Genomic DNA, 72089 nt, shown 5'->3' with positions numbered 1-72089 from the left:
CTGCACACACATCATTCCCAAAAGCATTTCCCAGGTAGAATTTAACCTGTAGAGTCCCATACAGAATTCCCTTTAGTTTTTGTTTCACTCAGAATTTGAACCCCAACATAGAGAAGGATGAATCCACTGTCATTCTCCCAATTGCTATCTGGATGATAGGTCGACAGTTAAAAGGTTGACAAGCAATAGGTCGATTCTATATGGTCAACATGCATATGGTCGACATGATCAAATGGTCAACAAGTTCAAATGTTCGACATGACAATGGTCAACACAGCATATAGTTGACATGAGTTATTTGGAATATTTTTTTCACTTTTAGGACTTTTTCATACTTGAACATCCACGTGAACTACAATTGGAAGACCTAGCCCAAAACATGGCAAGCGACGTGAGCCATGTGGGAGGACTTGGTGCACTAACTGGAGGTCCAGTCGACATTTTCATGTGTTGACCATTTCTGTGTTGACCTTTCCCCATGTCAACCATTTGGTGTTAACCTAGACATTGTTGATCTTCTGACTGTCGACCCTTTGGTCCATAAGCCTCCCAGCTCTATAATGCAGTAAAAATTGACAGAGCAAAAGCTGGCACTGAACTTGTGAATAAACCCGTTCCATAGTGAAATTTAATTTGAGTAAACTTCACACGGCTTTCCATGTCCCTAATTTAGCCCCACAAACAATTTGACTATAAAGTTTAATTTAATTACTTTAATGATTTTCTGTAGTAAAACAGGACTTAACATTGTTTAAAACAACCCATTTGCTTAATATCTTGTATAATTTCCTGTAGCTGCAACCCTTAACTTAATCTTACATGGAATCCAGGCAAATATGCTATTAAATAATATTAGTCTTAGAAACTGCACATTTAGTGGTATTAAAAAAATATTTTTTGTGCTTGTTATTTTTATCATTTGTTTCATTTATTTTCACAGCAACCAAAGACTTTAAACTCTTGTGTACTAAGGTTCTGAGGCTTAGCTGGAAGCATTTATGTTCAAAGTACACATGTAAAAAAAACGCAATTAAGATAAGTGTGACTCAGCAGTGGTACATTAAATGCATCTGAGTGATTCAAGGTGATATGTTTTAAACATTTCATGATACAGTAGAGGCACACGTCATCATCATCATCAACTGGTATTTTAATGCAATAGGAAATGGGGAGGGAGAATGGGGCTAGAGCCATATGGAACACTGTTAAAATTGTAATTCTGGGTACTTTGTACTCACTCCATCCCCTATTGGCACCTGTGCATCGGAGTGGCAGATAGACCTGGAGCATTGTGTTCAATGTACTGCAGGGTTCTATTACCAATTTCAAAAACACATGTATTATTTTTGATGAGAAGAATAGTCTTATGAAATTCAAATGGTGAAATCATATGATAACACTTCAGAAAAATGAGCAGATTCTACATAATGTGATAAATTTTGCTTTTAACAGCTTATTCCTTGTTTTGACAGTCACTTTCAATGTAATCATTAATTATTTGTTGTTAAAAAAATGCATGCACATTTGGCTAAATCAAGTCTTAATCAATGTACAGTGCCAGAACCATTACCAGAGAAAACAAGCAACTTTACTAAAAGTAAAAAAAACTGCTGTTTTCTTTAAGACTAATAAAGCTATTTTTTTTGTTCAACACAAAAAAATACAAGATGGTCTACAAATACAAAAATTGCTGTGTGAAGACATATATTTTAGGATGAAACTATTTCTAATTTCCCACCTAACACAAAACTGACGTAAGTATTTGTAAAGTACTATGCAGATTTTGTGTAAAATACAGACTTGTTCCAAGCCAAATTTGCAAATACACAGAACACAGTAAACAAACATGAGAAAGGTCAGCATTTGCTACATGGAGTGCCTGAACCACTTCTGGGGGGTTTCTGGTCCACAGTGGCTCTTCAAACTCCAGTCATTTCTGCTGGAAGGGGGAGCCAGAGTCACTCTGCCTATTCACCCTGGACTCTGTGGCCATTTTACGCTTAACTTAACGTTTTATGCCATTGAAGCACTTTTTGGCCACCTCCACAGTGCGCTTCAGTGTGCTGGAACAGTTGACCTCCAGCATGATCTGGTGCCACAGAGTAGACCTCTTATGGCTACTGGTGCTGGATGAGTAGCGACCAAAGCGGTAGTCATCATGGCACATGACTCCCTTGATCAGGGACACATTCTCCTCATATGTAAAGCATGCATTGTGCATACTCTTCTTCATCGTCATCATCATCATCATCATCATCATCACAAACACCTCATCATCATCATCATCCTCATTCTCCTCATCCCACTCTGTGTCAGCCACAGGCTGCTGCACAGACACTTTCTCCACATCCGACCCCAACTCCTCAGGCCTCCTTTTCCCACTCTCCTCTTACCTCACAGCAGAAAATAGTTACCACTGATAAATCGAAGAAGAAATAAACCCTTTCACTATCGCACACACAGAACACTCACACAACAAACACTCACAAATAATGACAAGACAAAACTTAAAATGTCACAAGACAAAAACAAGACAAACTTTAAATTGGAACAAGACAACACAATAAAGCAAGACAACTTTCAAATGCAGGCAACAATCACAAAAACAACTCTCCACTACAACAACTTTGCAAGCACCTCAATCACACTCTACCACAAACGCCACCAATGCACGTGTTTCTGGCGTTTTTTTGCATATTTATAGCAACATTATGCTGTTACTGTAGCATGTGTGTTTTCTGACCAATCAAAATGTGCTGAGTTAATTAGTCACATTTTGGCCACTTGTGATGATAATTCAGGGGCAAATTGTGCTGGAATTTGAGGTGCGACTAGGGGTGCAAGTGGCGGCAAGATAGGCTATTAAGCCTATAAAAATAGTAACAGAGGAAACAGGCAGGAACCTATTTGGAACCTATGTTAGTACATATATTACACAGCCCAACACGTGTATATTTGGTGTGCTGATTTCAAATATAGCATTGATTTTCCCCTATCAGCTCTCATTTTTGAGACATAGACATTGTCTGATTTGAGTTACCCTATTTCATATTAGGCCTATGATTCACATAATAAAACACAAAATGTTAAAACTATTTTCTAGAATATTTTAGTGACATCAATAAAACATACTAACATTACAGTAACAATATAGTGACTCAAAAAACACTTTTTCTTCAAAATAATAAAATTAAACCATAAATGAAAAGGAAATTAGTTTAGAAAGCTTCTTTTGTGGGACATTCTTGAATGGAGTTTATTTGGACAGTCTCTTTGAAAGTCTCTTTGTAATCTGCCATCAAATATATATCCCATTTCCCCTGGACACCAGGGGAAATGGGATATACATATGATGGCAGGACATTAAAACCTCACCAGGACATTAAACAATCTTCCATTGTTTTAATGTCCTGGTGAAATCTTTCACCTTGCTCTTTGCTCATATCACCCAAATTTTCTGGGAAAAGGTCGAAGTGGCTGTTTAAGTAATGAACTTTTGTGCTCATATTTACATCCAAGGTCTCTGAAATTAATGAGCATGTTGTTTACTAGCTCAGCATAGTTTTGAGCTTTGTGGTTGCCCAGAAAGTTTCTGACAACCAGGATGAATGGCGTCCTGCTCAGACTGAAGGTCACCCAGATGGCGATGTGCCACTGCCTGGGCATGCTCAAAAAGTATAGCTGATAGACAAAAACGGTTTTCGTATTTGGAATTAGTACGCCCAATATAACAAAAATCAATACTAACATTCCAGGCACCAAACAAATTTTTTGTTTTGTTGGGCAGTGTTATATTTCTTTCTTACTTTCTATATTTCACATTTTTTTTATTATAAATTCCTCTCATTCACTTACACGTCTGGCACAGACACTATTAATGTCACGGCACCGCTGTTTACATTGAACTTTGGCGTCTTGGTTGCTATCGCAACAGACGCATCTACAGTGATGTCATCACGCCGCGACCGGAAGTACGGCGGCCTCGTTGCATCTCCGGCCGCACACCGTGCACTGGCGGGCTTCTCTGGGATATAAGGTATGTTTGCACACTTTGTTACTGTTACACACCTTGACAAAGGGGCATGTGAGCCCCGAAACGTCGGCTTCATGTAAACGATTTTGAATACACTTTTTCCATTTACAAATCCTCGAGTGCCGCTGTCTTTTTTTGGAATTTTGCATCATCACCACAGAAGGCACCGAGGTTGGTGATACAAGACAGGAGAGTGCCAGTCCATTTGGGAGGTATATATATATATATATATATATATATATATATCTCCTATAATATAGGTGACTTAGTTTTTTGTCATAATAAATTAATAAGCATAAATTATGGTAGATTATGGAAGGTTGCCAAATCACCTTGCCAGACAGATAACCCCCAACATAATGCTTAGCGTCTTTCATAAGAGCTCCAAAAAGAAAAGAGCACGTTAAAAAACAACAAAAAACACTGCTACACTGCTAGCCACATTCACAGATATGGGAAACTATTTTTCTGCAAACTGCCCAGTGGACATTAACATGATTTTGGCTGTGGAGATTATTACAGTAAAAAATCTTTACTAATGTAAATCTTATGGGGAGGCAGGAAAAAGGAGAGCTATGTTGCCATGGAATGCTTTCCTGACAATTCCAGAGTCACTGTAAGAATATTGCAGAGTATTGAATAGCCCCCATTCAGTCTTATATAAAGTGTCACAGGCATGACGTATGTTACATTGTATTTACATTTTCCATACTGTACTGTATGTATGTCAGTTATCATTAATTTCATGCTGCACGGAGGTAGATTGCAGACCTCCCAACTTTCTAAATTTAGGAGGAGGAACACAGGTGCATGACCAAAATTAGGGGGCGTGGCCTTGTGGGTAGGGGGCATGCCCTCACGGAAGTGATGCAATCACGGGGCACACCCCCATTTTTTCCACTTTTGGGTGGCATGCCGCCTGCTCTGTGATCTGATGGCATGCCCCTGTCCCTCTCTCCGGGTGAATAGATGCTGTGCACATGCGCACAGGGCTTATCCACCGCTTCTCTGCAGCAGGTGAGAGCAGGTTTCCCAACTGCCTCCTCACTGCGGGATACTCCCACCCTTGGGTGGGAGAGCGGGACAGTCCCAGAAAAACGGGACTGTCCTACCAAAATTGGGACAGTTGGGAGGTATGAGATTGCAGTGTCATCCTTCACTGGGATTACAGACAGGAAGTTTGCTGGGGGCCACCGTCATCATAACTTTATTTTAAATAGGTTGCTTTCTGATATAGTATGTTGCTGAAAATCGAGCCTGATTTGTGCAAGCTACGTATGTATTTGTAGCTTTATTAATAAGCAAAGTTATATCTCAGAATCAGTGCATCTTTAACTAAGCTCTTGAAGAAGTGCAATAAAAAAGATTTCAAAACCATATTTTTCCACTTTTGAAACCATGAAATAAACACAATAATAATAATAATAATAATAATAATAATAAGGAGAAGAAGAAGAAGAATTCTGATAATAATAATAATAATAATAATAATAATAATTATTATTATATTTTCCCCATTAGATATACTTCTAACCTTTACACATCTTCTTCATTACATATTTATTTACTCTAGGATAACACAATGCACAGGAAAACAAAACTAATCTCCACACTATTGTTTCGTTTTATCTTTAGAACCAGCCATGAAGTCATTACACTGTGCAGCAAGCTGTCTCTCTCACCCTGAAGGGAATATTATAAGATTAAATGCACAAATAGTATTCCTTCAGCAAGGTGAATGTTTCTCGTTACACACATCCCAGGTTGATCTCCTTAATATAATTCCTCTGTAATAATATGAATCTTTTGAATTATTTATACTCTTATATTAGATCAGGAATATAAATTTGGGCAATAAATGTATTGTCATCAGCCTTGTAGTATATGAAGGTTAGCAATAGCAGATGGAATGATAGAAAGTAGATGCCACAAATTTGTATCACTACTAACTATTCATTGAATCAGGGGCTGGCTGGGAACTTTTAGACTGGGGTAAAGACGCAAGTAAGTGGCACGGCATTTCTACCAGCGCATTGCGATGGGGAAACAGGTACAGTATGATAATAACCTCTGTTGGCATGGTTTGTCTACGGTGGGTACGCTTTAAAAAGCCAATGAAACATTTGAAAAATGATGTCAAGGAGCTATAAATAAATACATCTACCAGCCCTATGTGATAAAGCAGAAACTATTCTAATGCCCCCTACAAAAAGCACACACCACTTAAGTGACTGATATATACAATAGAGGGACCATTCAAATTAACAATAAACAAATGCAAGCAAAAAATGTAATAAATATGCCGCTAGATGTAAAAAAATTGAAATAAAAACCATTACAAATATGGCATAAAACAATCTATTCTACTTCTTGTTAGGGAACAATAAGCAAACATCCCAATTAGGGCCGATTTATCACCATCTGCATCTGAGGATACAGATGTGAAGTTATAAAATCCACCCAATCCACAAAGCGATTATTGATGTATCAATAATCGCATGCATGTACAGAGATTGTGATGCCATGCCACAGACATATCGTGGTATTTTTTCGTAAAAATAATCCATCTATGCCCTGCGCATGCGCCGCCACCAACATTGCTGCCGATACCACTGCCGCTGGCATTCCCTTCCTGTCACAATGAACCCCCCATGCTGCGACCCCCCGGACTGCAAATCATACTCACCACAAGCAGGTATCGATGATCGGAACTCCTGGACGGCTGCCGGTCATCAGGGTTCCCTGCTGCTACGCAGAAGTACAGAATCTGCAGTGAGCCCGGTGATTACGCCACCTGAAGATAGCGTAATTATCACAGGCCTCACTGTGGTACTTATTTACAATTTGGTCACATCATTACTAAAAAAATTAGAATTAAAGGTTTGGAGCAGTTTTCCAAAAGCCCTTTATTACATTTAGCCCTTTAAAACACCCTTTTCACATTATTTTAGTAAAAATGTATTTAATAAATATCCCCCTTAGCGTTTTCATTGACAAGTTCAAAGGAACTGCAAATACAGTATGAATTAATTAAAAACCTCATATGAGAAATGATTGGACACAAACAAGTAAGAGATGAGCACATCTAATAATGGGGCTTATTCAGATGTGTTTGGAATTGCTTTCAATGTCGCTGCCTGGGAAGCAACAGTGCTAGCTCTTTATGTAAATGCATCACGAGGCATCTATTACACATAGACATCTTCTCAGGGGCGTCTCTAGAGAGGAGGGGACCCGTGTGAAGACTCCGTGTGTGGGCCCCCTCCTCTCCCGTAGCCGTCACGCCGCTGCTAGCGCTCTGAGCGCTGTAGACTCTGGCACAGTACCAGGGTCTACAGCATATGCGCAGGACTCAAAAAAATGGCAGCCGCGCCATTTTTTCGGAGTCCTGCGCATGCGCTGTAGACTCTAGCACTGTGCCAGAGTCTCTAGTGGTCAGTGCGCTACAGCGGCGCGACGGCTACGGCAGAGGACGGGGCCCACACGCGGTCAGCAATGGACTCCGGAAAGGTAAGTATAGGAGAAATGGGTGCAGTGTGTGCGGTGTGGGCCCCCCCCCCCGGCACTCAGGGGCCCATGTGCACCGCCCACACTGCACCCATTATAGAAACGCCAATGCATCTTCTGCAGCAGTGCTAATCTGGGCTGTATCTTACGACGCAGCATCAGATCACTGCAACACCATCGGGCGGTGGTGGGAGCAACTGCAGAGCACTTTCCACCTGTCGCCTGGCCATCATTCATGTATGTGTGGTGTGGATCTGTGGCCCTCACTATAGCAATTGCACTGGCCTGGGGAGGCATATGGCACCCTGCCCTCCCGGCCCAGCCCGCCACTGCACTGAATGTCTCTCTGTCCCGGACTGTCCCGCTCTCCCACCCAAGGAACTGCAAACTGTATTATTACAAGCAGCATAAACGACAGGGCATTTATCTTGCAAAAAGATACTTCCCTTAAATATGAAAGGCATGGCAATGTGTTTTTAAATAATCCTATTCTCTTAGGTGCTTTGTTTCATTTGTATGCAAATGACACATCAGAAGAAACACAGTTTCCTAATCTTCTGTACACATTGACTCACAATTTAATAGCTTCCTGATAATTCAAATTGCTTTAAAAAAAACACCACAGAAACAAACATTCTGGTCAAAATGCGGCAGCTGGGTTTGAATTATGTGTTTTAGGTGCTCATTATCTTCTAGGTTCATAAGGACTAGATCATTTAAAAAAAAATGTTGGAAAGGATATAAGTGAATAATACATCAGTCACATTCATCATGTTTTCTTAGATTGGAGTTGACTGATTAAGGAGAATTACGGACAAAGAGAACAGAAGAAATTAAATATGCTGGTGTCCTTTGCTAATAAGCAGTATGCATTGCTATTGCTGATTATCACAGCAGGGAGTAACTTATTCACTGGTGGTGGTCCAGTGATGCCTGGCAATGTATTGCAAGAATAAACCCAGCAACTAATGTGACATATCTGAAATAGTGTTTGCTACAAACCTGGAACTGATTGTGCAGATGCTGAAGCAAATATGACATGATAAAATATCACCATGCTATTTTTCTGGGGCCCTAATTCATATGAATTAGAGCCCTCATTGTAGTGTGGGGTAAACGTAACATATACAGATATCTATGGTGGCTCCATCGCAAAAGTGCACTCCTGGCGTGACTAGGCGATCTGGCACCTAACCGTGCTATGGGAGTGCACTGAGATGCTCCCATTACAGTGAATGGGGCGTGTGTGTGTCACGGACGTGTGCGCGGCCCAGATGCTTCGATAGGCACACCTTGGCAGGTGCGTCCCATCACAGACTGAGCCACGGTTAGCGTGGCTCCATCTATAGGCAGAAAGGTCAGGGAAACAGGCCAAGGTATAAAGTCATGGAATGAGCAGAAGCTAGTATACAGGCAGGCAATAATCATATTGATGGAGTTAACTAATACTCAAGCAAATTTTCTGTAGCCAGAATGTGGTTAAAGTAGAAGAACTGATCTTTAAATTTCTCGCCCTTTGATGTCAACAATCATCTGACAGTTTCCTCAAATTTCTGCTATGCGCATGCCCCAAGACGGCACCCAACATGAAGTGCTAGCACAGAACCTGGCCAACTGACTGTCCAGTTGTTGTGAAACTACAAGTTCCAGCATGCCCTTCGACAGTTTTGCTATTAAGAAATGCTAAACCTGTGGTAGGGCATGCTGGGATGTGTAGTTTTAAAGCAGCTAGAGAGCCACAGGTTGGCCATGACTGTGGAAGCAGCAGCCAGAGAGAAGACATCATAGCACCACTGCAGCCAGAAAAAAATGTGGTCAGGCTGGGACACATTGCATGAGACCACCGATTCTTAACAGTACTCACCTTAAGAGTGGGCACCGAACACCCAATAAAAGTCTTGTCAGACAAAGTAAGGTGGAAATTCTTAAGACCGGGTCATAAAAATCAGATACAGTAAGACAGGCATGTTTTTCTGGCCAAGGAGACTATTTACTAAGCCTTGGAGATAAATAAAGTGTAGAGAGATAAAGTACCAACCAACCAGGTCCTAACTGTCATTTATTTTTAACACAGCCTGTAACATGGCAGTTAAGAGCTGATTGGCTGGTACTTTATGGGGTATATGCAATTGTGGTCGAATTGCCGCAAATGTCGAAAAACGGGGCTTTTCGACAAAAAAAACTTGTCGAATTGCATTCGACAATGCAATACAGTACTTTTCATCAAAATACCTGCCGTTTCAGATTCGACTTTTTTCAAATCGATATTTTCATAATTCGACATGTCTGCAATAGTCAAAATGCGGCTTTTCGACAAAAGTATTTTCAATTGAAAAATGTTGATTCGACAACAGTGCTTTTCGACAGTAATTTCGTCAATTTCATTCCGCCTCACTTTGCTGGCGAGAGCTAATTAAATTTTTTTACAACATATATATTTTTTAGCTTTTTGGATTGATAATAGCATATTTATTTATATTTGAAGGGGTTATCTACTTGGTTTGTCAATTTGTGACCCACAAGTATTATTTAATAGATTTTTAAAAAGAATATTTTTTTCTTCACTCTGCTGAGGGGAATGAACCCATGATTCAACAATTTTACCCAGGATACACTTCTGAAAAGCCACTCCAGTATTGGACCAGTTTACCCCACTCTAACATGGACATCCTATTTGTGATGTGGACCTGAACCACCGCCATGTTAGAGTCACTCTTTCAGGTGAGATGTATTGGCCGAAACTCCATCTTGTCTGAGTAACCTGTGTATATGCGCAGTGTTGCTGGGACCTTTTGTTCTTTCCCAGGGTGGAGGAAATGCTCTCAAATTACCTCCTTATTCTCTTTCACAGGTCTTGTGGAGTATCCTTCCCAAGGTGCAGGAATCAGCGTGGATGAAGTGACAGGACAGTTCCCCTGCTGTACCATGGGCGACCTACTTGTGATGTGGACCTGAACCTCCGCCATGTAGCAGACACCCCCCCTCAGGTGAGATGTAATGCCCAAAACTCCCTCTTGTCTAAGTAACCAAGGCATGTCCCAACTGCGGCCCTCCGGCATTTCTAAAACTGCATATCCAATCATGCCCTGACACAGCAATGCTTACGCTGTGTCAGGGCATGCTTGGATGAGTACTTTCTCAAGTGCTGGAGGGTTGCATTTGGGACAAAGGCCAATGTAACCTGTTTGTTTGCAAATGTTGCTTGTACCTTGTCTTTGGATGACACCATACTATTCTCTTCCACAGGTCTTGCGGAGTATCCTTCCCAAGGTGCAGGAACCAGCATGGATGAAGTGACAGGACAGTTCCCCTGCTATACCATGGGCGACCTACCACAATACCACTGCATCTCTGAAATGCCATATTTTACATTTTATTAACTAATAATTTAAAGAAAAACCACACAAAACTTCTCATTTTAAAAATTTATTGAAGAATTAAAATTGTATTTTATTTTGGAATAAAAAATAAAATGTAATAAAACAAAAAAAGTAGTGTTTGTTCTTCTTTACATTCTTTTCTTGTGTAGATATCTGTGGGGGAAAAATAAATTCCATATTAAGTAAAGACACTAATGATGTCATGTTCATTCCTTTCCCAAGAACATTTGTGGAACCACACAGTCCAGCATGACCCATTGCTGGACTGTGTTGTTCCCCAGGGTCAGATGGTCCAAAGTAGCAGAGTCAAGACAGTGGTCAGCACTTTGACACGGCTGCACTTGTGGAACCACACAGTCCAGCATGACCCATTGCTGGACTGTGTTGTTCCCCAGGGTCAGACGGTCCAAAGTTTCTGGAATATATACTAGAATCATCGCTTCACTCTCCTTGGTATGCACAACCCATCTACACCATCAACTTCAAGTTTTCAACCAATCCTATGAAGAAGCAAAAAAAAAAACTAGTGAATAGTAAATTCACACTACAGTGAAAGCCTAATTTACACCAAATCAAAAGTGATTTGATTGGTATATATAAAAAAGTGGTATGAGAATAGCTCCTTGGCCCATCATATATGTAACCACAAGGAGCTTTCATCAGTTACCACACGCGCCCGCATACATGCCGGCGCATGTATGCCTAGACATAGCTCCTTGGTAGTATCCGGTCAGGGGTGTGGGAGCCCAACACAAAATTAAAACAATAGTAAGAAAAAAAAAAACTAATGGGAGGGGGAGAAAGGGAAACATGAAAAACATAAATAGTAAATAATAAAACAATATGACCGGGCTAATGGTGGTTGTTGGCCGTCCGGATACTCTTCTTCCTCCTGATGTGGCGTCGATGCCCTGGGCAGCTGTGGAGTGCATTGAATTGGCCTCGGTGGCCGTGCTGGTGTAGATGTGGCCGGTGTTGGTGGTGGAGGCATCTGGTAGGTGGGGTACATCCCTGTATATCCTTTGTACAGCTGTGACTATCCATACCAGCATGGTGGTGGAGGAAGGGCAGGAGGCGTCCGTGTGGCTTGTGATGGCGGATGTGGTGGTTCACCAGCGTGTTGATGAGCTGGCTCTGGGAGCTTGTCGTACATCATCTGCAGCGTGGTTGCGATGATCTGTTGGCTGGCAGCCGAATGTCGTTGGCTCTCCGACATGTTGTCAACGCTGTGTGCCAGGCATGATGTGTTATCCACCAGCCGGTTGATGGATGTGGCCAGAACGTGAAGGATGTCCATAGTCTCCCTGTGATCTTCTCGTCTGGTCTTTTGCATTTCTGCCGTGCTGTCGGCAAGAGCCTTTTGCATGTCAACCAAACCGTTTGCCATCTTCTCCATTGTCTTCTCAATGGCGTCCAGTCTGGTTCCAACGACATCCCGAAAACTATCCTGGCGGACATTCATCTCTGCTGCCAGGTTGTTTACCCTCTGAATATTTGAGGGAACCTGCCCTTGCAGTACGTCTGCCACCAATTGCATTTGTGAAGCTGAAAAGAAAATTAGAAATTAGTATACACAATCATACATTTGTTTGAAGGTTCACAATTTGATACTTACTCACACAGGGATGTAGAAACAGCGGACTGCTGCACTTCCACCTCGCCGTCCGACTCATCCAGTCCAAGATCCGGCCTGTAGTAGGGACCAATCCCCGACGCTAATCCGCTGTTGGTCTGTGGCACCTCTGTTTGCAAAAGAAGAAAAAAAATTAAGTTAATTATCTATACAAAAATGGTGACCCACACACCCAAAAAAAACCCCCAAAAAACCTTCTCCATCCTGTGGTGCCCGCCGCTCCATGAGCTCCACTTGTCCTCAATTCTGGAGACTTTTCAAGGGTATGGCTGGATACGTCTGCACGGCTGTCTTCAAACCCAAGAAAAGTCTCGTCCGTTAACCCTGTTGACTCAAACAGTTCGGGTGATGGGTCCACAAAGGTGGTGTCTTGTTGAGGCTCTTCGGTCACAGTCCCAGAGCTTCTGGAGAGATGACAAGCTGGTGATGGCCTGCGCGCAGGAGATGTAGTTTGGCGCCCAACTGGGGGTGTGGTCGCCGACGGTGTCTGGAGCGCAGGTGACGTACTGCGCGCTGATGTCTGGCGCACAGGTGATGGTCTGCGCTCTGACGATGTCTGGCGTGCAGGTGACCTTCTGCGCACTGATGACGTGCGCTGACAATGTGTGGCTGATGATCTGCGCGCTGCTGATGCTTGCTGCGCAGGTGATGGTCCGCGCGCTGCTGCCGATGCCTGCTGCGCAGGTGATGGTCCGCGCGCTGGCGATGTCCTGCGCGCAGGTGATGTCCTCCGGGCAGGCGTGTCTGGGGAAAAAGAACATACAATTTAGCAAAAAAAAAAAAAAAAGATTTAGTACAGCTCATCTGAATGTATTCTTACCATCAGGCCTCCTTTTGGACTGCTTGCCTCCCACCGTCTTCCGTCTTCTGGGCGGTTCTTCCTCCTCGGGAAAGCCAGCAGGACAGCTGGAGTTCACACCTCCGCGAACTCCTTGGATCATGACAGGGTTCATGCGCCTTTTAATAACGTTCTCCCAGGGTAGCCACTTCAGAGTGAGAGCTGGACCACCTCCCGTAGCTGTCTCATGTCGGCGCTGAATCCCCATCTTCCTCTTGGTCTGTCTGCGGCAATCACTGTACCGCTTCATGCAGTTTCTGGTAGAGATGAGCGCCGGAAATTTTTCGGGTTTTGTGTTTTGGTTTTGGGTTCGGTTCCGCGGCCGTGTTTTGGGTTCGACCGCGTTTTGGCAAAACCTCACCGAATTTTTTTTGTCGGATTCGGGTGTGTTTTGGATTCGGGTGTTTTTTTAAAAAAACCCTAAAAAACAGCTTAAATCATAGAATTTGGGGGTAATTTTGATCCCAAAGTATTATTAACCTCAAAAAACATAATTTACACTCATTTTCAGCCTATTCTGAACACATCACACCTCACAATATTATTTTTAGTCCTAAAATTTGCACCGAGGTCGCTGTGTGAGTAAGATAAGCGACCCTAGTGGCCGACACAAACACCGGGCCCATCTAGGAGTGGCACTGCAGTGTCACGCAGGATGGCCCTTCCAAAAAACCCTCCCCAAACAGCACATGACGCAAAGAAAAAAAGAGGCGCAATGAGGTAGCTGACTGTGTGAGTAAGATTAGCGACCCTAGTGGCCGACACAAACACCGGGCACATCTAGGAGTGGCACTGCAGTGTCACGCAGGATGTCCCTTCCAAAAAACCCTCCCCAAACAGCACATGACGCAAAGAAAAAAAGAGGCGCAATGAGGTAGCTGTGTGAGTAAGATTAGCGACCCTAGTGGCCGACACAAACACCGGGCCCATCTAGGAGTGGCACTGCAGTGTCACGCAGGATGTCCCTTCCAAAAAACCCTCCCCAATCAGCACATGATGCAAAGAAAAAGAAAAGAAAAAAGAGGTGCAAGATGGAATTATCCTTGGGCCCTCCCACCCACCCTTATGTTGTATAAACAAAACAGGACATGCACACTTTAACCAACCCATCATTTCAGTGACAGGGTCTGCCACACGACTGTGACTGATATGACGGGTTGGTTTGGACCCCCCCCAAAAAAGAAGCAATTAATCTCTCCTTGCACAAACTGGCTCTACAGAGGCAAGATGTCCACCTCATCTTCACCCTCCGATATATCACCGTGTACATCCCCCTCCTCACAGATTATCAATTCGTCCCCACTGGAATCCACCATCTCAGCTCCCTGTGTACTTTGTGGAGGCAATTGCTGCTGGTCAATGTCTCCGCGGAGGAATTGATTATAATTCATTTTAATGAACATCATCTTCTCCACATTTTCTGGATGTAACCTCGTACGCCGATTGCTGACAAGGTGAGCGGCGGCACTAAACACTCTTTCGGAGTACACACTTGTGGGAGGGCAACTTAGGTAGAATAAAGCCAGTTTGTGCAAGGGCCTCCAAATTGCCTCTTTTTCCTGCCAGTATAAGTACGGACTGTGTGACGTGCCTACTTGGATGCGGTCACTCATATAATCCTCCACCATTCTATCAATGTTGAGAGAATCATATGCAGTGACAGTAGACGACATGTCCGTAATCGTTGTCAGGTCCTTCAGTCCGGACCAGATGTCAGCATCAGCAGTCGCTCCAGACTGCCCTGCATCACCGCCAGCGGGTGGGCTCGGAATTCTGAGCCTTTTCCTCGCACCCCCAGTTGCGGGAGAATGTGAAGGAGGAGATGTTGACAGGTCGCGTTCCGCTTGACTTGACAATTTTGTCACCAGCAGGTCTTTCAACCCCAGCAGACCTGTGTCTGCCGGAAAGAGAGATCCAAGGTAGGCTTTAAATCTAGGATCGAGCACGGTGGCCAAAATGTAGTGCTCTGATTTCAACAGATTGACCACCCGTGAATCCTTGTTAAGCGAATTAAGGGCTGCATCCACAAGTCCCACATGCCTAGCGGAATCGCTCCGTGTTAGCTCCTTCTTCAATGCCTCCAGCTTCTTCTGCAAAAGCCTGATGAGGGGAATGACCTGACTCAGGCTGGCAGTGTCTGAACTGACTTCACGTGTGGCAAGTTCAAAGGGCATCAGAACCTTGCACAACGTTGAAATCATTCTCCACTGCACTTGAGACAGGTGCATTCCATCTCCTATATCGTGCTCAATTGTATAGGCTTGAATGGCCTTTTGCTGCTCCTCCAACCTCTGAAGCATATAGAGGGTTGAATTCCACCTCGTTACCACTTCTTGCTTCAGATGATGGCAGGGCAGGTTCAGTAGTTTTTGGTGGTGCTCCAGTCTTCTGTACGTGGTGCCTGTACGCCGAAAGTGTCCCGCAATTTTTCTGGCCACCGACAGCATCTCTTGCACGCCCCTGTCGTTTTTTAAAAAATTCTGCACCACCAAATTCAAGGTATGTGCAAAACATGGGACGTGCTGGAATTTGCCCATATTTAATGCACACACAATATTGCTGGCGTTGTCCGATGCCACAAATCCACAGGAGAGTCCAATTGGGGTAAGCCATTCCGCGATGATCTTCCTCAGTTGCCGTAAGAGGTTTTCAGCTGTGTGCGTATTCTGGAAAGCGGTGATACAAAGCGTAGCCTGCCTAGGAAAGAGTTGGCGTTTGCGAGATGCTGCTACTGGTGCCGCCGCTGCTGTTCTTGCGGCGGGAGTCCATACATCTACCCAGTGGGCTGTCACAGTCATATAGTCCTGACCCTGCCCTGCTCCACTTGTCCACATGTCCGTGGTTAAGTGGACATTGGGTACAACTGCATTTTTTAGGACACTGGTGAGTCTTTTTCTGACGTCCGTGTACATTCTCGGTATCGCCTGCCTAGAGAAGTGGAACCTAGATGGTATTTGGTAACGGGGGCACACTGCCTCAATAAATTGTCTAGTTCCCTGTGAACTAACGGCGGATACCGGACGCACGTCTAACACCAACATAGTTGTCAAGGACTCAGTTATCCGCTTTGCAGTAGGATGACTGCTGTGATATTTCATCTTCCTCGCAAAGGACTGTTGAACAGTCAATTGCTTACTGGAAGTAGTACAAGTGGGCTTACGACTTCCCCTCTGGGATGACCATCGACTCCCAGCGGCAACAACAGCAGCGCCAGCAGCAGTAGGCGTTACACGCAAGGATGCATCTGAGGAATCCCAGGCAGGAGAGGACTCGTCAGACTTGCCAGTGACATGGCCTGCAGGACTATTGGCATTCCTGGGGAAGGAGGAAATTGACACTGAGGGAGTTGGTGGGGTGGTTTGCGTGAGCTTGGTTACAAGAGGAAGGGATTTACTGGTCAGTGGACTGCTTCCGCTGTCACCCAAAGTTTTTGAACTTGTCACTGACTTATTATGAATGCGCTGCAGGTGACGTATAAGGGAGGATGTTCCGAGGTGGTTAACGTCCTTACCCCTACTTATTACAGCTTGACAAAGGGAACACACGGCTTGACACCTGTTGTCCGCATTTCTGGTGAAATACCTCCACACCGAAGAGCTGATTTTTTTGGTATTTTCACCTGGCATGTCAACGGCCATATTCCTCCCACGGACAACAGGTGTCTCCCCGGGTGCCTGACTTAAACAAACCACCTCACCATCAGAATCCTCCTGGTCAATTTCCTCCCCAGCGCCAGCAACACCCATATCCTCCTCATCCTGGTGTACTTCAACACTGACATCTTCAATCTGACTATCAGGAACTGGACTGCGGGTGCTCCTTCCAGCACTTGCAGGGGGCATGCAAATAGTGGAAGGCGCATGCTCTTCACGTCCAGTGTTGGGAAGGTCAGGCATCGCAAACGACACAATTGGACTCTCCTTGTGGATTTGGGATTTCAAAGAACGCACAGTTCTTTGCGGTGCTTTTGCCAGCTTGAGTCTTTTCAGTTTTCTAGCGAGAGGCTGAGTGCTTCCATCCTCATGTGAAGCTGAACCACTAGCCATGAACATAGGCCAGGGCCTCAGCCGTTCCTTGCCACTCCGTGTGGTAAATGGCATATTGGCAAGTTTACGCTTCTCCTCCGACAATTTTATTTTAGGTTTTGGAGTCCTTTTTTTTCTGATATTTGGTGTTTTGGATTTGACATGCTCTGTACTATGACATTGGGCATCGGCCTTGGCAGACGACGTTGCTGGCATTTCATCGTCTCGGCCATGACTAGTGGCAGCAGCTTCAGCACGAGGTGGAAGTGGATCTTGATCTTTCCCTAATTTTGGAACCTCAACTTTTTTGTTCTCCATATTTTATAGGCAGAACTAAAAGGCACCTCAGGTAAACAATGGAGATGGATGGATTGGATACTAGTATACAATTATGGACGGACTGCCACGGTTAGGTGGTATAAAAAAAACCACGGTTAGGTGGTATATATTATAATAATAATACAATTATGGATGGACGGACTGCCTGCCGACTGCCGACACAGAGGTAGCCACAGCCGTGAACTACCGCACTGTACACTGGTTGATAAAGAGATAGTAGTATACTCGTAACAACTAGTATGACACTATGACGACGGTATAAAGAATGAAAAAAAAACCACGGTTAGGTGGTATATATTATAATAATAATACAATTATGGATGGACGGACTGCCTGCCGACTGCCGACACAGAGGTAGCCACAGCCGTGAACTACCGCACTGTACACTGGTTGATAAAGAGATAGTAGTATACTCGTAACAACTAGTATGACACTATGACGACGGTATAAAGAATGCAAAAAAAAACCACAGTTAGGTGGTATATATTATAATAATAATACAATTATGGATGGACGGACTGCCTGCCGACTGCCGACACAGAGGTAGCCACAGCCGTGAACTACCGCACTGTACACTGGTTGATAAAGAGATAGTAGTATACTCGTAACAACTAGTATGACACTATGACGGTATAAAGAATGAAAAAAAAACCACGGTTAGGTGGTATATATTATAATAATAATACAATTATGGATGGACGGACTGCCTGCCGACTGCCGACACAGAGGTAGCCACAGCCGTGAACTACCGCACTGTACACTGGTTGATAAAGAGATAGTAGTATACTCGTAACAATTAGGATGACACTATGACGGTATAAAGAATGAAAAAAAAACCACGGTTAGGTGGTAGGTATATAATAATAAATAATACAATTCTGGTCGGACGGACTGCCTGCCGTGTGCCGACACAGAGGTAGCCACAGCCGTGAACTACCGCACTGTACACTGGTTGATAAAGAGATAGTAGTATACTCGTAACAATTAGGATGACACTATGACGGTATAAAGAATGAAAAAAAAACCACGGTTAGGTGGTAGGTATATAATAATAAATAATACAATTCTGGTCGGACGGACTGCCTGCCGTGTGCCGACACAGAGGTAGCCACAGCCGTGAACTACCGCACTGTACACTGGTTGATAAAGAGATAGTAGTATACTCGTAACAATTAGGATGACACTATGACGGTATAAAGAATGAAAAAAAAACCACGGTTAGGTGGTAGGTATATAATAATAAATAATACAATTCTGGTCGGACGGACTGCCTGCCGTGTGCCGACACAGAGGTAGCCACAGCCGTGAACTACCGCACTGTACACTGGTTGATAAAGAGATAGTAGTATACTCGTAACAATTAGGATGACACTATGACGGTATAAAGAATGAAAAAAAAACCACGGTTAGGTGGTAGGTATATAATAATAAATAATACAATTCTGGTCGGACGGACTGCCTGCCGTGTGCCGACACAGAGGTAGCCACAGCCGTGAACTACCGCACTGTACACTGGTTGATAAAGAGATAGTAGTATACTCGTAACAATTAGGATGACACTATGACGGTATAAAGAATGAAAAAAAAACCACGGTTAGGTGGTAGGTATATAATAATAAATAATACAATTCTGGTCGGACGGACTGCCTGCCGTGTGCCGACACAGAGGTAGCCACAGCCGTGAACTACCGCACTGTACTGTGTCTGCTGCTAATATAGACTGGTTGATATTTAAAGAGATATTAGTAGTATACAACAATACTATACTGGTGGTCAGGCACTGGTCACCACTCCTGCAGCAAAAGTGTGCACTGTTAATTAATATAATTGTACTCCTGGCTCCTGCTAACAACCTGCAGTGCTCCCCAGTCTCCCCCACAATTAATTATAAGCTTTTAATTTATACATTGATGACTGTGCAGCACACTGGGCTGAGCTGAGTGCACACAGACTGAGTCACACTGTGTGACTGACTGTGCTGTGTATCGTTTTTTTTTTCAGGCAGAGAACGGATATAGCAGAGAGAAGTGAACGGATATATTATATTAAATAAAAGTTAACTAGCAACTGCACTGGTCACTGACTGTGGTAAACTAACTCTGTCTGCGACTCTGCACAATCTCTCTCTATCTAATCTATCTATCTCTATTCTAATGGAGAGGACGCCAGACACGTCCTCTCCCTATCAATCTCAATGCACGAGTGAAAATGGCGGCGACGCGCGGCTCCTTATATAGAATCCAAGTCTCGCGATAGAATCCGAGCCTCGCGAGAATCCGACAGCGTCATGATGACGTTCGGGCGCGCTCGGGTTAACCGAGCAAGGCGGGAAGATCCGAGTCGCTCGGACCCGTGGAAAAAAAAGTGAAGTTCGTGCGGGTTCGGATTCAAAGAAACCGAACCCGCTCATCTCTAGTTTCTGGTGCTCCTGTGGTTCCCAAATACTGCAGTGACTTGTCTTGCGATGGTATCCCAGATGTTTTGCTTGGTCTTAGCTGCTGTGGTCTGTGCCCTTGGTCCATACAGAACATCGTAGGACATGTCGACGCCATCCACTAGGGCACAGTTTTCTGCCTCAGTGTATCTGGGTCCACGCGGCTTCTTCTGTCCTGCATTTTCACCAGAGGCTACCTTCTCCGACTGATCCTCTGGCTGGCTTCTTGCCTTTAGGGATAAAAAAAACCATGCAATTAATTTGATCGGTATGTACCTGTGAGTGTCAGTGTTCCTGGCAGTGCGCAAAGATACCTGTAAGTGTGCATGGCAGTGCGCAAACTAGGGTGTGTCAAGTTGGATGCTATTGTGTCTGCAGGTGTTGTCAGTATTTACCTTTCTAGGCCTTTTCTTTTTCTTTTGCTTCTCCCTTTGGTCCCTTGACGACTGCGGCTGGTCACTGGGTGCCTGTTCGGTTGGATCCTCCTCCTGGGTCGGCTCCCACTCCTCATTGTTGTGCAGGGAAAATTCTTCTGAGGGGTGGGGGGAAGGGGGGGATTGGGGCCGCTTGTCCCTGGACATCTCTGTTGTAAAAATAAAAAAATATTTTTACAAATGTAAAACACATTACATAATTTCATGCAACCACACGTCATGCTGCTGGGACCCCAGTGCTCAAGCAGGACCAAACACACACAAAAAAAAATTAAAAAACCTCAGCCAAACAAGCCAAAACCCCCGTACAAGCATCCCTGCACATTCTGGAGGTCAACCAGTGCTAAAGTAGGAGCAAAAAAATGCGTTTGGCAAACAAACAACAGCACATGTCGACCACATGGATGATACCGGCACGCTCAAAGTCACCCCAAACAAGCCAAAAAGTTCCTCCAGCATGTGCAGGGATGCACCAGTGCTAAAATAGGAGCAAAAAAACATGTTTGGCAAACAAACGACAGCACATGTCGACCACATGGATGATACCAACACGCTCAAAAGTCACCTCAAACAAGCCAAAAAGCATCCCTGCACATGCTGGATGTCAACCAGTGCTAAAGTAGGAGCAAAAAAACGTGTTTGGCAAACAAACGACAGCACATGTCGACCACATGGATGATACCAACACGCTCAAAGTCACCCCAATCAAGCCAAAAAGTACCTCCAGCATGTGCAGGGATGCACCAGTGCTAAAATAGGAGCAAAAAAAACATGTTTGGCAAACAAACGATAGCACATGTCGACCACATGGATGATACCGACACGCTCAAAAGTCACCCCAAACAAGCCAAAAAGCATCCTTGCACATGCTGGAGGTACACCAATGCAAAAGCATGACCCAAAAAACATTTTATGAAAAAAAAACGTGAAAAACTACCCCCAAACACAAAACTCCAAAAAAAAACATGCAGCGATACATGCAGGACCGGCAGCAATCCAAACAGGACCTACATACACATACCTGCACACATATACATACCCCAAACACCCCAAAGCAACGCCACATGTACACCTCATGGCACCCAACCACCACCACCCAAACATTACATACCTCATCCAAAACAGTAGCCAAGCACTCAGTACAACACCCATACACTACACAAACACCTACATGCAACACCAGACCACATGTGGTACTTACCTACAAATGTAGAAATCGCTCCAAAAATGACTCTCCTCCGGGGTAACAGGTATCCTGTCCGTCCTGGATTAAAGCCTGCTGGGTGTCCAAGTGATTAGAGATGAGCGCCTGAAATTTTTCGGGTTTTGTGTTTTGGTTTTTGGTTCGGTTCCGCGGCCGTGTTTTGGGTTCGAACGCGTTTTGGCAAAACCTCACCGAATTTTTTTTGTCGGATTCGGGTGTGTTTTGGATTCGGGTGTTTTTTTCAAAAAACACTAAAAAACAGCTTAAATCATAGAATTTGGGGGTCATTTTGATCCCAAAGTATTATTAACCTCAAAAACCATAATTTACACTCATTTTCAGTCTATTCTGAATACCTCACACCTCACAATATTATTTTTAGTCCTAAAATTTGCACCGAGGTCGCTGTGTGAGTAAGATAAGCGACCCTAGTGGCCGACACAAACACCGGGCCCATCTAGGAGTGTCACTGCAGTGTCACGCAGGATGTCCCTTCCAAAAAACCCTCCCCAAACAGCACATGACGCAAAGAAAAAAAGAGGCGCAATGAGGTAGCTGTGTGAGTAAGATTAGCGACCCTAGTGGCCGACACAAACACCGGGCCCATCTAGGAGTGGCACTGCAGTGTCACGCAGGATGGCCCTTCCAAAAAACCCTCCCCAAACAGCACATGACGCAAAGAAAAAAAGAGGCGCAATGAGGTAGCTGTGTGAGTAAGATTAGCGACCCTAGTGGCCGACACAAACACCGGGCCCATCTAGGAGTGGCACTGCAGTGTCACGCAGGATGTCCCTTCCAAAAAACCCTCCCCAAACAGCACATGACGCAAAGAAAAAAAGAGGCGCAATGAGGTAGCTGTGTGAGTAAGATTAGCGACCCTAGTGGCCGACACAAACACCGGGCCCATCTAGGAGTGGCACTGCAGTGTCACGCAGGATGTCCCTTCCAAAAAACCCTCCCCAAACAGCACATGACGCAAAGAAAAAAAGAGGCGCAATGAGGTAGCTGACTGTGTGAGTAAGATTAGCGACCCTAGTGGCCGACACAAACACCGGGCCCATCTAGGAGTGGCACTGCAGTGTCACGCAGGATGTCCCTTCCAAAAAACCCTCCCCAATCAGCACATGATGCAAAGAAAAAGAAAAGAAAAAAGAGGTGCAAGATGGAATTGTCCTTGGGCCCTCCCACCCACCCTTATGTTGTATAAACAAAACAGGACATGCACACTTTAACCAACCCATCATTTCAGTGACAGGGTCTGCCACACGACTGTGACTGATATGACGGGTTGGTTTGGACCCCCCCCAAAAAAGAAGCAATTAATCTCTCCTTGCACAAACTGGCTCTACAGAGGCAAGATGTCCACCTCATCTTCACCCTCCGATATATCACCGTGTACATCCCCCTCCTCACAGATTATCAATTCGTCCCCACTGGAATCCACCATCTCAGCTCCCTGTGTACTTTGTGGAGGCAATTGCTGCTGGTCAATGTCTCCGCGGAGGAATTGATTATAATTCATTTTAATGAACATCATCTTCTCCACATTTTCTGGATGTAACCTCGTACGCCGATTGCTGACAAGGTGAGCGGCGGCACTAAACACTCTTTCGGAGTACACACTTGTGGGAGGGCAACTTAGGTAGAATAAAGCCAGTTTGTGCAAGGGCCTCCAAATTGCCTCTTTTTCCTGCCAGTATAAGTACGGACTGTGTGACGTGCCTACTTGGATGCGGTCACTCATATAATCCTCCACCATTCTATCAATGTTGAGAGAATCATATGCAGTGACAGTAGACGACATGTCCGTAATCGTTGTCAGGTCCTTCAGTCCGGACCAGATGTCAGCATCAGCAGTCGCTCCAGACTGCCCTGCATCACCGCCAGCGGGTGGGCTCGGAATTCTGAGCCTTTTCCTCGCACCCCCAGTTGCGGGAGAATGTGAAGGAGGAGATGTTGACAGGTCGCGTTCCGCTTGACTTGACAATTTTGTCACCAGCAGGTCTTTCAACCCCAGCAGACATGTGTCTGCCGGAAAGAGAGATCCAAGGTAGGCTTTAAATCTAGGATCGAGCACGGTGGCCAAAATGTAGTGCTCTGATTTCAACAGATTGACCACCCGTGAATCCTTGTTAAGCGAATTAAGGGCTGCATCCACAAGTCCCACATGCCTAGCGGAATCGCTCCCTTTTAGCTCCTTCTTCAATGCCTCCAGCTTCTTCTGCAAAAGCCTGATGAGGGGAATGACCTGACTCAGACTGGCAGTGTCTGAACTGACTTCACGTGTGGCAAGTTCAAAGGGCATCAGAACCTTGCACAACGTTGAAATCATTCTCCACTGCACTTGAGACAGGTGCATTCCACCTACTATATCGTGCTCAATTGTATAGGCTTGAATGGCCTTTTGCTGCTCCTCCAACCTCTGAAGCATATAGAGGGTTGAATTCCACCTCGTTACCACTTCTTGCTTCAGATGATGGCAGGGCAGGTTCAGTAGTTTTTGGTGGTGCTCCAGTCTTCTGTACGTGGTGCCTGTACGCCGAAAGTGTCCCGCAATTTTTCTGGCCACCGACAGCATCTCTTGCACGCCCCTGTCGTTTTTTAAAAAATTCTGCACCACCAAATTCAAGGTATGTGCAAAACATGGGACGTGCTGGAATTTGCCCATATTTAATGCACACACAATATTGCTGGCGTTGTCCGATGCCACAAATCCACAGGAGAGTCCAATTGGGGTAAGCCATTCCGCGATGATCTTCCTCAGTTGCCGTAAGAGGTTTTCAGCTGTGTGCGTATTCTGGAAAGCGGTGATACAAAGCGTAGCCTGCCTAGGAAAGAGTTGGCGTTTGCGAGATGCTGCTACTGGTGCCGCCGCTGCTGTTCTTGCGGCGGGAGTCCATACATCTACCCAGTGGGCTGTCACAGTCATATAGTCCTGACCCTGCCCTGCTCCACTTGTCCACATGTCCGTGGTTAAGTGGACATTGGGTACAACTGCATTTTTTAGGACACTGGTGAGTCTTTTTCTGACGTCCGTGTACATTCTCGGTATCGCCTGCCTAGAGAAGTGGAACCTAGATGGTATTTGGTAACGGGGGCACACTGCCTCAATAAATTGTCTAGTTCCCTGTGAACTAACGGCGGATACCGGACGCACGTCTAACACCAACATAGTTGTCAAGGACTCAGTTATCCGCTTTGCAGTAGGATGACTGCTGTGATATTTCATCTTCCTCGCAAAGGACTGTTGAACAGTCAATTGCTTACTGGAAGTAGTACAAGTGGGCTTACGACTTCCCCTCTGGGATGACCATCGACTCCCAGCGGCAACAACAGCAGCGCCAGCAGCAGTAGGCGTTACACGCAAGGATGCATCGGAGGAATCCCAGGCAGGAGAGGACTCGTCAGAATTGCCAGTGACATGGCCTGCAGGACTATTGGCATTCCTGGGGAAGGAGGAAATTGACACTGAGGGAGTTGGTGGGGTGGTTTGCGTGAGCTTGGTTACAAGAGGAAGGGATTTACTGGTCAGTGGACTGCTTCCGCTGTCACCCAAAGTTTTTGAACTTGTCACTGACTTATTATGAATGCGCTGCAGGTGACGTATAAGGGAGGATGTTCCGAGGTGGTTAACGTCCTTACCCCTACTTATTACAGCTTGACAAAGGGAACACACGGCTTGACACCTGTTGTCCGCATTTCTGGTGAAATACCTCCACACCGAAGAGCTGATTTTTTTGGTATTTTCACCTGGCATGTCAACGGCCATATTCCTCCCACGGACAACAGGTGTCTCCCCGGGTGCCTGACTTAAACAAACCACCTCACCATCAGAATCCTCCTGGTCAATTTCCTCCCCAGCGCCAGCAACACCCATATCCTCCTCATCCTGGTGTACTTCAACACTGACATCTTCAATCTGACTATCAGGAACTGGACTGCGGGTGCTCCTTCCAGCACTTGCAGGGGGCGTGCAAATGGTGGAAGGCGCATGCTCTTCACGTCCAGTGTTGGGAAGGTCAGGCATCGCAACCGACACAATTGGACTCTCCTTGTGGATTTGGGATTTCGAAGAATGCACAGTTCTTTGCTGTGCTGCTTTTGCCTGCTTGAGTCTTTTCATTTTTCTAGCGAGAGGCTGAGTGCTTCCATCCTCATGTGAAGCTGAACCACTAGCCATGAACATAGGCCAGGGCCTCAGCCGTTCCTTGCCACTCCGTGTGGTAAATGGCATATTGGCAAGTTTACGCTTCTCCTCCGACAATTTTATTTTAGGTTTTGGAGTCCTTTTTTTACTGATATTTGGTGTTTTGGATTTGACATGCTCTGTACTATGACATTGGGCATCGGCCTTGGCAGACGACGTTGCTGGCATTTCATCGTCTCGGCCATGACTAGTGGCAGCAGCTTCAGCACGAGGTGGAAGTGGATCTTGATCTTTCCCTAATTTTGGAACCTCAACATTTTTGTTCTCCATATTTTAATAGGCACAACTAAAAGGCACCTCAGGTAAACAATGGAGATGGATGGATTGGATACTAGTATACAATTATGGACGGGCTGCCGAGTGCCGACACAGAGGTAGCCACAGCCGTGAACTACCGCACTGTACTGTGTCTGCTGCTAATATATAGACTGGTTGATAAAGAGATAGTATACTCGTAACTAGTATGTATGTATAAAGAAAGAAAAAAAAACCACGGTTAGGTGGTATATACAATTATGGACGGGCAGCCGAGTGCCGACACAGAGGTAGCCACAGCCGTGAACTACCGCACTGTACTGTGTCTGCTGCTAATATATAGACTGGTTGATAAAGAGATAGTATACTCGTAACTAGTATGTATGTATAAAGAAAGAAAAAAAAACCACGGTTAGGTGGTATATACAATTATGGACGGGCTGCCGAGTGCCGACACAGAGGTAGCCACAGCCGTGAACTACCGCACTGTACTGTGTCTGCTGCTAATATAGACTGGTTGATAAAGAGATAGTATACTCGTAACTAGTATGTATGTATAAAGAAAGAAAAAAAAACCACGGTTAGGTGGTATATACAATTATGGACGGGCTGCCGAGTGCCGACACAGAGGTAGCCACAGCCGTGAACTACCGCACTGTACTGTGTCTGCTGCTAATATATAGACTGGTTGATAAAGAGATAGTATACTCGTAACTAGTATGTATGTATAAAGAAAGAAAAAAAAACCACGGTTAGGTGGTATATACAATTATGGACGGGCTGCCGAGTGCCGACACAGAGGTAGCCACAGCCGTGAACTACCGCACTGTACTGTGTCTGCTGCTAATATATAGACTGGTTGATAAAGAGATAGTATACTCGTAACTAGTATGTATGTATAAAGAAAGAAAAAAAAACCACGGTTAGGTGGTATATACAATTATGGACGGGCTGCCGAGTGCCGACACAGAGGTAGCCACAGCCGTGAACTACCGCACTGTACTGTGTCTGCTGCTAATATATAGACTGGTTGATAAAGAGATAGTATACTCGTAACTAGTATGTATGTATAAAGAAAGAAAAAAAAACCACGGTTAGGTGGTATATACAATTATGGACGGGCTGCCGAGTGCCGACACAGAGGTAGCCACAGCCGTGAACTACCGCACTGTACTGTGTCTGCTGCTAATATATAGACTGGTTGATAAAGAGATAGTATACTCGTAACTAGTATGTATGTATAAAGAAAGAAAAAAAAACCACGGTTAGGTGGTATATACAATTATGGACGGGCTGCCGAGTGCCGACACAGAGGTAGCCACAGCCGTGAACTACCGCACTGTACTGTGTCTGCTGCTAATATATAGACTGGTTGATAAAGAGATAGTATACTCGTAACTAGTATGTATGTATAAAGAAAAAAAAAAAAACCACGGTTAGGTGGTATATACAATTATGGACGGGCTGCCGAGTGCCGACACAGAGGTAGCCACAGCCGTGAACTACCGCACTGTACTGTGTCTGCTGCTAATATATAGACTGGTTGATAAAGAGATAGTATACTCGTAACTAGTATGTATGTATAAAGAAAGAAAAAAAAAACACGGTTAGGTGGTATATACAATTATGGACGGGCTGCCGAGTGCCGACACAGAGGTAGCCACAGCCGTGAACTACCGCACTGTACTGTGTCTGCTGCTAATATATAGACTGGTTGATAAAGAGATAGTATACTCGTAACTAGTATGTATGTATAAAGAAAGAAAAAAAAACCACGGTTAGGTGGTATATACAATTATGGACGGGCTGCCGAGTGCCGACACAGAGGTAGCCACAGCCGTGAACTACCGCACTGTACTGTGTCTGCTGCTAATATAGACTGGTTGATAAAGAGATAGTATACTCGTAACTAGTATGTATGTATAAAGAAAGAAAAAAAAACCACGGTTAGGTGGTATATACAATTATGGACGGGCTGCCGAGTGCCGACACAGAGGTAGCCACAGCCGTGAACTACCGCACTGTACTGTGTCTGCTGCTAATATAGACTGGTTGATAAAGAGATAGTATACTCGTAACTAGTATGTATGTATAAAGAAAGAAAAAAAAACCACGGTTAGGTGGTATATACAATTATGGACGGGCTGCCGAGTGCCGACACAGAGGTAGCCACAGCCGTGAACTACCGCACTGTACTGTGTCTGCTGCTAATATATAGACTGGTTGATAAAGAGATAGTATACTCGTAACTAGTATGTATGTATAAAGAAAGAAAAAAAAACCACGGTTAGGTGGTATATACAATTATGGACGGGCTGCCGAGTGCCGACACAGAGGTAGCCACAGCCGTGAACTACCGCACTGTACTGTGTCTGCTGCTAATATATAGACTGGTTGATAAAGAGATAGTATACTCGTAACTAGTATGTATGTATAAAGAAAAAAAAAAAAACCACGGTTAGGTGGTATATACAATTATGGACGGGCTGCCGAGTGCCGACACAGAGGTAGCCACAGCCGTGAACTACCGCACTGTACTGTGTCTGCTGCTAATATATAGACTGGTTGATAAAGAGATAGTATACTCGTAACTAGTATGTATGTATAAAGAAAGAAAAAAAAAACACGGTTAGGTGGTATATACAATTATGGACGGGCTGCCGAGTGCCGACACAGAGGTAGCCACAGCCGTGAACTACCGCACTGTACTGTGTCTGCTGCTAATATATAGACTGGTTGATAAAGAGATAGTATACTCGTAACTAGTATGTATGTATAAAGAAAGAAAAAAAAACCACGGTTAGGTGGTATATACAATTATGGACGGGCTGCCGAGTGCCGACACAGAGGTAGCCACAGCCGTGAACTACCGCACTGTACTGTGTCTGCTGCTAATATAGACTGGTTGATAAAGAGATAGTATACTCGTAACTAGTATGTATGTATAAAGAAAGAAAAAAAAACCACGGTTAGGTGGTATATACAATTATGGACGGGCTGCCGAGTGCCGACACAGAGGTAGCCACAGCCGTGAACTACCGCACTGTACTGTGTCTGCTGCTAATATATAGACTGGTTGATAAAGAGATAGTATACTCGTAACTAGTATGTATGTATAAAGAAAGAAAAAAAAACCACGGTTAGGTGGTATATACAATTATGGACGGGCTGCCGAGTGCCGACACAGAGGTAGCCACAGCCGTGAACTACCGCACTGTACTGTGTCTGCTGCTAATATATAGACTGGTTGATAAAGAGATAGTATACTCGTAACTAGTATGTATGTATAAAGAAAGAAAAAAAAACCACGGTTAGGTGGTATATACAATTATGGACGGGCTGCCGAGTGCCGACACAGAGGTAGCCACAGCCGTGAACTACCGCACTGTACTGTGTCTGCTGCTAATATATAGACTGGTTGATAAAGAGATAGTATACTCGTAACTAGTATGTATGTATAAAGAAAGAAAAAAAAACCACGGTTAGGTGGTATATACAATTATGGACGGGCTGCCGAGTGCCGACACAGAGGTAGCCACAGCCGTGAACTACCGCACTGTACTGTGTCTGCTGCTAATATATAGACTGGTTGATAAAGAGATAGTATACTCGTAACTAGTATGTATGTATAAAGAAAGAAAAAAAAACCACGGTTAGGTGGTATATACAATTATGGACGGGCTGCCGAGTGCCGACACAGAGGTAGCCACAGCCGTGAACTACCGCACTGTACTGTGTCTGCTGCTAATATAGACTGGTTGATAAAGAGATAGTATACTACTAATATTATATATACTGGTGGTCAGGTCACTGGTCACTAGTCACACTGGCAGTGGCACTCCTGCAGCAAAAGTGTGCACTGTTTAATTTTAATATAATATTATGTACTCCTGGCTCCTGCTATAACCTATAACTGGCACTGCAGTAGTGCTCCCCAGTCTCCCCCACAATTATAAGCTGTGTGAGCTGAGCAGTCAGACAGATATATAATATATATAGATGATGCAGCACACTGGCCTGAGCCTGAGCAGTGCACACAGATATGGTATGTGACTGACTGAGTCACTGTGTGTATCGCTTTTTTCAGGCAGAGAACGGATATATTAAATAAACTGCACTGTGTGTCTGGTGGTCACTCACTATATAATATATTATGTACTCCTGGCTCCTGCTATAACCTATAACTGGCACTGCAGTAGTGCTCCCCAGTCTCCCCCACAATTATAAGCTGTGTGAGCTGAGCAGTCAGACAGATATATATAATATTATATATAGATAATAGATGATGCAGCACACTGGCCTGAGCCTGAGCAGTGCACACAGATATGGTATGTGACTGAGTCACTGTGTGCTGTGTATCGCTTTTTTCAGGCAGAGAACGGATTATAAATAAAACTGGTGGTCACTGGTCACTATCAGCAAAACTCTGCACTGTACTGAGTACTCCTAATGCTCCCCAAAATTAGTAAATCAAGTGTCTCTCTAATCTATTCTAAACGGAGAGGACGCCAGCCACGTCCTCTCCCTATCAATCTCAATGCACGTGTGAAAATGGCGGCGACGCGCGGCTCCTTATATAGAATTCGAGTCTCGCGATAGAATCCGAGCCTCGCGAGAATCCGACAGCGTCATGATGACGTTCGGGCGCGCTCGGGTTAACCGAGCAAGGCGGGAAGATCCGAGTCGCTCGGACCCGTGAAAAAAAACATGAAGTTCTGGCGGGTTCGGATTCAGAGAAACCGAACCCGCTCATCTCTACAAGTGATACCACAGCAAAAATCAACCAATTTGCTAGCTCTGCACCTCCACACACCTCTCTGCAGGTTTACAAAATGGCTGCTGAGCACGCAGCAAACAAGCCCTATAAAGGGCTCCAAACGGCGGGAAGTCAAATCCAAGACGCCCACTACTCGACGATTGGTCAGTTATTCGACAAGGGGAGTGTCGAATGAGTTATGTATTGAATATGTCGAGTTCATGGTCCCGGGTGGAGGGTTTCGGCTGTCGAGTACTGTCAAATCCTAAAACGGTCGAAAAAAAGGCGCAATTCGTCCGGAATTGCATATACCCCTATCTCTCTATATTTTAGCTCTCTCAAAGGTTTAGTGAATGGACCCCCAAATCCTTTCCAATCTACCAAAGAACACTTTGCAATATCTTGATATCACTGATTTCATTTGTGTCATACTTTTCTTGTTTTTGGTCCACAACAGTAGCAGGAAAAAACTGAGGAACAGAAAACTGATTTACAGGTAATATCAAAGGTTTAAACAGAGACACATGGAATGTATTTGGCATAAATAATATGGATGTTTATTCCAACCTTAAGACTTCAGCATTGATTATATGGATAAACTTGGAAGGACCAATAAAATATGGGGCAAACGTCATGCTGGATACTGTAAGTCTGGGGCAACATGTGGATAAGAGTATGGGGCATAGGTACTAAGTTTTGGAGAGTGATTAAGTGGAGAGAGATAAAGTACCTATCTGCGCCTGTCATTTTACTATGTCGACCTTTGCCATGTTGACCTAGTGACCATGTCGACCTAATGACCATGTCAACCTAATGCATGTTGACCAATAGTGGTCTACCTAATGAGTGTCGATCTAAGTGCTGTCGACCCAAATACCGGATACCTGATAAATGAGGGCAACAGACTGTAACATGGCAATTAGGAGCTGATTGGCTGGTGCTTTATCTCTCTCTACTTTATCTCTCTCCAAGGCTTAGTACATCTGCCCCTTTATCCCCAGGTGACAATTTTACAAATATTTTGTGGCGTTTTATGTACAGTGGACTTGTAATGGACGGCTACCTTAGGAAGGTTGTTCTTGTTATGAGCCCAGGGAGTACATTTACTTAGGAGTCTAGTTACTAAGCCTTGTATGGAGATAAAGTGCACGGAGATAAGGTACCAGCCAATCAGCAACTACCTGGCATGTCACAGGCTGTGTTTGAAAAATAACAGTTAGGAGATGATTGGCTGGTACTTTAGCTCCAGTGACTTTGGCCCTCATTCCGAGTTGTTCGCTCGGTATTTTTCATCGCATCGCAGTGAAAATCCGCTTAGTACGCATGCGCAATGTTCGCACTGCGACTGCGCCAAGTAACTTTACTATGAAGAAAGTATTTTTACTCACGGCTTTTTCTTCGCTCCGGCGATCGTAATGTGATTGACAGGAAATGGGTGTTACTGGGCGGAAACACGGCGTTTCAGGGGCGTGTGGCTGAAAACGCTACCGTTTCCGGAAAAAACGCAGGAGTGGCCGGGGAAACGGTGGGAGTGCCTGGGCGAACGCTGGGTGTGTTTGTGACGTCAACCAGGAACGACAAGCACTGAAATGATCGCACAGGCAGAGTAAGTCTGGAGCTACTCTGAAACTGCTAAGTAGTTAGTAATCGCAATATTGCGAATACATCGGTCGCAATTTTAAGAAGCTAAGATTCACTCCCAGTAGGCGGCGGCTTAGCGTGTGTAACTCTGCTAAATTCGCCTTGCGACCGATCAACTCGGAATGAGGGCCTTTATCTCCATCCAAGACTTAGTAAATGGAACCCTTAATCTTTTAAAACAGAGAGTTAGTGATGTTGCCTATAGTAACTAATTAGATAGTATCTATCATTTTCTAAAAGGAAATAGAGAAATTATAGATACAGTAGCATCTGATTGGTTGCTATGGGCAACATCACCAATTCACTGTTTTGGAAGCTTTAGTAAATTTACCCCCAGATGTTAGAAAAGTTCCATAGGAGAGGACCAAAAGAAGGAATCTCAACAGTAGGTATTTAAGACAAGAATGATAGATGAGGATGATCCCCTAGACAATAAGTGGAGATATCATAGAGGATTAGTCATAAGCGGTGTTGTAAAATTCAGACCAAGACAAAAGCTCCAACCAATTATCCTGGTTTGCAGAAGTATAGATGCTCAGTTATTTTCATGAATCCTGATTGATAGTCTCTGTCTGTCCATTGGTCTGGCAATGGTATGCTGTAGAGAATTTTAGTTGAATTTTCATCTGTTTTCAGTTAGTCAGAATGTTATGCAAAATTAGTGCTCTAGTTAAAGGTCATTTCTAAATGTCATCAATCTGAAAATTTGCTGGTTAAATAAAATATCTAATTGGGGAGCTGATGGTACTCCTTTTAGAGAACCAGTCATCTATGACCTAAATAATGTTATGACATTGGGAATTTGGGAGATCTGTTATGATGTACATCAATACATAGGATCAAGGCTTCTCAGGAACAAGTAGAGGAACCATGTGACCAAAAGGTTTTGGACAATGGGGGTCATTCCGAGTTGATCGCTAGCTGAAATTGTTCACTGCGCAGCGATGATGCAAAAAAACTGCACTTCTGCACATGCGTATGCGGCGCAATGCGCACGCATGACGTACTTTCACAATGGCCGATGTAGTTTCACACAAGGTCTAGCGAAGCTTTTCAGTCGCACTGCTGGCCGCAGATTGATTGACAGGAAGAGGGCATTTCTGGGTGTCAACTGACCATTTTCAGGGAGTGATCGAAAAAACGCAGGCGTGCCAGGAAAAACGCAGGTGTGGCTGGGCAAACGCAGGGCATGTTTGTGACGTCAAACCCGGAACTAAACAGTCTGAAGTGATCGCAATCTAGGAGCAGGTCTGGAGCTACTCTGAAACTGCAAATTTTTTGTTGTAGCTGCTGTGTGATTCTTTCGTTCGCACTTCTGCTAAGCTAAAATACACTCCCAGTGGGAGGCGGCATAGCGTTTGCACGGCTGCTAAAAACTGCTAGCGAGCGAACAACTCGGAATGACCCCCATATCTTATGTTGAGAGCACATGAAGCAAGCAGTCACAAAATCTTTAATGTCATGGAATAGAGTATCCCAAAACCAATTCCAAAATAACAGCATATAGATTTTTTTTTGTTCCGGATGTCCAGTTAGCTGAGCGCAATGTGCACAGAAGAGTTTATGATGAAGGGCAGGAAGTATATAGGTTTCCCAGAAGGTGGTAAAAAGTCAAAAGTCATTAGCTTTGGCATTTTTAGAGCCACGATAGAAGGTAATTAAGGAATTGAACAGTGAGAACAAATTAAGACACCTGGCTTAATGAGGATTAAGATATTGTGCTATTTGGATGTATAGAAAGTTTTGTAGACTGCAAAAAATTATTATTGGAAAGATAACACCTTCCAGGAGATGTCTCCATTCTTCCAGAGTCAGTTTTATTGCTAATAAGCCTTTTTGCCTTAATCTGTAATTTTGGAGAGAATTTTTGAAGAAAAAAGAACAAAGCTGTAACTTCCCAGTTAGTTGCCTTTCAGACAGTTCCGTCCCCACACCAATATATGAGAAATCATATTACAGATAGCGGATACTTGTTATTTAAGTAATGTTATTTCAGCCCAATGTTCTATGGTAGAATGAAGACCCACTTCTATTTTTCTCCAGGAAAAAGAATCTGGCAGATGCAAGTGAGGAGGATGTTGTGATGATCTCATGATCAAGGTTTTCTTCAATATAACTGGACATGGCCTGGGTTTCTGGTTGGTGTTTTACCTGGTATCAGATCAAATTGGGCAGTACCACTTTATTTGGGGTTGGTAGTTACTCCGCATTGCTTTTGCTGAAGACATCTGAAAAAATAGTATACTGAGTTAGCATTACATAAATGGTTGTAGAGGTACAAATAATAGAGGACTTCATTCAAAGGACTCTTTTAAAACATGACTGTAAACAACTCATACTACAGAACATGTACATGTGAATTAAGTAATTGAAGACCAAGAATGAGAGGAGTGAGGGACCTGGGAGCAAAACAGAAGGACATTCTTTGGAATGTAAGAACCCATCTGTATCTATATGGGCCTAGTTTTGTATTGGATTAAACTATTTATAAAAATTTGGTTCCATCAATACCAATAAGAGAAATAGCTGAAGTAAAGGATCAGAAGACAACCCGTGCTTGTATATGAATGCAGCAGAGATTACAGTGCCATCAGCTCAGGAATGCAGAAAAGGAACTAATTGAATGGTTCCAACCCAAGGTATTAAGGAGCGCCAATTTGTTCAATTAAACCACTGGTTAGACTTAGATGAAACGAAAGAGGAGGGTTATAGGGAACCAAGTATGAGCTCCCTGGTGTGTCAGGACAAACAGCAACAATATGGGCAGGATTGTTGCAATAAAGATAGAGAAGATTTTTCAATTGCTTTTCTCATTTTCGGGGGACATCTTAGACATGCCAAGTTGCCAGGTTGATCTGCTAGTGTGGAGAACTGAGGGGCTAATCTGAGGGTAGAGAGATACAAGTGGAAATCAAGGTATACTGTAGGATAAGGGGCCTAATTCATAGTTGATCGCAGCAGCAAATTTGTCAGCAGTTGGGCAAAACCATGTGCACTGCAGGGGGGGCAGATATAACATTTGTAGAGAGAGTTAGATTTGGGTGGGGTGTGTTCAAACTGAAATCTAAATTGCAGTGTAGAAATAAAGCAGCCAGTATTTACCCTGCACAGAAACAATATAACCCACCCAAAGCTAACTCTCTGCAAATGTCATATCTGCCCCCTGCAGTGCACATGGTTTTGCCCAACTGCTAACAAATTTGCTGCTACGATCAACTCTGAATTACCCCCATTGTCTGCAGTGTTAAGGGGGGTACTCACGGGAGAGATGTGTGCTGAGCGATCTTAACACAGACCGCTCAGCACACATCTCTCACCCCGCTCAGCACAGCGCGATGTGCTGAGCGAGGGGGAAAGCCGACGGGGGGCCGCTCACTTCACACAACGGTGAAGTGAGCGACCCGCTAGATTGAGCCTGCATGCAGTCTCAATCTAGCATCGGCGATAGCGATGCGCGGGGCCGCGCATCGCTATCGCTGGGGGGCATACACACGGCAGATCCGTGCTTAAAATCTAAGCAATCTAGCAAGATTGCTTAGATTTTAAGCACGGATCTCTCCGTGTGTACCCCCCTTTAGGATGTGCAAAGTTAATAGTGAGGTTAGAGTAATTAGTGAATGAATGGGAACTTTCATTTTTTTGTAAGGAGAATCAAAGGAAGTGTAAATCTAAATAATCTACAAGCAAACAAAAACATATAAGCACAATAATCAAATTGTCCAAAATAAGTTTAAATGTGTTTCACCGCTATATGTGTCATCATACACGGTGTGCTCAGTAAACTCTATTGTACCTTTAAGCTAATGCAGTTTAAATGTGTTGTTAGTAAATGTACCCTTCTGTGTTTGATTACTAAATAATATGTCATGTAGATGGAAATTAAAAGACTTTAGCGTAGTTCATTTATCTGAGAGTGAAGCCAAGAATTGTGTAATGGTTATTCTGTACTAAGAACATTTTAATTAATTGCAAGTTGTTTTCAGACCCTTGTGTTCCATATATTATGTTTTAGAAAATGGAGTTACATGGCCACAGTTCCATTGAGCATTGAATCTTCAAGTGTATTTTTCATTCCACTCAGAACTCAACAGCAAAATAAAATTACAGTCTTTGGTTTGCAAAGCCTTGAAGGCAAATCATAACTGCAATTGTAACATTAACTATGTTTGCATAAAATATTTAGGTTTTTTATGTCTTTTGAAAAGTTTTGCAGTTGTCACCCTTCCAAAATGAACTTTTAAGTAAGACCATTCAACTGGTTAAAGAAAGCAGACTATGGGGCAGATGTATTAACCTGGAGAAGGCATAAGGAAGTGATAAACCAATGATATGTGCAAGGTGATAAAGGCACCAGCCAATCAGCTCCAATATGTAAATTAACAGTTAAGATCTGATTGGCTGCTGCCTTTGTCATATATCACTGGTTTATCACTTCCTTATGCCTTCTCCAGGTTAATACATCTGCCCCTATGAGGTAAATGTCATACGGCATGAGTTCTGTGAACTGGTGTGATCGGAATGATTAAGGGGTTTATTTACTAAGCCTTGGACAAAGATAAAGTGGACGGAGATAAAGTACCAGCCAATCAGCTCCTAACTGTCATTTTTCAAACACAGGGGCAGATGTATTAACCTGGAGAAGGCATAAGGAAGTGATAAACCAGTGATATGTGCAAGGTGATAAAGGCACCAGCCAATCAGCTCCAATATGTAAATTAACAGTTAGGATCTGATTGGCTGATGCATTTATCACCTTGCACATATCACTGGTTTATCACTTCCTTATGCCTTCTCCAGGTTAATACATCTGCCCCACAGTCTGTGGCATGGTAGTTAGGAGACGATTGGCTGGTATTTTATCTCTGTTGACTTTAACTCCATCCAAGGCTTAGTAAATAAACCCCTAAGGCTGTAGTTGGTTTTGCATTTGAAATCATTGCCACTTTAAATTTACAACCTTAATCATTGAGATCAAGCCGGCTCAGACATGCACTGTGTAACACTTAACCTAGAGAGGATTGACTAAAGGGAACAATGGGAATTTTCCCATCGGTACAATGACCTCATTGGGCCACCTGCTGCCAGCTGTTTTTTTCTGTACAGTATGTATTCTTGCTTTTGTTTTTTGTTTTTAACTCAAGTGCGTAGAGTGAAGCAGGGGTTGGTGGCTTGGAATGGGGGCAGAGGGGAGGAGGGGGTATGGCAGTCTAGACCTAGTATTAGGGACTAAGCACTATCCTCCATCCTGAAGTGGGGCAGCCCAGACAGTACCATAAGTCAGGGAGCAGCAGCCTGCCTTTTATACAAGACTAGTGGCTGCAGATCTTGTGCATTGTGGCGTCTCCATCTCCCTGAAGGGGAACAGTACTAAATTTTGTTGGACGGGATCCCGGCGGTCGAAATACCGACGCCGGAATCCCGACCACACAATCCCGACAGGGGTGGCGAGCGGAACGCGGACCCTTGCGGGCTCGCTTCGCTCGCCACCCTGAGGGCACGGTGCCTCTCTACGCTCGGCACACTATTATATTCTCCCTCTATGGGTGTCGTGGACACCCACGGAGGGAGAATATGTCAGGATTGTGCTGGTCGGGGTTCCGGCGTAGGTATTTCGACCGCCGGGATCCCGTCCAGCGGGATCTTGACCGCCTCCCCCCTGAAGATATGACCTGTGAGTAACTGTCTCCAATAAATCCTTTAGCTAGACAAGGACTTGAAGCTCTATTTAACTTAAACTTAGCTAGCTACTACAATATGGACAACACCAGACACACATTCTCTATTGTGCCTGTTGTTACACCACATTATGTGAATGAAATTAGATGCATGGTACAGGCTCATAATAAAGTCACTTCACACCACCTGAGTAAGCAATCTGCAGAAAACAAATACTCATTCACCTCCCAGACAAATGTGTAAGGAAAACAAATCCCTGAGACTAGTCTGCTCCTTATCAAACATTGTATCTCTACACGGGAATATCAGACTAGATCCTGCAGACTGCAAGCTAATTTACAGGGCTTTAATCCGTTTATTTCAAGACACTACAACAACACAATGACAATGCATTAAGTTCACCTGTGGCACTGATGTAGTAGTCACATATGTGTTGCATTAGTGCCCTGCTTCTGCTAGAGCTTTTGATAATTCCTGACTGGCTGTGTCTCCATGTGTCTATGCTGCATTACAATCCACTACTTCCCTGGGATGCTTTATGTACTATACGGCTGTCACTGGGAGGTGCAATGTACTGTATGGATGTCACTGAGAGACTCAATGACTGTCACTGGAATGTACTATGTGGCGATCACTGAATGCTCAGTGGGCCTAATTCCAAGTTGATCGCAGCAGGAATTTTTTTAGCAGTTGGGGAAAACCATGTGCACTGCAGGGGAGGCAGATATAACATGTGCAGAGAGCGTTAGATTTGGGTGGGGTGTGTTCAATCTGCAATCTAATTTGCAGTGTAAAAATAAAGCAGCCAGTATTTAACCTGCACAGAAATAAAATAACCCACCCAAATCTAACTCTCTCTGCAAATGTTATATCTGCCCCCCCCCCCCCCCCCCTGCAGTGCACATGGTTTTGCCCAACTGCTAAAAAATTTCCTGCTGCGATCAACGTGGAATTTCCCCCAATGTACAATGTTGTAGTCCTCATATGCTCAATGTATTGTAATGTGGCAAATAGGAAATTCTCTCTATCTTATGGCAGTCACTGAGATGCTCTCTGTATTGTGACTATGGCTCCTGCTCCAAACTGGCCTGATAAGCAGTAAGACAACAGTTAATGCTGACAGCTTTTGCGATGAGAAGTGATAGAAAATGTTGTTTTCACAAAAGGTTTTTTAATGGACTCTCATTATCTCACATATGTTCATAATACAGATTCAGAAGAACCATTAGGAAACAACAAGTGTAAGATTGTTTAAGAACAGTGAGTTTTGCAAAACAGGTGTTTAAAGCATAAATCTAGTCTCACAAATGGAAAGGAAAAAACACATGTGACTGCAGAGAACACTATGGGGGTCATTCCGAGTTGTTCGCTCGCAAGCTGCTTTTAGCAGCATTGCACACGCTAAGCCGCCGCCCTGTGGGAGTGTATCTTAGCATAGTAAAATTGCGAACGAAAGATTAGCAGAATTGCGAATAGACACTTCTTAGCAGTTTCTGAGTAGCTCGATACTTACTCTTCCAGTGCGATCAGTTCAGTGCTTGTCGTTCCTGGTTTGACGTCACAAACACACCCAGCGTTCGCCCAGACACTCCTCCGTTTCTCCAGCCACTCCCGCGTTTTTCCCTGAAACGGTAGCGTTGTTTCACTCACTCCCATAAAACGGCCAGTTTCAGCCCAGAAACACCCACTTCCTGTAAATCACATTACGATCACCAGAACGAAGAAAAAACCGTGAGTAAAATTCCTAACTGCATAGCAAATTTACTTGGCGCAGTCGCAGTGCGGACATTGCGCATGCGCACTAAGCGGAAAATCGCTGCGATTCGAAAAAATTTACCGAGCGAACAACTCGGAATGACCCCCTATGTAAGAGCAAGTATCATGACAAAATCTCTAATAAAAGTGAGTCATGAGTAAGCAACACATTACAGACACGAAGCAAAGGTTACTGTAATTCAATAATATAGGAAACCGAACAGAATATCTAGGGCACATGTATGGCCGCAAGGGCTGAACAATGCTTCTCTGAGTATGTAGGTTTTAGCTTTTTGAAATCAGAATGGGGGCCTTGAGGAGGAGTAGGGGCCCCGGAGGATAATAATACATTGTCTTTTACAATGGTTAAAATCAGTGGCGGCTCCAGAGGTGGGGCTGCAGCACAGTAGGGGCCCCGGGGGATAATAATACATTGTCTTTTACAACGGTTAAAATCAGTGGCGGCTCCAGAGGTGGGGCTGCAGCACAGTAGGGGCCCCGGGGGATAATAATACATTGTCTTTTACAACGGTTAAAATCAGTGGCGGCTCCAGAGGTGGGGCTGCAGCACAGTAGGGGCCCCGGGGGATAATAATACATTGTCTTTTTCAATGGTTAAAATCAGTGGCGGCTCCAGAGGTGGGGCTGCAGCACAGTAGGGGCCCCGGGAGATAATAATACATTGTCTTTTACAATGGTTAAAATCAGTGGCGGCTCCAGAGTTGGGGCTGCAGCACAGTAGGGGCCCGGGGGATAATAATACATTGTCTTTTACAATGGTTAAAATCAGTGGCGGCTCCAGAGGTGGGGCTGCAGCACAGTAGGGGCCCCGGGGGATAATAATACATTGTCTTTTACAATGGTTAAAATCAGTGGCGGCTCCAGGGGTGGGGCTGCAGCACAGTAGGGGCCCCGGGGGATAATAATACATTGTCTTTTACAATGGTTAAAATCAGTGGCAGCTCCAGAGGTGGGGCTGCAGCACAGTCCAAAATTCAAATAAGGGACCCACACCAACTGCCACCAACTGGCATTCCAAACTGACTCACTGGCAGTGGGTGTGGCTCCCCTATTTGAGTTTTGGACTGTGCTGCAACCGCTCCTCTGGAGCCACTACTGGTTAAAATTCAAAGAATCATAAATATTTGTAATCTGATGCAACACAAATCAAACTATCGATGTAATATTGCAAATCATTCTGAGATCCCAGCTTTCCGAGGTTTTGGCGTGTTACTTAAAATTATGTGTTTATTTGTGCAGCTTCCAGATTCTGTGCACAAAAATAATGACGCGGAAATCCATAACACATTTTATGAAGAGAGTCAGACTGAGGATATATCATTTGTACACAATGTTTATTCTCTTCCAGTTTTGTTACTGGTACACTACATTCTGCCAGTCTAATGACTGCTGAATTTCAATACTGAGTGACCCCTAGTCATGACCCAACTGCAAACTAGATAAACAACATTAACTATACACGTTTTTCAGTTGCATAAGCAGCATTGTTTTTATGTAATGTTGGGAACAGGTTACTGACATAAGCATTAAGTTATAGCTTCTGACACCTTTGTGATCCAGTCATTATTTCGTATGTCAGTTTTTTTAAAGGGATATTTAGAAATGAAAACTTGCATTGTGATCTACTTTGTATTATATGGACAAGTAAAGAAGAAGAAGCAAAAAAATAAAAATACCCATTTAATAGATCAATTCCTGATAAGTCAACAGGCTACAGTAGTTGAATATTGTACTCACTTATTCAATTGGGAAAATCCGCCTACAATAAACATAATCAGTGTCAGACTGGCCCACAGGGGAACAGGGGAAACCACCGGTGGGCCCCACTGCCTGTGGGCCCTCCTCCTCCTCTAGTGATCAGGTTCCAGACTCTATCCTAGTGCACTTGAATTATGCATTATACATAAATTACATTATACTTCACAATAATTTGGTTTATTATACATTTACCAGGGGGCACAGAACATGTACTCTGTAATGGTTAGCCAAACCTCTGTGGTGGCTGGCCATGCTCCAACTGGAGCCTGACCACACTCTTAAGCATGGGCCCCTACAACAGGTGGGCTCCTCAGGCCCCAGTCCAACACTGAACATCTGTACCTGGTTCAAAATGCATCAGTAATTCATACATCTGCAACTCTTTTTTGCTAGATAAAGGAACAATATGAAACATAGTATGACCCAGAGGAAAAGTTCTAAGGCCCAGATTTATCAAAGGTTGAAGAGATAAAGTAGTCAAGAGATAAAGTACCAACCAATCAGCTCCTAATGGTCATATTTCCAACAGAGTCTGCAAAGTGATAGATAGGATCTGATTGGTTGGTACTTTATCCCTCTCCACTTTATCTCTCTCCAATCCTTGAGAAATCTGGGCCTAATGTGGGAATGTACTAAGCCTTGGAGAATGATAAAGTGAAGAGAAATAAAGTAACAGCCAACCAGATCCTAACTGCCATATTACAGGCTGCGTTTGAAAAATGATAAATGATAAATAATAATAAATAAATAAAAATGACAGTAGCTGATTGATTGGTACTTTATTTTTTCCACTTTATCTCTCTCCGAGGTTTGATAAATATGGGCCTTAGAACTCTTCCTCTGGACAAAACAAAATTGAAAACAAAAAGACAGATGCACAAAGTTACAGAAAGAAAATGACTAGACACATAATAAGGAGACCAAGAGTACCACATGCAAATGGGGGAACCAAAGCACACAACAGAAGGAAAGTTAGGGCGAGGCATTGTACACATATAAAACTAGAGACACACAAAGGGGGAGACAGATAGAAATAGGTTGCAGAGACAAACAAATAAGGGTAGTAGAAAGCCACATTCCAAAACAGAAATGATATAAACATGGGGTAAAGTGGAGTCAGGAATAGGCAGGGTGGAAAGGAAAAGTGAAGATAGGGGACAGGCTGTGCTTTGTCAGATGTGAGTCAGTGCCAGTGATATTAGGTCTAAGAGCATATAATCCATTACTGACATCACCTATTAGTATACTCCATGCAATCCATGTGCAATTCAGAGGAAACTACTCACACAGCTTTTTGCCAAGATCGTGTGGTTATAAGTCTGGCCAGTAGAAAAAAAACGGGGTGGAGGAGATAACATGGGAAATATAGGTGGGGCATGGCACAAATCTGCACATCTAGCTGTGCTGCCTGTGTATTGGCCATGTGCTGTCTGACTGAAAAGTCATTATGCCAATACAAAACAATAATCAATACACCTGAAGTGAAATCAGCAGGCACTTCAGACTGGAAGAATTCTTGCTCTAGTGTATGGCTTCCAGTAAAGGACATGAGGCACTGATGTCTAAATTCTCCTTTCAACAAAAACCAACACTATTGGTTATTTACATGTCTCTTCTTGAGGCTGGATTTCTGTAATAATGACTTCTGATCTATATATCTCAAATATTAATTGAGTTACCCCACTTGTGAAATGTATCTGTGGTATGGTCTCTGGCACACTGTAGCATCTTCCCTGGGAGTATCACCATTTACATATTTTTAGACAAAGGTTAGGAGATGTATAGAAAAGACAAGTTTCTTTTCTCCACCAACCTGTTTATTTGGGCTCTATCTAGCAGACAGTTCCAGAATAGATACTTTAGCAGACAGTTCCAGAATAGATACTCTAGCAGACAGTTCCAGAATAGATACTCTAGCAGACAGTTCCAGAATAGATACTCTAGCAGACAGTTCCAGAATAGATATTTTAGCAGACAGTTCCAGAATAGATACTCTAGCAGACAGTTCCAGAATAGATATTAAGTTGTATGGTTCAACTGTGCTAGTCTTTCATAAAGTGGTAACTGCTATGGCCTGGATGGCCTGAAGAGGCCCTAATATGTGGCATTGGATATCCATTGTGAATGACACTGTGGGCCACGAAAGATTTGATTTATAATAAAAGTAAAGACTCTTTAAAAATAAAATAAGAAATAATTTGAGCCAATTGGAATAGTTCGTCACAAGCATTACAGACATCAGGAGGAGCTAACTCGATATACTTACCCACGGGTCCCCATGAAACTAATAACAATACTGATACATAATATGTGCTGACAATGTGACCTAAAAAATAACATTAAATAAATAGGCTGATTCGTATGACAACAGACCCTGCCGAAGTATCAGATCATTCCTGAAACATATTCATTACTGTTTCCAGCAGACTTTGTGAAGTTGTTGAATTTATCCTGTGGTTGCAACATTCTACTTTGGAATATGTGCAGATACTGTGCTATTCGAGTACATACAGATGACTGTCAGTCAGGATTCAGGCGATCAGAAGACTGACAGCGGCGTCCTGATGCTCGGAATCCCAACTGGGGTTTTATAAGTATACTTACCCCCTGCCTGTAACCCCTAAAACATACGCTCTCTACTCAATGACTAACCCTAACCCCCCCTTCCGCAGCCTAACCCTAACCCTCCCCTTTAGTTCCTAAACCTAACCCTCCCTGCCAGCAGCCTAATCCTAACCCTCCCCCATAGCCTAACCCTAACCGTCCATCCCCACAGCCTAACCGTGACCCACTCCCTAGTACCTATACCTAACCCCCCACCACCAACCCCCACCGCATACTTACAATTGGGATGCCGGCTGTCAGGATTCCGGTGCCGGCATTTCGAGTGGTCGGGATTCTAGTGTTAGTCTTCTGGCTGTCGGTCGGGAATATGATGCCAGGATTTTCACTGCCGACATCCGAACTGACAGCATGCTAAATGCATCCCTTACTATTGTCTTGTCTTAAGGAGATTAAAAATTAATACAGTATATTTCCATTAACCCTTTTGTAACCCCCTTGCTCTGCTCTGAGGTAGCTGTTCGAGAGAGTTACTATCAACTACCTTTGTGCCTCCACCCAAACTATTAACTATTGTGTTATATCACCCGGCTTGTTTGGGTAAGCCGTATCTAATGTGTAGGCGCCTATGTGTATAGATAATGCATTACACACAATCCAATAATTCATTTACCTGTTTTCTCTCCATTAGGCATGTCGGGTCCCCTAGCAGTAGAATCAGGCAGTGGTAAGTATAACAGCTTTATTGTACAACTATAGTTGGGTTATCAGCGTCAATAAATTCTTTAGACCATTCCAACAAACATTCCCACCTATATAATAATTATTACACAAGTTAATCACTATACTCTCCCCATCCTATACAATGTATTCGCATGCATTACAAAAAAAATACCTCTGGTACCATATCAGATCTTTAAAAAATGAGATCGACCCAGGTGTTTATACAAACATTCGTGCACTGATGGGGCCCATGGTTTCCGAGTTGTTACATGCTACAGTTATACTGCCTCAGTTATAGAATATATCCACCTTGGACTGCTTCCTTTACTTTACTCAGCGATGACACTGTTATTATAACTCACTTTTCCTCTTAACCTCCAGTTAGGGGTTAATTTTCCACTCTGACTGGTCGGGCTGGTTATTACTGACTTTCCTCTCTGATGGTAAATGGTCACCAGCTGGCTATATCAAAGCATATACACATCCTATTGTCCCTGACAGCTATCCAGATTTAGTATCATCAGTTTCTCTGTGTCGGGAGGCTTTACTAGTAAAGTCTATCATTACTCTCAGGCGTTTCTATCTTTTCATTATGCTGGTAGATAAAAGAAAAGGTATGACTTCAGTTCGCTAAATAGTTACTTCTCTTTCAGTCTATAGCTGCCCCTCCTTCAGGAATGTCTTTATTTCAATAGCTATCCCGATATGGGTGCTTCCTTTCGCAGTTTTCTACTTTAACAGGCTCTACAGTTCTGGGCTTTCAGTCTATATGTGACAATAGTGCACCTGTAGCATCTCTGGGTATGTAGTATATAATTGGCCACAGTCTATATAGTAATGTGTAGTCTATAACTGGCCACAGTCCATATAATACAGAAGAATGCTTATGGTGACTCTAAAATTAAAGTTCATTTGAAACATTTATAATATATACAGTTAATGCAGTGAGGATTCAAGCATTTGGGGCACTTTAGTACTGAAGGAGTTAACTTGCCAGGGGGAGGCGACACAATGGATAGTTGCTCACCTCTGGTAGCTCCCCCGACTCCTCCTGTTCCTCTTGTTCCTCTACGCTCTGCCTCTCCACCCCCTCTGTCTGATTATTGTAAGACAGATAGTCTAGGTACCTCTTATTGTAGTTCTTATACCAATCAGTGAGTCCTCAGCACTGACAGGATCTCACTCCTCACCGTTCTCCCTCTTACTCTGGTTGCCTGCGCCTCTATTGCACAGCTCTCTGGCTCTCCAACATCACCGGGACTGCCTCTCCGCCAGGGGCTATTTGTCTGCCTGCAGCGTTCTCCAGCCTCACTGTCACCGAGACTACCTTTTTGCCAGCGCCTATTTCCATGCCTGCAGCGTCTCTAGCATCGCCGCTACCAGGACTGCCTCTCTGCCAGCGTCTCCATACCCCGCTCTCTGCTCTGTCAACAGAGCTGCCCGCCGGGATGCTGCCTCTCTCACAGGTACCGTTTGTGTGGGACTAACTGTCACAGCATGCGCAGGGGCCCCTTTCCCTTTCGTCCTCATGCTCTCCCCAACGATCTCCTGGCCTCATGGCAATCTAGAAACTTCTCCCCACATACTGCAGTACATGAGGTTAACTCCTTCACTTCATGCCCTATGTAATATGACAGACTACATATGCATATGTATACACAATATATTACAATATATATATATATTAAATTACCAGTAGGGCTACACTCTCCCCCTGGTGATCTACTTACACTCGTTTAATTGGATCACCATATTCTTTATCTTATTTAATTGCTAAAATATGGCCAAGATAACACCATACCCATGTGATTAACTATTGGCACCATACAAAGTACCCCCAACTGATCGTAAGTTAACACTAAAGGAGCCCGTCTCTGTCTTTCTGGTCTATTATGTGCCCCTTCATCTATCCATTCTGTGTCATTGAAATTATAGTAGTTGAAATCCCCTTGTACTTCCCCTCTATCTTCTACCAGCCCTGTTCCGAGGTCTCCATCTTCTACTAGCCCAGTCCCAGGATAGCATTTGTAGCTCTCTCTACTCAATAGTTCTGCTCTTATTCCAGAGATATGCTCGGCAACATCTCTAATACTTTCTTTGATAGGCTATTCGACTCTATTAGCTGACTCTCTATAATAATAGCCAATTATCTCATCTTCTTCATTTAGACTATCAGTTTCATTAGATATATTGGTCTCTATTCCTGGATCTACCAATCCCTTGGTGGATGGCGTTTCACCCTCCTCTCGAAAGGACTCTAAACGTACTTCCCGTCAGATGGGGAGCAGATGCTGCCGATGATAGGTTAAAGTTGCTCCCGATTCGCTCTCCGGTCGTAGTTTGTACACTGGCAGATCCGGGAATTTTTCTATCACTACATATGGCTGTTCCTTCCATCTGTTCATAATCTTGAATTTCTTTGGCATTCCCAATCGTCTAAGTAACACTCTATCTCCTGGTGCCAATGCGTGATCTCGCACTTTCCTGTCATATCGGATTTTTTTTTTTTCCCTAGTTTTTCAGCTGTGTGCTCTGCTAATTCATATGCTTTTTTCAACTCTTCCCTTAACTTCTTTACATATTTCAGATGGGATGAATAGGAGCTTTCCCCAGATAAAACACCCATGCTCACATCTATTGGAAGCTTAGCTTCTCTTCCGAACATCAGGTAATATGGCCTCACTCTGGGTGCAATTGTATGCATGCACTAGTCGGCCAATGTGTCTTTTCCAATTAATTTTTTCTACAGGACTTAATGTTCCTAGCATATTCAACAACGTCCTGTTGAAACGCTCTGGTTGTGGATCTCCCTGTGGGTGGTAGGGCGTGGTTCTTGATTTGGATATCCCACAGCTCTTACACAATTCCTTAATTAGTCTACTTTCAAAGTCCCTACCCTGATCCGAATGTAATCGGTTTGGTAGCCCATAGTGGACAAAGAATTGATCCCAAAGAGTATTCGCGACTGTGATTGCCTTCTGGTTAGGTGTTATATAGGCCTGAGCATAGCGGGTGAAATGATCCGTCACCACTAGTATATTACATTTCTTTCCCGCTTCTACCTCTAACGTTAGGAAATTCATGCATACTAAGTCTATGGGACCATTGCTCTTGAACGTTACTAGCGGGGCCGCTCTTTCAGGCAAAGTCTTTCTCACGATGCAATTCCCACAATTGCCACAGTATTTCTCTATTTCTCTCTTCATCTTCGGCCAATAAAACCGGTCGGTTACCAGTTTTAGAGTTTTTTCAAACCCTAAGTGTCCGTGGTTATCATGTAAAAACTGCATAACTCTCATCCGATACTTCCTTGGTAATACCAATTGGTATCTCTCTCTTCCATCGCTCTGTTTCGTGTGTCTGTGTAGTGCTCCCCGTCTCATAAGCAGGTTCTTCTTCTGTTTGTTCAATACCCTAACTTCCTCCTCTATCTCTGGCCTCATATAGTCATTCCTCTGCTTACCAGCTCCATTCATCATTTGTCCAATACAAGGGTCTTGAAGTTGATCTTGCCTAATCTGGCCCTCCTTCAATTTTTCCAAACCTTCCATCTCCAGTAAATTGATCCAACAGTAGGATAGTGGAAGTGCTTCAGGAGTTGCTCCTAATGCACCCACTTGTGCATGCTTTATATGATTCTCTATTTGTAGGATGCGGCACATCCCACGAACTTCTCCAGCCGGTATCTCAATCCATTCATCGTCCTCCTTCCCTTCTGCTGACTGCCCTGGGATTCTCGATAACGAATCTGCATCAACATTGTTCACCCCTGGCCGATATTTCAGAGAGAAGTCGTACAGGGCCAGAGCGGCCAACCAGCGATGCCCCATCGCATCCAACTTGGCGGTAGTGTGTACATAAGTAAGGGGGTTGTTGTCAGTGTGAACTTCGAATTTGGCTCCATATAGATAGTTGTGAAATTTATCCACGATGCACCATTTTAACGCCTAGAATTCAAGTTTGTGCGTAGGATATCGCTTTTCACTGTCTGATACCCCTCTGCTGGCAAAAGATACAGGCCGCAATTCCTCCTGATGTCTCTGATATAATACGCCTCCTAAGCCCTCTATGGAAGCATCAATATGTAGGACATAGGGTAAATTGGGATTTGCATAAGCTAATACAGTGGCAATCGTTAAGCTCTCTTTCAGGGCATTAAAAGACCTTTCACATTCACCTGTCCACCTTTCTCCGAATGGTTCATTAACCTTGTATAGATCACCACTCCTTGTCGTCCTTGAGGTCTTTCTCCCTGTCATAGACAAGTATCCCATTGTTAAGTCGGTTAGTGGTTTAGCAGTAGCTGAATAATTCGGAACAAACCTCCGGTAATAGCCACAAAACCCAAGGAACGATCTTAATTCCTTCAGCTTAGTAGGGCACGGCCAGTTGGTCACTGCTTTCACCTTGTCCGGATCCGTAGATACTCCATCCTTACTTACTATGTGCCCTAGGTACTTGACACTTAACTGGCATAGGTGGCATTTATCTACTGATAGTTTCAGGCCGCCTTCAATCAACCTGTCTAAAACTTTTAGAAGGCGTTGGTTATGTTCTTCTATAGTCGCCCTGAAGACAATTATATCTTCTAGATACACAATTACCTCTCGATAATTCATGTCACCTATCATATTTTCCATTGTCCGTTGAAAGGTGGCCGGTGCTCCCTTCACTCCCTGCGGCATTTGGAGAAATTCGTAAAATTCTAAGGGACATATAAATGCAGTCTTTTCTCGATCCTGAGGGCACATCGGTATTTGGTAATACCCATTTCTTAAACCTAGAACAGAGAATATAGTACTTCCTTGTAGACAGTCTAAGGCTTCATCGATCCTGGGCACCGTATACTGATCTGTCACTGTCCTTTGATTCAGTGTTCGAGAGTCAATGCACATTCGTATATTGCCATTTTTTTTCCGAGCGATGACAATTGGAGAGGCATAAGGGCTCTTTGACTCCATGATTACCTGATTCTCCAATAGTCCCTTCAGGTGTTTCCTCATATCCTCAAAATCCGCGGGGGTTATACGCCGGGACCGTTCTTGAAAAGGAGTAGTTACTGTGAGGACAATATGATGCTCCACCCCTTTTGCTCGACCTAGGTCCCACTCCCCATTAAAAAAAGCTTGCTCTCGGCGTTCCAACTCCTCAATTATCTTATGTTTTTCCTCAGATGGCAGTTCACTTCCCCGAAAACAAATATCAAATTTGTTGATGTTCTCCCCTTGTTCCTCTTCAATTTGCACACCATAGGAATAATTAGGCATAACAGCCAATTCATCATGTTTACTTAGCCATTTCAAAAGGATGGGATATATCCTGGTATTGGTTCCAATAATTAACGGTGGCTCTCCTCCCTCCTGTGGAACTCCTGGGCAAATCAACGCAATTAAGGGCACTTGGAGTCTCTCTGTCTCATCTTCACACTCTTGTCCACATTCTATCATCACTTCGACATATCCCAAGTAAGGATATTTCTCCACGCTAAGACCCCATATCACTAACCCGGACAGGGGTTTAATTGGTACATCCGGGATGTTCATCCTATACCAATCTTCAAAGATTATTGATACTTGAGAGCCGCTATCAATCAAGATATCACAATTATGCCCGTCTATCTGGGCAGTCATTATCGGGGCTGGTCCCATTAACCCTTCAGGAAGGATCCCATTCCACCACGTGCTCCCCGTTGCACAATGTCCAACCTCTAGGAGGCCTGTGTGGGGTCCACGGGCCTCCCCTGTCCGATTCCCTGGTCAGCATCTTCCCTACCAGAGCTGTTATTAGGCACTCGGGAGATATTTTGATTAAGATTACACTCAAAAGCCCTATGTCCAAACCTCCCACACTTGAAACATCCTCTAATTGAGAATGTGTTCCTCTTCCCTCTTACATTCTCATTGGGAGAGTTATTCTGGGAAGAACTATGAGCATTGTGGGTAGCTATAAACTGATCTATCTTTTTGTTTTGTTCTTTCATCATTTTTAATAGTTTATCCTCCAGGGAATTGATCTCTGTTGTAGACTGTACCACTTTAATCTTCTTTATTGTCTTCTCTCGCATCTCTATTAACGCTTCTTCCTGCTTTACCTCCTTCAACAACTCATTGAAAGCAGGAGCAGGTTCTCTTGTTCCAGAGCATCTCAGCTTCGATGCAACCGAGTCCGTAGTCAAAGCCCCTCGGAGCAGCTGTTTCATTCGACTCTTATCCACTTCTTCTCGGCTTATTCCTCCCTTATCCACAATTTTGTATAATAGTTTATCCACCCGAATCACATATGAACTTAGTTTCTCCCCAGGCTCCTGAAATGTATGGTGTAGTCGAGATATTAAGTCCCCTACATCTTCCAGTGTACCGTAAGCATAATCTAGGGCTTCAAGATATGTCTCCAAAGTAGTGTTGGGATTGCTTCACCTAGCCGCTTGCACTATTCCCATAGCGGGACCCCGGAGACTCTCTACCACCCTCTGACGTTTAATCTGATCCGGGCACTACCATTCTTCTGCCTGTTGTACTGCAGCCTCTTTCCAAGCTTCATATGGTTCTTCCCCTGTAGGTACAGGTACAATGCCCGAAAAAATTCTTAGCCTACGATAACTCCCCTCGTAGTGCCACCTTTCTAGTTGGGAAACAACTCGATCTACTATCGTTTCAAATTGTCCACCCGTTACGTTTGAATCTCCTTTCCCCTTCTCTGAGATGTTCACAGGGGCTCCCGAAGGGCCAGCATCATCTACTTCATTCTATTTCCTAACAGGTAATATGATGCGCCATTTCTTCCCCATATTCTCATCTGCCATAATCATATGTGGTATCAAATTAGCATCTGGTTCCGTTTCTATTTCTATTAATATGGCAACTGATTCTCCCGCTTCTCCCCTCCGTTTATCCACTATTATGGGTCTAGTTATTCCATACAGAGCGCCAGTCTTACCAACCACATCCTCATCAGAGAACCCTACAAAGTCTCCCCCTATTACTATACACCTATTGGGGTCCTTCTTCTTCGTCTGACCCCATACATATACATCTTCCCCTGTCAGTATTTCCATAATCTTCAGATATTGCTACCCAACCTTGTGTTTTACTGGCTCTACTCAGGATCTCAGCAGTGCCTCCACTTTGTAACCCCCTTGCTCTGCTCTGGGGTAGCTGTTCGAGAGAGTTACCATCAACTACCTTTGTGCCTCCACCCAAACTATTAACTATTGTGTTATATCACCCGGCTTGTTTGGGTAAGCCGTATCTAATGTGTAGGCGCCTATGTGTATAGATAATGCATTACACACAATCCAATAATTCATTTACCTGTTTTCTCTCCATTAGGCATGTCGGGTCCCCTAGCAGAAGAGTCAGGCAGCGGTAAGTATAACAGCTTTATTGTACAACTATAGTTGGGTTATCAGCGTCAATAAATTCTTTAGACCGTTCCAACAAACATTCCCACCTATATAATAATTATTACACAAGTTAATCACTATACTCTCCCCATCCTATACAATGTATTTGCATGCATTACAAAAAAAATACCTCTGGTACCATATCAGATCTTTAAAAAATTAGATCGACCCAGGTGTTTATACAAACATTCGTGCACTGTTGGGGCCCATGGTTTCCGAGTTGTTACATGCTACAGTTTTACTGCCTCAGTTATAGAATATATCCACCTTGGACTGCTTCCTTTACTTTACTCAGCGATGACACTGTTATTATAACTCACTTTTCCTCTTAACCTCCAGTTAGGGGTTAATTTTCCACTCTGACTGGTCGGGCTGGTTATTACTGACTTTCCTCTCTGATGGTAAATGGTCACCAGCTGGCTATACCAAAGCATATACACATCCTATTGTCCCTGACAGCTATCCAGATTTAGTATCATCAGTTTCTCTGTGTCGTGAGGCTTTACTAGTAAAGTCTATCATTAATCTCAGGCGTTTCTATCTTTTCGTTATGCTGGTAGATAAAAGAAACGGTATGACTTCAGTTCGCTAAATAGTTACTTCTCTTTCAGTCTATAGCTGCCCCTCCTTCAGGAATGTCTCTATTTCAATAGCTATCCCGATATGGGTGCTTCCTTTCGCAGTTTTCTACTTTAACAGGCTCTACAGTTCTGGGCTTTCAGTCTATATGTGACAATAGTGCACCTGTAGCATCTCTGGGTATGTAGTATATAATCGGCCACAGCCTATATAGTAATGTGTAGTCTATAACTGGCCACAGTCCATATAATACAGAAGAATGCTTATGGTGACTCTAAAATTAAAGTTCATTTGAAACATTTATAATATATACAGTTAATGCAGTGAGGATTCAAGCATTTGGGGCACTTTAGTACTGAAGGAGTTAACTTGCCAGGGGGAGGCGACACAACGGATAGTTGCTCACCTCTGGTAGCTCCCCCGACTCCTCCTGTTCCTCTTGTTCCTCTACGCTCTGCCTCTCCACCCCCTCTGTCTGATTATTGTAAGACAGATAGTCTAGGTACCTCTTATTGTAGTTCTTGTACCAATCAGTGAGTCCTCAGCACTGACAGGATCTCACTCCTCACCGTTCTCCCTCTTACTCTGGTTGCCTGCGCACTCTATTGCACAGCTCTCTGGCTCTCCAACATCACCGGGACTGCCTCTCCGCCAGGGGCTATTTGTCTGCCTGCAGCGTTCTCCAGCCTCACTGTCACCGAGACTACCTTTTTGCCAGCGCCTATTTCCATGCCTACAGCGTCTCTAGCATCGCCGCTACCAGGACTGCCTCTCTGCCAGCGTCTCCGTACCCGGCTCTCTGCTCTGTCACCAGAGCTGCCCGCCGGGATGCTGCCTCTCTCACAGGTACCGTTTGTGTGGGACTAACTGTCACAGCATGCGCAGGGGCCCCTTTCCCTTTCGTCCTCATGCTCTCCCCAACGATCTCCTGGCCTCATGGCAATCTAGAAACTTCTCCCCACATACTGCAGTACATGAGGTTAACTCCTTCACTTCATGCCCTATATAATATGACAGACTACATATGCATATGTATACACAATATATTACAATATATATATATATTAAAATTACCAGTAGGGCTACACTTTCTATATAGTATTTTCAACTAACATTGCTTAAATAATCAAATCTATTGCATGTTTAACCACTTTCTATATTAATGTGATTCACTGTTTAGTATTGTTTTATTTCATTTTGTTATGGTTTATCTTTGGCTCTTTGTTTTCCTAGACAAAATGCATTTTATGTGATCATTTCATTTTTAATAGATTTTATCTTTAGCCGATTTATTTAAAAGTTAAATAGAAGTATTTCCAGGCACAGTCTGTCCTATTTTTATCATTAACTGATTCATATCCTACCTGATTGTGTTGGAGTTTGTATGTACTGTACTTGATAGAGGGCCTGATTCATAGTTGTACAGTACTGCAAAGCCGCAGAGAAGCATTTTGATGACCAGTCCAGGTCGCTTCTGTGCTGATCTGGCATTCCCAGAGTTAGGTTCTCAGTAGCAGATTCCCTAAGAAAAAAAAATAGTAGTAAAATAGAGGGTTATTTCGTTTCCAAAAGAAAAAAATGCTTTATTTTACTAATAAAGCACATTTTCCTTTACTGCTTCCAACTATCACCAGCCTTACATGGCGATAGTGGTCGTATGACAGCAACGGTGTTTAACTTTAAATCACCACTTTCATTCTTGAACAGCCCTTTTTAGCGGAAGATAAAACAATTCTGGACTCCATAAATAAACTCCTTATTTTATTTTCATGATACTAGGGTTAATTGGACACACAAATTACATGTGTAGATCCTCTTAATCCATCTATTATCATTTTCATGGTTTCACTCTTCTAAAATAAAAAAAAATAAATTGTAAAAATAAATACAAATCTGAAAGACGGGGGCGTGGCCTGGCTACTGAAGGAGGCAGTAGTGTCCTGCATGAGCTCCTGTGACCCGGGGCTTTTATATCCTTATAAACCCCCTCCTCGAGCTTCCTAAAAGTGCTCTCAGCACCCTCCCTATCCCTCCTGCTTCCCCTGCTGGGTCCCCGTTGGCGCCGCGGAATCGGGGAGCAGTTTTTACTGCTCCTGCGGGTTGCGGCCTACGGAGCTCATACAAGCCGGGACCTCAATTTCCACCTTAAGCCGACGGCGGCTCCAGGGCCCTCCGGATCGGACCGCGGACCTCTTCCGGAGCTCCGTCCTTCACACCGCCGCCGGCCGCGGCTGGAGGACGCTCCCTGCTGCCCGCTGCTCATCTCTGCCGCCCGGGGATCCTGCGCCCGCCGCACGGGACGGAGCCGACGTGCACCCGGTGGCCATCTTTGATCCCTGCTGTGGGGCTGCCTTGGCTCTCTCTCTCTCCTGCTGGGCCCCGGACGTGAGTACGATCCCCGGGCTTGCGGTCTGTGGTGGTCCGGCGGGGGGAGGGGGGGGGGGGCGACCACGGGGCTGCACATCAGGGACACATTAAAGGAAGTGGTCTCACTGACGCCCGCAAAAGGCCCGCAGCGCTGGTGTATTTTTCTGTTATTTCTTTATTTCATCTGGCTCCCTGCTCCCATTGGGACTCACACAGACCACCACCCGCTACTGCCACTCATATATTATATAGCCTAAGACCCACTCTTCCGGAACCGCAAAGAGTTGAGGCCTAACCTCCGGACCGGAGCCGGGACCTCAAGTGAGACGCCGGCCCGCCCACGGGTCACGGACCCGATTTGCCCACTCTGGAGCCACCTAATAAGCCCCGCAAGCTTTGCCACTGCTGACTGCTGAGGCCTATCTGAAGGGGCACTGACGCCGCAGGGCATACCCCCTCGATTGCTACCCCCACAAAAGTCAGAAATTTTGCTGGCATTCGATCCTGCAGGAGACCCGATCCACCTCTACATAGGGGATCATTGGAGCAAGCTCCGAACCCAGCCAGTGAACCCCCCTTTCCCGCTCCCAACTGCAGTTCTTATCCCCCGCTGAGTGGTGCTGCCCCGGTAACTGGCTGGTCCGTGTCCGGGGCACGCTTCCGCGTTCTGAACAGGGGTCAACGCATTACACGGCCGCCTCAGGTCTCATTACACCCCCCTCCGGTGGTGTGATACCGCCTCTCCCCACCAATATTCTCCGCACCTGCAGAGTCCCTCCAGCCTCTAAATTTCTCCTACTGGCTGTCTGGTGCCCATACATCGCCATGTACTGCCCTGGACTTTTGTTCTCTACTACTCTACCCGAAGCCACCTGATGATCCTCTGAGACCAGGCCACGGGGGGTGACCGCTCCCTAAGAGCCATGTCGCCACATGTATCCTGCTGATCCTGACACACCTTGAGCTACTTGCAAACATCCTCCCTACTGCTTCCCTCCCGGAATATGAGACGTACCTCGAAATCCTCTAGACGGAGCAAAAACAACCAACCACAAAAAGTCACGAGGTCTCAAGCTGATCTGAGGCCCTTCCTTCATCCCACGATATCCCCACAGATGGAGAGCCGTTCCTCTCCCCGCTCCCCTACCTCTCCCTCAGCTTCCTCGACCTCGAATCCAGCCGATGAGATGGCTGACCTTACCTCAGCTAGTAGTCGCGAGCTCCGGGATATCCTGACCTTCATGAGGTCCCTTCCTACGAAGCAAGACCTTCAAGATACCATCAGGAACGAGCTCGCCTCCATCAAAAGCGATATTTCACACCTATCTGACCGGGTGGTTACCCTAGAGGACGACCGGGAAGCCAACGCTTCCTGTATGTCCCAACTGAGGGACTCTGTCCTTGCTCAGTCCAAAGAAATCCGAGCTCTACAATCCAGAATGACGGATATCGACAACAGGGGCAGACGGAACAACATCCGAGTCCGGGGTCTCCCGGAGGAGGTCCCCCAATCTGGACTAGTGGACGCCCTGTCCAAGATATTCAACAAACTTTTGGGAACAAACTCGGATAATGTTATCACCTTCGACAGAGCCCACAGAGCCCTTAAACCGAGGGGCCTCGCCACTGACCGGCCACGTGACGTCATTTGCCGGCTCCATTACTTCGCCCAGAAAGAGGAAATCATGTTCAAGGCCAGACAACTTGATGGCATTGATTTCAATGGCAGCACTATAAGCCTCTATCAAGACCTTTCCTGGTACACACTCCAGCAGCGGAAATCCCTGAAACCCCTGACAGACGAACTGCGGAAACGTCAGATCCGCTACCGCTGGGGATTTCCCTTTCACCTTCAAGCCTGTTCCTCGGGGAAATGGTACACCCTGTCGTCCCACACAGGCCTCAACCCCTTCTGTACCTCTCTAGGCCTCCCTCCATTGTCCATTCCGGACTGGGAATTTCCTCTTTCGGATATACCTCCTCCAAAACGGGCTTCTAACGTGGAACCATGGCAAGAGGTTAGAGGCACTGGGAGGAGATCCCAGTCAACGACATCTCCTTCCAAAACCAAATAGCTGTAAAAGACCCGTTTGATTGATAGTGTTATTCCCCCCCGACAGAAACGCTTGCTGTTAAAGCAATGTTGGAGGGTACTTTTTTCTCTCTCGAAGGGTACACGACGAGGTTACATGTGATTTCCCAGTTGTCTACTGAAGTTGTTGATAAATGGTTAATGTTCCTGTATATGCTGACCGGCGAGGAGAGGGGGCTGCGGACTTAGCCGCTACCCTGGTCCCCACTCTGGCCACCCCCCCCCCCCTTTTTTATCCCTATTCCCTCTCCCTGTGTCAGTTTCAATATGTTATTGCTGTTATCATGGTTCGGGTTGCGGTTCACCCCCATTCCCCCTACAACACCCGCCTCTGGCTATTTTGCCGGTAGGGAGACTGACGGAGTTACGGTTCAGTCTCTCTCCTGCGGGTCTTTTGCTGATGTTATTACATTGTTTTTGTACTCCTTTCTCTTTTATTTCTTTTTCCATGCTTGCTCTTCCTTCTCCCCCTTCCTCCTCCCTCCACTTTAAGGTTCCTAGGCACATGTTCTACTTCACTCCACCATGAGTACCCCGGGGAAGATTAAAGTACTGTCCCTCAATGCACGAGGTCTCAACTCTCCGGAGAAGAGATCCAGTCTTCTACGTCTGTTAAGGTCTGAAAGAGCAGACGTTGCATTAGTACAGGAGACCCATTTCAAGGTTGGAATCCGTAACCCCTCTATCACCAACCGCTACTTTCCAGTAGCGTTTTACAGTAATACCCCCGGTAGTAAATCCAAGGGAGTGGCCATTGTCTTCTCCAGGGATCTACGTGTCTCGGACGTAGCCATACACAGGGTGGTTCCGGGAAGGTTCCTTATTTTGACTTGCAAGATCTCTGAGCAAATATTCACCTTTGCGGTGATGTACGCCCCTAACCAGGCTCAACTATCCTTTTTTAACTCCTACCTCCCGAAATTAGACTCTTTGTTGCAAGGTGTCACGGTTTTAGGTGGTGACTTCAACTGGACATTGGACCCTAATACTGACACCTCTTCCCAAGCCTCCAGATTTGTTGCATCTAAATACCGCCGCGTTAAACACCTATTCCACACACAACAATTAGCCGACTCCTGGAGAACCCTCAACCCCTCAGGACGTGACTACTCCTATTACTCACACCCCCACCGGGTTTATTCCCGCATTGATTATTTATTCCTCAGCCACAGACACCTCCCACTTCTCATAGATGCCACTATTGGCTCTATCACATGGTCTGATCATGCTCCGGTGACCCTAACCTTGACCCTCCCTCACGGCTCTCACAAACAATGGACCTGGAGACTCAATGAGTCCCTCCTATATGACACACTCTGTAAAGAAGCCCTAGACAAAACTCTAGATGACTATATTGCCGCGAATGTCACGGATGATGTCTCCCATCTCACCGTGTGGGAGGCGCATAAATGTGTCCTTCGCGGCAAGCTGATACAACTGGGCACCCACAAAAAGAAACAGAGACGGTCCCTGATCACAGGTCTTTTACATAAAATTCACACCCTCGAGACATCTCACAAAGTATCTCTGTCAGATGTGACCCTAGTAGAACTGTCAGAAGCCCGCTCCCAGCTGAATAAGCTCCTCTCTGACAACATAACCCACTCCATCCGTAAATGTAAACAGAAATACTACCAGTGGGGCAATAAGCCTGGCCGAGTCCTAGCTCAGGCTATACGGGCCCAACACTCGGCCTCATTTATTAGCTCGGTGAAAGACGCCGGAGGGACTCCCAAATTTAAATCACCTGAGATTGGGGCCTGTTTCGCACACTTCTACACCTTGCTCTATAATCTAGAGAACACATCCCCTGATGCAGATCCCCACCTTCTACACCAAAAAATAAGGGACTATCTGAAGTCCATCGATTACCCTATTCTTCCACCTTCGGAGCTTAATACATTAGAAGCCCCCTTCACCACTCAAGAGATAGATCGGGCCATCTCCTCTATGGCGTCGGGGAAAAGTCCTGGCCCCGACGGCTTCACTATCGCATACTATAAGGTGTTTAAAAATAGACTACTCCCTCTCCTGCTCCGTGCATTTAACTCAATTTCATCTGGCTCCCACTTTTCCCGTGATTCACTTGAGGCCCACGTATCGGTGATACCGAAACAGGGCAAAGACCCTTCGGCCTGCTCTAGCTACAGACCCATCTCCCTCCTCAACGTAGATCTGAAAATCTATGCGAAGATTTTGGCAAACAGACTTAACGGGCTGATCCCTTTCCTGGTCCATAGTGACCAGGTGGGTTTTGTGATGGGTCGAGAGGCCAAAGACAACACCACCAAAATCCTTAACCTTATCCACCTAGCATCCCACAGTTCTATCCCCACCATTCTACTCTCTACTGACGCCGAAAAGGCATTTGATAGGGTCAGTTGGAAATTTATGGAAACCATCTTGGAGCACATAGGCTTAGGTCCCAAAGCACTCTCAAGGATAATGGCCCTATATGACTCCCCAACGGCAAGGGTTCGCGTAAACGGCACCCTGTCGGATCCATTCACCATAACCAATGGCACCAGGCAGGGCTGCCCACTATCTCCTTTGATTTTCGTGCTATGTATCGAGGCATTGGCCAGGTCCATTCGGGCTAACCAGGCTATCAAAGGTTTCACCGTAGGTGATGGGGAATATAAACTAGCCTTATTTGCCGACGACCTCTTGGCCATAATATCACACCCTACTGACTCCCTCCCGCACCTAATGAAAGAACTAGACCTATTTGGATACCTCTCCAACTTTAAAATTAATTATAATAAATCTAGTGCTCTTAACATCTCCGCTCCTGCAGACTCCGTTACAACCCTTAAACGCTCCTTCCCTTTCTCATGGCAACCTTCCCATATAACATACTTAGGTGTTAAGTTGAGCGCTAACGGATCCCAGTTATTCTCACTGAACTATTTACCCCTATTGCAAACAATTCGAAATGACTACTCCAGATGGAATATGAAACTCTTATCCTGGTTCGGGAGGATAAACGTAGTTAAGATGAACACCCTCCCTAAATTATTATATGTAATGCAGACCCTCCCGATCCATATCCCGGAGACCTGGTTTCGATCTATTTCATTCTTGATTCAACAATTTGTTTGGCAACGGAGGAGACCTAGGATTAGTCGCTCCCAATTGACAAAACCGATTGTAAGGGGAGGCCTTCAGCTTCCCGATATAAAACATTACTACCATGCCATCCTTTTGAATAGAATTATAGATTGGACGAGATACCGAGAGCTTAAACAATGGGTGAAGTTGGAGGGCCTGTACGTACAACAATTTCCAGAAATATTCCCTTGGCTCCCCTCCCCCCCCAAATTGCCCAACCCCCACCCTACCATTACTCCTACACTTGCTACGTGGAAATCACTGCGCATATTACCCTACATCTCTTCTAAATTCAGCCCCCTGACGTCCTTCCTGGCCAACCCTGAATTTGCTCCGGGAATCAATCCAGCCCACTTTTCACACTGGGCATCAACAGGTTTGTTCAGGGTCGGCCAGATGGTGTCATCAACTGGAGTAAAGCAATTCTCAGACCTTAGGGCAAGATGGGACATCCCCCAACAGGACTTTTGGAAATTCCTGCAAATAAGACACTTCTTGGTGTCTAGCTTTAGACTCCAGGAAGCCGCCAGAGAGATGACCCTTTTTGAGAAACTTTGCGTCGCCGTCCATGACCTGACTCATACTATCTCCACGCTTTATAAGATCGTCTGCCATACCCAACCTACCGATACTCCATCCTTTGCTGAGGCATGGGAAAGAGACCTAGGCATCTCTCTATCTTGTAGGGACTGGGAAAAAATTTGCTTAAAAACCCATACAAGCTCTGTTTGTATCCAAGTAAGAGAGACTCAATATAAAGTCATGACAAGATGGTATAGGCACCCCTCCCTTCTCCATGCTATGTACCCCTCTTCATCAGCACTCTGCTGGCGCTGCTCCTCCTCCTCTGGCACCCTTCTACATATTTGGTGGACATGTCCACTAATACGACCCTTCTGGAAGGAAGTTATACACATTTCCCGGATCATCCTTAAGACCCAAGTCCCACACGACCCAGCATTCTGGCTTATCAATCATTCAACAATTCCAATCTCTCAACACAAACACTCCCTACTAAGACACTTAAGCAATGCAGCACGGGCTGTGATCCCAGCCAGGTGGAGATCCCAAACACCTCCCACGAGTCGTACATGGTTCACGAAATTGAATCATTTCATGAGAATGGAGGACCTGTTCCTCTCATCGATAGGCAAATCAAGTGAATTCGATACTACTTGGGCCCCCTGGTTGGAATACAAGACCTCCCAGGCTTACCTGGCCACTCCCTTGGATGGTAACTGAAATTCTCTCTTCTCTACATCCCATAACCTTTTTAAGTGGTAACCCCCCCTCCCCTCCCCCCTCTACATTCCCAACCCCCTCTGCCATTCTCCTACCCTCTTCCTTTCTTACCCTACACATCTCTTTACTTCTATCTTTTCGCCCTCGGGCGCCCCTATTCTTTTACTCTTTTATTCTATTACTCTACATATTCATGAAGTGAGGGAGCGCCTTCACAGGTGCAGGACAAACTTATTTCCTACACCACTTAGTAAACGCTACCCCTAACACACCTATTCGTTCACACAGGGTTGTTTACTCTTCCCTTTGACATCTGTACAACTCGACTTGTATTTAAATACTATGCACTGTTGGTGTTGATGTTTCTCTACCTGTATTTGTGTGGGGGTTTTCCCTCTTTTTGTCGATGCATTTAAAACCTTTAATAAAAACTGATTAAACAAAAAAAAAAAATCTGAAAGACTATACACAATTAAGGAATGCGTTCAGCATCCCGATAAACAAGATGGCGACGGTCATGTGACCAACGCCGGAATCCCGACACCACTCTGGATCCCGGCTCAAGAAGACCGACCGCTGACATCCCGAAGGTAAGTATTGGGGAGACCGTAGGGTTCGGGCCTGGGGGGGGGGTTTAGAGTTAGGCACAAAGGGGGTTAGGGTTAGGCACTAGGATGGGTTTGCACTAGCCACCACTCCAGCCGATGGCTAGCCCTAGCCACCACTCCCAGGGGGGGCTGGCCCTAGCCCCCCCCGGAGGGTTAGGGTAGGGGAGTGGGGGGTAAGAATACTTACCCTCTCCGCCATCAGGATCCTCGATGTAAGGATGCCAGTGCCAGTCATGTGACCACCAGTATCTTGATGACCGGAATACCATACCGAACCCACAGTTAACATAGCTTGATGCTAGTATACAAACTCTAGTCCTCTTTCTTCATAAGCATAGCTTGTATTGCATATTTTTTTGGGTAGTCTCATATTTATCTTATATTTTACACAATGTAAGGATCATTTACATTAAAGCAAACTTTTCCACTGATCAATAGCAACCAACCAGACACTGTCTTTCATTACATGTATCTAAGTTGCTGAATACTGAGTGTCTTTTTGATGTGTGTGTTGTGTATGTGTCTGTTTTTTTATTGTTTCTTCTGTCTTTGTGCCACTTCTGTGCATTTGTTTTCTGCTTTGTAATGTTCTCTGTGTTTAATTATTATTATTATTATTTATTATCATTAATAATAATAATAGTAATAATAATAACAACAACATTCAGCATAGATCTGGTTTACTTGCAAATAAGAAATGTGGTCTATTTGCGCATATATTCTTTTCATATCTAATAAATAAAGCAAGAATGCTCTACAACATGAAATCGCGGACAATATGTCCTACAATAAACATTTTGCTACATTTTGAAATTCATAAATATGTGTCATGTGCAGATTGCTGGGTTCTATGTCACTAGTTTCTGTTTTGCTGGATTAATCTTTGATATAGATTATTTTTCAGTCCAGCAACCTGGATTAGTTTCAGTTTTTACCTTTTAATTAAACAACTTCTGGATTCACACTCAATTTTGAATTATTCAGTAGTCTTGGAATTGCAATTCCCCCATAACATCTCAGTATATTTGATGTTGTGAGTTTTAATTATTATTCTTATTCCTTGCATAGTTATGTAGTTAAAAGGTTGAAAAAAAGACAAAGTATATTAACTCCAACCTTATACAAATTCTAGATGTGCTTATCCAGAGAAGGATGAAATAAAACATACAGATTAATTAGATTAATTCTTGGGATTAACCTTTGATAATGCCATGAGAAGTTTGGAGTCAAGGTTTGCTTGATGTTCCCCTCACGTGTTGTGTCATGGAGAAGGCCCACCTGGAAAAAGATAGAAGCATGATAATATGTTCCCAGTATTCATTGATACTTAGGAAACTATACATGAATCTGTCTGTCTATCTATCTATCTATCTATCTATCTATCTATCTATCTAAAAGCAGCAAAAGGGACCTCCACAAATACCCTATTGGTGATAGGGAGATGGAGGGATATAAAAGCAAGACAGGAAGATGGGGGTGAGTAGAGAAAAGACAGAGGTGCAATGTCGGGCATGATACCTATCAACCCAGCTAATGATGGGTCCACAGTACAAAGTACAAAGTACTAGTGTCTATCTATCTACGATCTATTTATGATCTACCTACAGTACCTTATCTTTACTCTAATATTAGCTATTTACAATCTATCTATCTTATATTATCTATCTATCTTTTCTTAATTCTAATCTTATCTATTTACAATCTATCTTATCTATCTATCTATCTATCTATCTATCTATCTATCTATCTAACTATCTTAACTCTATCTATGTACAATGTATCTTAGCTATCTATCTCATATTATCTTATCTATTTACAATCTATCTATCTATCTATCTATCTATCTATCTATCTATCTATCTATCTATCTATCTATCTATCTAATAATTAATTACCTGTCCTGGGTCTTCTTCTGCTATGGTTCACCTTTGATCATTGCCATGAGAAGTTTGGAGTAAAGGTGGCCTTGTAATAGGCAGCAATGTAGTTTGCTTGATGTTCATATCACATGTTGTGTCATGGAGAAGGCCCACTTGGAAAAAGCTAGAAGTGTTGTAATATGTTCCTGATATAGATTGATACTTAGAAAATAAACTATCTATCTATCTATCTATCTATCTATCTATCTATCTATCTATCTATCCATCCCATGATAAGAAATGCAAGTGAGCCTGTCCTGTACAAAATGTAGAAGCAGAAAATTTTGTGGGTGAATATATTCAGCATGACAATTCCTAGTAACATCACTGAAGCCCGTGGTCCTGATACAGAGGTGGATGCAGTGGCGACAAACAGTCCTGAAAACCCCTATTATACATGTGTTTCCCTGAGTGTAGGACTCTGAACACTGTTGCATATGGGATCACTGTCATTAGCAAAAGACATTAAATGAAAGCAAAGAAGTCCTTTTCATGGGTGTGTTATGGGAGTGTTACAGGCATGTCAATGCAGCAGAGTCCATGTTAGTTGGAGGTTAGAAGAAGACACTAGGCCTGATTCAGGTCTCAAAGCTGTAGTGGAGCATGCTGTACTGGAACTTCGTTACTTTACTCATGACCCATACTGATAGTCCTATGCTGATTGGCTGCAACGATGGGCTCCATTTCTCAAAATGCTTCTGTAATGGTGGACACAGGATCAGAGCCGGCCCTAGCCAATTTGATGCCCTAGGCAAAATTTTGTCTGGTGCCCCCTAGCTCCGCCGCTAGTTCTGCATCTGTACCTGCAACGCTCAGGTAGTGGGGCCCACCGAGGGGTTACCCTGTGGGCCAGTTCAACTCTGCACAATGCCACACAGTAATGATCATAATACATATAATTCCACACAGTAAAGGAACCTTACATATATGCCCCACATTAGTAATGCCCATAATACACATAATGCCACACAGTAATGCACCTTACACATATGCCCCACATTAGTAATGCCCATAATACACATATACTGCCACAGATACTGCCACACTTGCTGGTTATACAAAAATATCAGTATCAAACATGTAGAAACTGTCCATTCTCTTCACTATTCAGTGTGTTTGCTGGTGTCTGTTACTCCCGTTAACTGCATGCACTTTACTTTATACTGTGGGAGCTAAATGCTCTTCCCTCCAGTCTGATGTGTCCGAAAGTCACGCTGCACTGATGTTTCATATAGAAATAGCACAACGCAACTTACTGACCACGTTACAGTGCTAGATGGCAGGGGAATTTTACGGTATGGACTGACTAGGAAATAAAGTGTGGGGAGAACATTGCCCATGTTATGTCCCTGCAGACACCTGAAGTTTGCACAGGGATAAGGGACACACACAGGATGGCAGGGTCCACCTCCCCCATGTGCACAAGCAGTATAGGTGATGTCAGGTTTCTGTGAAGCAGTCTTCCAAAATACACATGTGTTATCATAAGAAGCCATCCAGTAATAACCTTATATAGTCAGTAAAAATGTCACAGGTCCAGGAATTGCATTTACTGGGCTTCTGCTGTCTGTCTGAGGTCTCACAAGTCAGGGTCATTCAAGCATGTCAGAGGAAGTTTAAGGCACAGTGTGCATTTTTTTTTACAAATGTAAACAGCAGTGTATACAAGTACTGATTGAATACATTTGGAAAGTAACAGTTAGTTTGCAGACTGTCCCTCTCAGCATGAGATGCTGCAGGGACATGCTTGGATGCCCCTAGACATGCTTGAATGCCCTAGGCAAATGCCTAGCCTGCCTATAGCTAAGGCCGGCTCTGCACAGGATGGCATCAGACTGTCAGTGATTGACAGTCTGTTGCCGTTCGTGTGCTGCAACGTACTCCATTTCTTAACATGGAGGCATGCCACTGCCATTGTGGGGGAGAGAAGAGGCCAGTATCCCAGTCAGAAGATGGAGAGTTCCTGATCTTTTGCTCAGACCTGCAGCGGATGACTTGCGGAGGTCATGTAGCCGTCCAATAGATTCGGAGATGATCCAACAGTAATGTATGCAAGAGGCGTGATACCTTCTGCTGCATTACCATATTAGTGCTATTGCTGCTGCTTCCATGTAAGAAGCAACGATGGTTCCTTCAACCACATCTGAATCAGGTGAGAACAATGATGGGCCGATGGACCATGGTCATTAAACGTGGAAATCTCAGGGCTTACACATTCAGCAGCACACATGTACATAAGGAGAGGGCTAAAACTAGCATTTGCATATTACCACAACCGTTAATCCAGAATAAATTGCAATAGCGGATACAACTATGACCCTCTCTGATTCAGGCAATTAATCACAAAGCCTGCACTCTCATGCATAGTGGTTCCACCAACATATTTGTTGCTTCCACTGTATTTAGGTGACTTGTCCAAAGAATGGCTCCACTAAGAAAACAAAAAAGAAAAGTATTTTGTCTAATTAAACTTGTAATGCTGGGTATCAAAAATAAATGAAGTAACAACGGATACTTGACATCTGTCTGAAATCAGCAGCTGAAGACTCACATGGCTCAAGTTGACCGTTATAAGCAGAAAACACTCCTTAGCAACATCTGTAAGCACCGAAACAAACTGCATACCTCAGTGACTATTTCCATGCTACGGATGCTGATAAGGAGAGTCAGATAGTCACAACATCTAAAACAAAGGATAATGATCACATACAGTGCGCCAAACAAAAGCAGCCTGAAAAGATAGGTGGTTTTGAAGTGTCACCAACACTTCCAATATACATACAAATTCCAATGGTTACCACCCTTTATTCCAAGCGCTTTTTAGAACACCCCAAGCAGGAATTCAGTCTCTTAGGTAGATGGAATAAATGTCCTTTAAAACAAAAAATATAACACAAACATAGTGTGATACTGTATAAAATTTCTATATAAAGTGAGTATAAAGGTCCAGACTCGTACCCCAAGTTGTGGTCTACAATAGTAGACAATATCGCCTTATTGGGAGCGGATCACCAACTAGCAAGTATCCTGGCGCCTCTATAGTCCTTAGGAAAGGTTCCCCTTCTCACTCTGTATAGAAATTTTATACAGTATCACACTATGTTTGTGTTATATTTTTTGTTTTAAAGGACATTTATTCCATCTACCTAAGAGACTGAATTCCTGCTTGGGGTGTTCTAAAAAGCGCTTGGAATAAAGGGTGGTAACCATTGGAATTTGTATAGATAGTCACAACATGTTCATCAAATGGCAGCAATGGCTCATTTGCTCTTTATAAACATTGATACAATTTATTGTAAGAAAACAACCAATCCATTTTTCAATCCATTTAATGACTCTGCTATTAGTAACATTCTTATCAGTAAATTCCACAGTCTAACTACCCTGATAGGGAGAAATTAGTTCGTACAGCATGTTAACAGTGAACACATTATTTTAATTTGCAGTACACAGTATTTTGTTATTTTCTGGGTTTATAATTTAATTCATTGGAAATTAAAAAAATATTAAAGCTAAATAAACATATTATGGTGGGGATCTGGTGATATTTAAAGATTATTTCTACATTTCTATCATGCCATCATGTCACATTGTGAGAATGCTAATCAGTGACAGATCCTACCTTATGGAGAGAGGGGTACTGCCCAGCTCCCATTCACATCAGGCAGCAGTGTCCAATGTGCATAAGCAAAAACTCTAACAGGGAACGGGAAGGTAAGGAAAACACACATGAGCACAAAACCTGGCTTTTAGGGACTGCATCAGCTGCAGCCCCTAGAAGCCAGGAAGTGCTGGCATAATCAATGCAGAAGTGGTTTCCCATTGGAAGCACTTTATGCTAAAGGTAGTCTGGAATGGCAGTCTCAGGGGGGAGAAAATTCCTTGCCTGGGACTGACAGTCCAACGTTCAACTAGCAGAGAGAACTGTCAGTGAGAAGTCTGCCAGCTGCCAGTGCATGAACTAGGAGACTGGGGGCTGTGGTGGATTTAAATACACATAAGGAATCACTGTAATTAAGATGAACAAAAACATACATTTTGGTATATATGGGACATTATTCAGGTTTGTTAGCAAACCAAAAAAAAGCACACAACTGGTCAAATCCATATTGCACTGCAGGTGGGACAGAGGTAATGTGCAGAGAGATTTAGATTTGGTTGGGGCGTGTTCAAACTAAAATCTGAATTGCAGTGTAAAAATTAAGCAGCCAGTATTTACCATGCACAGAAACAATATAAACCGCCCACATCTAAATCTCTCTGCACATGTTACATCTTCCCAACCAGCAGCATAGTATTGCTTTTTTGGTTTGCTAACAAACCTGAATACCCTCCATTATGCTATAGCCTTAGGTATGTAAACCATATATGTTTGAACATATAAGTTATGAAATGTTATTAATCATCTCATGAATTGGTTAATTGTGCTTGAACAAATAGTAAAATCTTATGTATAAATGCAAAATAGCATGTACGGTATTATTAATAAAATATGCAAATTCATTGGAAATACAATAATAAACAATATCAAATGCATAATATATGCAAATGAAGATGATAGATAGCCAATGACAGGTGTCTTCAAGTATTGGAACACTTATTTTTTTGTCATTTTTTTTAGGGACCATATAGAATATTTAAAAAACATTTTTTTAGATATATATTTACTATTAATAATATAAATCTGTATCTGTTCAATTGGGTAAACTTAGAATTAAAAGAGCAATTGTCAGTCTAAGGGCGGTATCCTATTAGCTGCGGTGAGTAACCGCAGTTCAAGAATTCCCCAGGGGCTATCCTATTAGCTCTATAAGCTGGCAGTTATCGGGGATCTGCTTTACATGGCTAAGGCACCCGAAACACCCCCAATAAGCAACCACAGGAGACCCATTATCGAACACGAACACATGGGTCCCTCGATGTTATCATGGATCCCATGTGTTATCAGCCGATAATCGGTTAAAATGGGCTGCAATTGGATAGCCTGATAGCTTTAGCGGGCTAAAAAAAGCCCCTTATTACCGTGTGATAACTAACTGCACCTAATAGGATACTGCCCTAATTGTGAAAAGAATATCTGCTGATTAAATCGTACATACAGTTTGTTTGAATTTTATCAGCATAAAATATATTTCATATGTGCTCTCAGATTTCCCTTTTTTAATACATTTTATTAAAGGCAATCTGCAATGTACAAGGCCTAGCCACAGCAAGAATAAAAAAAATACTACGCTCCTATGCAGAGGAGCAGGAGTACAGATAATACTCAAAATAACAATGATATAATAATCCCAAAAAGAGAAAAAAAATCCAGAGAAGAAGTTTTTTGATTCAGTGTTATCCCTTTTCTCGGCTATCTAATTCACACAAAAAGCAGGGGTTCTTTGTGTATCCTCCATGTGTTCCAAAGCATATGGACAGCACTTAAAGATTACCAGGATCGTTGTAGTTGAGCTTCATGAGACCTAAGTGTTGATAAAGCTGAATATTTATCGTATATAAAAACCCTTTGTGAGGTCTAAGAACACTGTACGCTATTTACGTATGAAGTATCGTAAGGGTACGCTCGTTGCGTAACAATCGCTTAGCCGTAGTCGAGACGCTCAAGCGTCACGTTCGCTCACGGCCAAGAGATCACAGGCAGGCACGCTATTGGCTGCTGACTAACGTAATGGTTCACTATAGCGTAACGGACGCTGTATCGGGAGCGGGCTGCTCGAGCGATACAGACGCTCACGAGAATACGCTGTTGGTATCGGGCACACTTATAGGTGAGCGACTGCCGTAATGCTACGCTATCAGCGTAGCGGACGCTCAAGACCACGAGGAGATCACGAGCGGCGCTGACGCTCACCATGTTAAACCTTTATATCTAAACCAGAAACAATGTAATATGCTGTAAAACCTTAGTGTAGAGATAGGGTGTAGATGCAACCTAGTGTAACCTTATTAACTTAAAAGCTGTTTGAGCGTCACCGACGCTCTGAGAATACTAGACACTATAAGAAATACACAGATACCTGGGCTTAGGGTCCAACGCCTAATATATATATTATGAATGATATACTTGCAAAAGAATTAATACAAATACAAATCATACACTACAATATAACATAGACTACCTAACCAGATAACTACACAGGAAATACAATACAATTACTATCTAAGGGAAAATAAGAGAGAAAGAGAAGAGAGAGAGAAATGGCTCATAATAACAAGAAGATCAATATGGTTGCGGAGAAACACTTACGCACAAGGGGAAACGATCGCATGCGCCTCGATATCCAGCTCCCGATTATCAGCAATGAGAACCGTTGAAGAGAGTGAACTGGATATGGTCGGCCTGCCTATTTATGCCCCTCACACAATACAATTCAATGGTCCCTACAATCTCATTGTTCATTGGACACAGGAATTCGGCTTCGCATTATAACAAAAGGTCATAGGTTGATTCATACAGGTGGGCTGTGCCTGCTTCCAACTGTTCAGGTGGGTGGGACACTGAGTTTCCCGCCGCATGACTAAATAAGAACAAATAATAGTAAATTGACATAAACTTCTTATGTCCATAACTATTCGCACGAGCGATTAATCCGCTCCAAACCAACACCGGAATATTGCTATTTAAATACTCTTCCGATGGGTACCAAACACCACTGTATGACCCCTGTTAGACCCTTCGTACAATACAAAGAGGGATCTCTCTGTTCAGGAACATGCTATGTTAACTAAACTTTCAGAATCTATCAAAGGGACCGTGATCTACAAAATACATTATATAGTGAAAATATGTAACGATTGAGTCGCACGCTACGATCACATAAACTCTACCGTAAATACGCATACCGTGCACCTGCGGGTGCCCGCGACTGTGAGTATGCGCACGTACGGGAGAGCGCACGCATGCGCAGCACGGACCTGTGTGAGGTGCAAATATGGTAGTGTGCATAGAGATATTTTTCTGACTTTGACAGTCCACCCTTTGGCAGTCAACAATAACTGCCACCTTCTAAAACATTTCAAAAAGAGAAAAATATATGTCAGGGGTTAATACATTTACATGGTTGGGTGGGGGAGGAGAGGAGAAGGTAGGAAAAGGGTATGACCTAGTGAGATAGCAGAAGCATGTGTGTATGAATCCGTGTTTGGGGGTCATGTATCATCATGCCGTACGTGTTTTAAATCAAGCTTCGAGGTATTGCGAAGTATACATTTGAATTCCTTCTTATCCCGTGGTACGGGTCTGTGGATGGGCTGTCAAACTTTACCGAGCTCTTTTCGGCTTTGGTTGTAACAAAATGGGGGAGCACATTTTAGTTGATGATACATGAATGGGGGAGATATGTGATTGCTGATATCTGTGCCTGTATTCCCTATCGACTATGTGTGTCATTACCTGAGGGTTGTAGAAATGAAGAAAAGACATAATTACGGTAATGCGGTGGTATTCTATGTCAAGTAAATGTACATTCGTCGATTGAGGTCTTGTTTGGTGTCTGTTGAATGCAGTCTTCTTTGTGCTTTTTCCCATAAGGTGCGAGCAAAAGCTGTCAATGTCCATAGATTTACAAAAGTGTTGGGCTAGCGT

General features: G+C 43.9%; 1 long non-coding RNA gene across 2 annotated transcripts; it reads right to left on the bottom strand.

The window, feature by feature from the left end:
- Positions 1–34473: 34473 nt before the first annotated feature.
- Positions 34474–54026, bottom strand: LOC134958351 (uncharacterized). Of its 2 annotated transcripts, none has more exons than XR_010186967.1 (4): positions 53569–54026; positions 52492–52630; positions 45132–45270; positions 34474–34914 (listed from the first exon to the last, which is right to left on the bottom strand). It is a non-coding gene; the product is annotated as an uncharacterized LOC134958351 (long non-coding RNA). The 2 variants fall into 2 exon arrangements; XR_010186968.1 differs by having other exon boundaries at positions 53669–54026.
- Positions 54027–72089: the final 18063 nt, after the last annotated feature.

Source organism: Pseudophryne corroboree, chromosome 9 (assembly GCF_028390025.1).
Source record: "Pseudophryne corroboree isolate aPseCor3 chromosome 9, aPseCor3.hap2, whole genome shotgun sequence".
NCBI lineage: Eukaryota > Metazoa > Chordata > Amphibia > Anura > Myobatrachidae > Pseudophryne > Pseudophryne corroboree.
This window is presented reverse-complemented; position numbering and strand designations above follow the sequence as displayed.